At 49.7% G+C, this 71,277-nt stretch overlaps 1 protein-coding gene across 3 annotated transcripts; it reads left to right on the plus strand.

Annotated features, from left to right (window-relative positions):
• Window positions 1-614: 614 nt before the first annotated feature.
• LRRC38 (leucine rich repeat containing 38) lies at window positions 615-56,985 on the plus strand. 3 transcript variants are annotated; one of them, XM_054513131.2, is made up of 2 exons: window positions 615-1,847; window positions 54,069-56,985. In XM_054513131.2, exons 1-2 carry the CDS (start codon window positions 1,199-1,201, stop codon window positions 54,257-54,259), a joined length of 840 nt encoding a protein of 279 aa, XP_054369106.1. In that variant the 5' UTR covers window positions 615-1,198; the 3' UTR covers window positions 54,260-56,985. The 3 variants fall into 3 exon arrangements, with proteins under 3 accessions (XP_054369106.1, XP_054369107.1, XP_045754618.1); XM_054513132.2 differs by lacking the exon at window positions 54,069-56,985 and adding an exon at window positions 45,330-49,839; XM_045898662.3 differs by lacking the exon at window positions 54,069-56,985 and adding an exon at window positions 31,845-33,314.
• The last annotated feature ends 14,292 nt before the right edge of the window (window positions 56,986-71,277 follow it).

A 71,277-nucleotide genomic window follows, 5' to 3' on the forward strand; every position in this document is an offset into this window, starting at 1 on the left:
CTCCACCAATCTGTGTAGGGGCCAGGGACCAGGGCAGGGTCTCTGGCGGCCTGCTGCCCAACAGCTGTTCCCTGGGTTATTTTGGTTCAGTGGGAGCTTATCAATTCCAGGGTATTTGGACCAAAATAGCCAGCAGCAGGGCAATCTCTTGGTGGCTCTGTGGGGACCTCTCAACCATTTCTGAAAAGAGCTGGGGGCTGGGGGAGGAGTTTGGCTGGAGTGTAGTTTCTCCCAGGAGGGAAATCTCCTGCCCGTATCATACTTACTACCCTTTCCCATTCTACAGTTGGGACACAGGGGGTCCAGAGAGGTGGAGGCACTGGAACTGAGGCCACATCACTGGGAGCCAGGCCTCTGCCCCCAGGCCACAGTGCCTCTCCTTTGGGCCTCTGGTAGACCAGCAGCCAGGTCTAATCGTGCCAGGGGGGATTCCGGTTCCTGACAAGTTCGGGCCAGCATGGAAAGTGCTGACTGGCCCTGGCTTCCTTCAGGCCACAGCGGGGGGCCCAGGCAGCTGCTCGCCTCACTTGACCCCACGTGCCTCCCTGAGATGGGTCAAGTGCAGGTGGGCGGAGTGAGGAGGCAAAACGAGCCACTCGGGAGCTCCGCCCAACCCTAGGTCGGCAGCTCCTGGAGTGGCCCCCTAGAGCCCGCCGGGATTGCCCCCCGGCGCAGAGCCAGAGGGACGCAGGTCGCATTCCCTTTGGCAATGGGGCTGGCGAACGGGGAGCGCGCTTTGGCACCAGGCGGGCGCCGGGCTGCGGGGCACATGCCCCCAGCACGCCCTCTGGCAATCGCTGGGGTGGGGGGCGCTCGATAGCCGAACTTAGTTGTGGAGCGCTCCCGGCCAAGTCCGCGCGACAGGTCTTACTACCCGGTCTCAGAAAAAAGCTGCCCGGGCCCCTCGGCCACCTCTATCGCTCCCCGCCCCTCCCTGGGATTCTCCGGAGGGTTAATTTCCTGTCCCGGTAAGTCCTTCGCGAGTCCTCGCCCCTCCCTCCCGGACTCTCTCCCCTCGGTCCCTGCAGCCCCGGACTCCCCGAGTCCCTTCGCGTCGCGCCCGGGCGCACGCCCTCCCCGCCCCGGCCGCCGGGACCCCGCGCGCCGCCCCCCGCGCCAGGGCTCGCCCCGAGAGCCACGTCCGCGTCGCCGCGGCTCGCGCGGGTCCCCCCGCCCCCCCCCGCCCCCCGGCCCGGCCATGCGCCCCCGCGCCGCCCCCCGCGGCCCCGCCGGCGGCGCCGCGGCGCTCGGGCTCTGCAGCCTCCTCCTGGTGCCGCTGCTCCGGCCCGGACACGCGTGCCCCGCGGGCTGCGCCTGCACCGACCCGCACACCGTGGACTGCCGCGACCGCGGGCTGCCCAGCGTGCCCGACCCTTTCCCCCTGGACGTGCGCAAGCTGCTGGTGGCCGGCAACCGCATCCAGCACATCCCCGAGGACTTCTTCATTTTCTACGGCGACCTGGTGTACCTGGACTTCAGGAATAACTCGCTGCGCTCACTGGAGGAGGGCACGTTCAGCGGCTCGGCCAAGCTGGCCTTCCTCGACCTCAGCTACAACAACCTGACCCAGCTGGGCGCCGGCGCCTTCCGCTCGGCCGGGAGGCTGGTCAAGCTGAGCCTGGCCAACAACCACCTGGCGGGCGTGCACGAGGACGCCTTCGAGACCCTGGAGTCGCTGCAGGTGCTGGAGCTCAACGACAACAACCTGCGCAGCCTCAACGTGGCCACCCTGGCCGCCCTGCCCGCGCTGCGCACCCTGCGCCTGGACGGGAACCCCTGGCTCTGCGACTGCGACTTTGCGCACCTCTTCTCCTGGATCCAGGAGAACACGTCCAAGCTGCCGAAAGGTGAGCCTGCCGGCAGGCTGGGCCGCGCACCAGGCTGGGGGTGAGAGGAGGGGAGCAGGGAGCGTCCCCGGGCAGGCGGGCTTGGGTCCAGCCTGCAAGCCGGGGCTCGGGTGCACCAGGCACCCGAGCAGCTGCCCCAGGAGAGTCGCTCAGGTATAAGCCCGGCAGGTTCCCAGCCTGAACTTGGCCTGGGAGTCGGCTGGGAAAAGTGGGTGGGGAGGGTTACATCTGGATTCTCTGGAGTTTCTGGGCCCTGATGCCGTGCTTCTCCACCTGTTTCTCCAACAGCTCACTTTCTGGAGTTAGGGACCTCCCATTTCTGTCACCCATGTCGGAGTTCAACTCATCAGGTTTTGGGTCATAGGACTGGTGGGTGCAGGTTATTTATGGGCCCTCCTGTGTGGGAAAGAGCTGAGTGCCATTCTTGCTACACTGCACATCGAAAGATCCAGCCAATTCTAGGGGCTCTCCAGCAGCTTCCAGAGCCTAAGCAGGCCTGTTTCTCAGCTCCCAGGTTTGTTCTGTCCAAAAGGGTTGAGAAATATTTCTGGTGAGGAATACTGGCAGCCCACTAAAAGCCAGTGATGCAGTAGAGATTTGCAGTTCTGTGAACGCAAAAACCTTAGCAGGCTGGTGCACCCTTTGTTTTCCTGGTGTACTTTTCCCGTGGTGACACGGATGGATGTACAGAGCCCTTTGGCAGATGGAAACACAGAGGGCACAGACGTTAAGGGGCCGGGCAAAGGCCAGCGGAGGGAAGCAGAGACAGAGCTGAGAGGAGGGGGACCCCAGCATCCATAGAGATGAGCCCCAGGATGGGGAGCAGGCAGAATGTCCGTATGCTCCGTGGATTCCAGCCTTCCACTGGTAGGCATGTGAGCCTCAGTCCCAGCAGTGACCTTGCACAGCCAGACTCTGCCTCCCACCTGGCTCCCGAGGGTTTGGCAGAATAGGATCCAGAGCTGTAAGACACATGTTATAAAAAGTGACACAGATGTGTGACATAGATGTGGATTTAGCTTTGGTATATCTTTTTTCCACTTCCTGGATTTCAAGGATGTTGCTCATCTATGCCCTGAATTCCTGTGATCACTTCTTCACTCCATACTTTACTAAACATGAACCCTAGGCGTCGGGGCCATCACTCCCCAGCAGACGCAGGCCCCTGAACTGGCATTTTCAGCCTGGGCTGGCTCTACCAGGGGAGCAAGTCCTAAAAAGATCTGACCTGCCCTCATTCACCTGCCTGCCCCACCAGAAGACTGTCCCGGAGACAGGAATGTCCCGATAGAAGCCTCATTGTGGAATGGGGGTATGCCTTGGTTCTGATCGCTCTTGCCTTTGGTTTTTGATGGAGTTGGCATCTTTAACCTCTTTGGTTAGCTGAGTTGGTATAATTGGTTCCATGTGTTATCGCAGGAGGGCAAGGTGTTATAGGGTTGGAAGCTGTAGATTTCAGTCTCAGTTCTGCCACAGACGGATGGCTGTGACCTTGAACAGGCCACATGTCCTGTCTGGGTTTCAGACTCCTCATCTCTAAAGTGCTTTGGTTGACCTCTGAGGTCCCTACACAGTCCTGGTTGTAGAGTCAGAAGACAGAGGTCTGAGTCCTGGTGGAAAGCCTGGGTGAGTCTGGCCAGGACCCTTAACTTTTCTGAGCCCCATCTTCCTCCTGTGTGAAATTAGGACACGGGTGATGCCGGGTGGTCCATCTAACCCGGTGCTTGTCAGGATCAAAACCAGCTGATGCGGGTGAATGTAAAGAACAGTGAGACCTTAGGATGTTATTCCTCCTACGGCCGGTGATGTGGGGAAGGAAAGGGACACCAGGTGGGGATATGTGGCCGGGGGGAAAGGATGGACAGGCTCAGAGTAAGGAACATTGTCCAGGCCCTGATTGAGGGTTGGTCTGGGTCAGTGAGGAGAGATGGAGGCAGCGAGAAGAGAGCATGAGGGCTTCGGTCACCTCACGGCGGGTGGGAGGGGGTGTGTCAAGAGTAGTGGTGGGCTGCCATGCGTGTGGCCAGAGCAGTGTCCGGAGAACCGTGAACCAGAGCAGGGTAGGTGGTGAGGGGACGAACACGGGGCCTTGATGCGAGACAGCTGAGGTCTGATTTCCACTCACATTTCTCTCTGAGCCTCAGTTTCCCTGCCTCTGACTTCAGCACACGGTAACAGTATCCCACACCTTGTTTGCGGTGAAGTTTGAATGAGATCAGCTCCGTCGGGGGTGCAGGGGTGCTTAGCACAGCCTAGGTGCTTGCTAGATGCCCGTCGTCCCTTCCCTCCTCCTCTTGCCCTTGTGCTCCTCGTATCTGCACAGAGGCGCCGGGCAAAGCGGCTGAAGGCCCAGGCTCCGTTCAAAGCCTGCCTCGACCTCTTGCTAGCTAGCTATGTGACCCTTTTGCAGCCCCGTTACCTCGCCCATGAAATGGGGATGATGCTAGTGCCCACGCCCTAGGGTTATTGGAAGGATTAAAAAGGTATTATTTATGAAGTTCTTAGAAGAGTGTCTGATACACAGCAGCACGATCTGAGTGTTAGTGCTGTCATGTTTTAACTGGAAGGCCCAGAGGGGTGATGGCACAGAGGGTTAACAACGGCTGGGGGACGTAGGGGACCTCAAGACTTCCAGCCGTGGCCACCCACTTCCTGCCAAGGAAAATCGGGCTCCGTGGGGCCCAAGCTCCAGGGGTTTGTAGGCAAGTGGCCTGCCTCTCCCAGGAGAGGGGATTCAAAGTCAGGAGCAAAGGGATCCTGTCCTCGTTGCCTTGTCCTCGCCTCCCCATCCCCTCCTCCCCCAGAGAAGCAGAACAGAGCAGAGCAAGTGACCTTGACTGGCTCCTTCAGTTACAAAAATGCCTTCGTCTGCCAGGCGAGCCTCCTGTGCGGTCACCGTGCTGATGGGAGCACTCCGCCACCGAGCACACCCCCGTGGGGAGGAAGGACCGCCTTGGAGGCGCCGGATCCCCTCCATCCAGGCTCCTTTGGGGGTTGGGCAGGGCTGGGTCTGGGGACGCAGGAGGATCTGTCCCACTGGTGCTGGGGCTGAAGGAAGAGGGTGAGGGGTTGCCTGCTGGAATGCCCATCAGCCAACTTAGCAACAAAACAAAGCGGACACACCTAAAATAAGAAAACAAACAAGGAAACCCCCCCCGGATGCCTAGTTAACTCTGAATTTCAGATAAACAATGAATCATATTTTAGTATAAGTATGTCCCATGCAGTATTTGGGATATACTTGCACGCAAAATTATTTGCTGTTTTCTGAAATTCAACATATAAATGTGCCATCCTGTATTTTACTGGTGGCCTGACCTTGTGGTGTTTGTCACTTTGTAGTGCACAGATGCCATCCCCTTTAATACAACTGTGCCTGGCAGGTACCTTAACCCACCGTTGATCCAACAAGGTGCAAAGAAGTGAAGTGGTTTGCACAAGGTCATGTCATCAGTGGCTGAGATGAGTGTGCACTCAGGAGTGGCTGACCCTACACCTAATTCTTTTTGATGGGCATAGATCAGGAGGGGGGTGAGGCTATCCCCTGCCCCCTCCCAATCTCCGATTGCTCTGGGTCACAGCTGGTGGACCTCCTTCCAGCCCCAGATCCTGAACCTGGGCTGGTGGTTCTCCCGTGAGATAGTGGATCCCAGGCAATTTGGGACAGTGACCATCCCACTTTAAGTAGAAAGGACTCCAGACTTGGAAGCAAGCGTCCTTGGAAATCACTCAGGTGAGCCGTGGGGTAGAGAGGGAGAGGGTGGGAGTGTCTGGGGAGATGGGGAGCAGCAGGGTGACTGACACCCTTGAGCTTTAAAGCTTTTCCCTGCTGGCCTAGCACACGGTCTCCTTATAGCAGCCCAGGGAGGTGGATCTGAACGAAGACATACAGGGAGCTTGGTTGAAATGCAGATTCTTGAACCCCCAGGCCTACTGAATGGGTCTGCATTTTTAACACCTTACCCCCACACCCCCAGCCCAGGGACTTGCAATATACACAGAAGCTTGAGAACTGCCTGGAGGTAGGAGGGCCTTTTGGTACATCTCTAGAAACCCAAGGTGTTGTCTTGGTTCAGTAGCTGAACCAAGAGAAACATCTCTGAGATTTTTCTTTTGCGAGCAAAGGAGTGTGAGTAGGAGCATTTTAAGGCTCCTTCTAACTCTAAAAATTCTATGGTTTCAAGGGTAGGGAATATTGTCCTCATACTAAGGATTGGAAAGTTGAGGCCCGGGGAGGCCAGGCCCCTCTAGAGACTCCTCTGCTGGAATCTAGGGGGGCCATGTCTCTGTGCAGCAGGGTGGGGCAGAGCACCCAGACCACTCGGGACTCTGGGCTCATGGGACACCTCACCTGCATCCAGCGGCACTCCGGGAGCTACAAGAAGGAAAGGCTACTGGGTTTGAGAAACCATAGCGGCAGGCAGGGGGCTGCCTCCGTCCTCGGCTTCGGAGGTGCACGGAGCGAGCAGATGACCCAGGTGACACAGCCCACACCGTGTCTGAGAGTGCGTCACAGGAGAGGCATATGTAGGTCCCAGAGTGGGAGGCCCAATTGCCCAGGCATCTTCTATCCCCTCCCTCTCTAACCACAACACACGTGGCCTGCAGGTCACAGCCCACAGAACCAGCAGAGAGATCTGGGCTCATCTTGCACCCCAAGACCTTGACACATGTAGCTATGGGGCTGGAAGGGCTGGGGGCAGGGAGGGGGGGACCGGGAGCCACAGGTCATGTTTTGGGTCTGTAACTCTGGCCCCTTGGGGGACAGCCTCTTAAGAGAAGGTCCACTATAATGCCTGGAGCCTCCAAGCATTTGGGGGCTCAGCCCCTGTGGGTTCCCGAGCCCCTCTCTAAGAAGGGGTGTCCTGGCAGCAAGGTCCTGGACGAGTTCCATGACTAACCCCTCCTTCCAGGCCCAACTGAGCACTCGCTGGGGGAGCTCCCCCCGCTTGCCAGTAACCCCACTTCCTTTTCTCATGTCAGACACGATGAGGGCCTGGCTCGGTCAGATGAGTAGGGATGTCTCGTCATAACGACAATGTAAACCATATTTCAGCCAAAGGGACAAAAGCTGATGCTTGCTGGAGGTAACACGGGTCCTTTCTCCCAGGTGACTCCAAGGTGACTCTCTTTTCCTTTAGAAATCAAAGCAGTTTTATTTCTCCAATTATAAAGTAACAGGCTCCTTGTATATGTGGGAAATGTAGAGAAGTATCGTGAAGGAAACAGAAACCACCCAGAATCCCACCACTATTAAGGTTTTGCTGTATTTTATTCCGGTTTTATTCTTATACGCATATACATTTTTAAACAAATTGCTATGGTACAATGTAGATCTTATTACTGATTTTTTTTTCTCTCTTATTGAGCTGTGAGAATTTCCTGCCATTTCAGTTCTTTGAAAACGTAACCTTTCATGGCCACGTAATACGTCATTTTGTGGATCTATTCGTTGAACCTGTCTCCTGTTGTTAGATGGATGTTTTGGGTGTGTTTATACACCTAAGAAAATCATGCTCCCGGCAGAGGTGGACTGAGGTCTCACCCCCTCTTGCAAGTGGCCTCCCTCGTGCCTTTGACAAGTCTGTACCCATCCTGTGTGCACAGGCTAATGCGTTTTTAACTCGTCTCTTAATCAGAGTGGAGTCATGGGGTGTCACCTTTCCCATCATTACGGTGTCCGGGCCGAGCGTCAGCTTTGACGGGCCGCAGGGTCTGGAGTTCTGCTGGGGAGTGAGCCGCAAACGGGACCTAAGGAAACCTCGCCCTGTATTGTTGGCTCCCAGGGGAGCCCGGCCAAGCCCTGTGACTCCGTCCCGAACACTGGATCTCTCTGGAAGTGTCACATTGGTTGTGCCATTCGGTCAGTTAACCCAAATTGCAGCCTCCTTGCTGGGCGACGTGGGCCAGTGGACCTACCTTCCTGCCTGTGCAGGGCAGCCCGGGGGCATGCAGCCGGGGATCTGTTTTGGAGAGGCCCGTGTCCCTGTTAGCTGAAGCTGACGGGTTGCCAGGTGACTCACAGCCCTGGAGCGTGAGGCCTTGCAGCCAGCGGCCGTCCAGTTTCCGCTCTTGCGGCATTCGGTGTGCGACATTCGGTATGGTTTGGAAGGAAGGGCTGGGCAGGCCTTGTCACCTCCAGGCTGGCAGTGTTGATGATGGAGCCTGTGGGGAAGTCCTGGGAAGCTGTCCCGGGCTCCTGCCCTCAGGCCTCTGCCCCGGCTGTTACAGGTGCCCGGATTCTTCCCTCCCGCCCTCCCTCCCCATCTCCGCCTTTACTTCTTTACCTTCCTGGTTCCTATTTAGCCTTCCAGCCTCCAACGGTCTGAGCCCCCGAGGCCGGGTGGGGAGCCTTTCCTGCGTGACCTCATTGGATCCTGTATTATCTCTATGACCACAGCTTGACATGGCTGTGGTTCCCGGGTCTGTCTGGCCTGTTTGGAGGACGCAGAATGTGTCTTTTTCGTCCTTCAATCCCCAGAGGCTGGTACAGTATATGGCATGTTTGGAAACCTTCTGATGGCTTCCACTGCACTTAGAAGAAGCCAACTCCCTCTCATGTCCCACAAGGCATCCCCCACCTCCTCGTCCCTCCCTGCCCAGTCCCCCTCCCCAGCCACATGGACCCCCATCTGTCCCTGGAACACGACAACTGCCAGTGATCAACCAGGACCTCTGAACTTATGGCTCCCTCTCCTCCTAGGACATTTCCTCCTCGAGTGGCTGCGTCTTCCTCAGGCCCCCAGTCAGATGTCCCCACCTCCGAGAGGCCTTCCCTGACCACCCTGCCTGGGCAGTCCTGCACCACCCCCAACTCATCTTGGTGGAGTTTATGTCATAGCACTCGCTGGGGGCCACATCGCTTTGTCCACAAGATATCTGTGTCCCTGCAGAAACACAGGCTCCCAGAGATCAGCCTGTTCGCTGCTGTGTCCCCAGCACCTGCGGTCACGCCCAGTGTGGAAGGGGCTCAGTGGGGCTGTGGGCACATGTGAGCAGATGAAGGCACACCCCCAAGGCCTCTGTCACACCACTGAGGCACAGGCCAAGATCACTGGCCTTGGCTTTTGTCCTCAGCAAATACCCCACTCCAGCTGTAGTCAGCAAAGGATACCCAGAGCATCTTTCAGCAGAGGCGGAGGCCTGGCAGGAAGGTTCTCTGGGTTCCTTTTCCAGATCTGTGTGATCCTGGTCAAACCCCATAGGCCCCTGAGCCTCAGGCTCTCCACTGTGAAGGAGGGAGGGAGCCACCTGTGCCTGGCCCTCTGCTGGCAAGATGAAGGGGCAGCCATCGGGGAGTCTTGGTGTGGCTGGTATGCCCGAATTCTCTGCCCTGCAAGGTGCACCGTGAGTGGCTGGTGCGGGTCACCAAGGACACACATCTCAGTTCACCCCGCTGAACCAGAAACCAGCTCCATCTGGCATAAGCAAACAGAAGGGTTTCTGCTAAGGATGTGGGGTGTCACCAGGAAGCCTAGATCCTGAACCGTCGGGTCCCAGGGAGTACTGCGGGTGAGACTTCCTGGGAGGCCACAGGGGGCACAGAGCCTCCCTCGTGCTCTCATCTCTGCCTCTCATACTTTTTTATTCTCCTCTTCACACGCTGATGGACTCTCTTACGTTCTCACCCGCATGGCAAAAGCACACTCCTCCATTCAGGAGACCAGCTGAGGCCCGGAGACACTGGGCTGTGGTGGTCCCAGTTTCCAGGTCCCAGGAGGAGGCTGTGTCTGGCTCGGTTTGGGAGATGTCCCTCTCGGTCCAGGCAGGGGAGGGGATAGCTGCGGTGACATGGTACACGGGGACTGCGGGGGCGTGGGGCGGAGTTTAGGGAGGGGGCTGGGTAGGCCATCGCCAGGCGTCCTCGACCATAGCTGTGCTTCTAGTGAACTGTCTGATGGCAGATACGTCCCCTAATGTTCCTGGGCCCCAGTGTCCCCTCAGTCCAATATAGGTGATAGCATCGGCCCTTTGACCTCAAGGGATGTCATATGAAGAAGCTCAAAGTGCGGTTTCCTCCACCGCTGCACACAGAAGCTTTTTTTTTTTTTAAGATTTTATTTATTTTTTGACAGAGAGAGACAGCGAGAGAGGGAACACAAGCAGGGGGAGTGGGAGAGGGAGAAGCAGGCTTCCCGCGGAGCAGGGAGCCCGATGCAGGGCTGGATCCCAGGACCCTGGGATCATGACCTGAGCCGAAGGCAGATGCTTAACGACTGAGCCACCCAGGAGCCCCCACACAGAAGCTATTTTTTTCTCTTTATGAAAATCCTAGAAATGCAGATGCACAGATCATCCATGCACACAGCTCTCAGATCCCACTGTATTTCAGCATTGCCGGTCAAAGCCCAAGTGTCTGATGATCCACGGAGACGTGCACTGTGTCTTCACAGCCTCCCACTGGCTCGCAGCCTGGCCCCTCTGCTTCAGAGGCTGCTGATCAAGGAGCCCCTGGTGCCCCATCTCCCCCATCCTCTGGGCTGGTTATGGGATGATGCCAAGAGCATGGGTCAGGACCTCAAGGGAACTGCAGGCCCCTCGGGATTAAAGGGAAGATTCTCAGAGGCGAACCCAAATCAAAGAGGCAGGAATCAGGGTGCCGGTCCCGGCTCCGTCCATAGCTAGCAGTGGGACCTGTGAGTCTCGTCCCTCCTTCAGTTGCCCTAGATCACCTCAGATGCCCCTTGGGGCAACAGGTGTGAGTCACTGGAGAAGGGGGGCCGGAGCAGAACCGAGAGCACACGCGCATGAAAAACAGTTTAGAGCACCGCACTGGCCGAGCTCCCTAAAACATGTTGATGGCTATGTTCCTCCTACTGGCTTCCAATTTTTGGCCCCTGGGCCAGATGGCGGTGAAGACTCCTTCTAGCTCTGATTTTGGCTGATTCTGCACCCTCCTGAGCCAGCCTTCTCATGGAGTCACAGGATGAGCGGGTCCGAAGCCCCCAGCTCCTAGCAAGAGTCTCTGGGGTGGGTTCCCTTGGCACAGGTCCTACCCCCCAGCAGCTGTCTTTTAAACAAGTAGATGCAAGAGTATGTTCCCTTCTTCCTCTTCATATCAAGAAAAGATCCCCCCGCCCAGTTATTAGAATAGCTTTTCTTTTTATAAGACACCAGTGAGGTGATAACTGTTTTAAACGTAACCATCATAAGTGGTTATCTGCATCAGAAATGAAAGCTGCCCATGGTCACGTTGAGGGGCCGGGAGCTTAGAACCAAGGGTCAGGACATCCTACCTCTGCTGCCACCTCCTTGACTTGGGCAGGTCACTAACTTTTCTGGGCTTTGGTTTCCTCGCCTGTCACCCCCTGGTGATCAGGGCAATACTGACATAAAGGAGCTTTAGAAGCAAATGGGGAGCACTTGCAAGAGAAGGGCCATTGTCAACCCATAAGTTTACAAGACAGTGGTTTATAGGTCTTCAGCGCCCTGGACAGTCACGTGGCAAGAACCACAGAACAGTGATGGGCAGCCAACATTCTCTGTACCCCCTTGATGGGATGCGGGAGAGAGGGTGGACATCCCAGTTCGGAGGAACTGCTAGATGATGGGAAAACCTCGGCTTTAATGTTCATTGGTGCGGATGGGAGCGGCGAGCACAGAGAGGAGGTGGTGAGGAAAGGGAGGAAGCTCCCAGCCAGTGCAGGGGGGCTGGGGAAGCTTGCGGGGAGCCCCCCAGGAGGCCAGGAGAAAGAACCGAGTCCCATAGAAAAATGACTGGAAAGGGTAGGCAGCCAAGTGCCACTGGTTGATTTTCTCTGGCTGAAAGAGTGGTTTTATTTTATTTAAAAAAAAAATAATAGACGATTTTTTAGAGAAGTTTTAGGTTTCTGGAAAATTAAGCAGATAATACAGAGTGCCCATATGCCCCCTCCCCCTCTGTTCCCCTATTACGGACACCTTGCATTAGTGCGGTCCATTTGTTACAACTGAGGAACCAACGCTGATACTATTACATTATTATTAATTAAAGTCCACAGCCTACGGTAGGGTTCACCCTTTGTGATGTACATCCTGTGAGTTTGGACAGATGGATAATGTTGTGGATCCACCATCCTGATATCATACAGGTAATTTCACTGTCCTAAAAATGTCCTGTGTTCCACCTGCTTATTCCTCTCCCCTCCTCCTGAACCCCTCCCTGGGAAACACTAACCTTTTTGCTGTCTCTATGGTTGGCCTCTTCCAGAATGGCATAGAGTTTTTCACTTTTTTCTTTTCTTCCGTGGGCTCTTCCATGTTGGTACAATGGATAAGTATGATGTTACTCCTCCCTGACCTTACCTTTATTTTAATATGACCTGAGCCAGACAAACAGGTGCACACATCTACCTGTTAGTCATAGCTCTGTCTTCCTGCTTCTCCAGGTTTGGATAACTGCCCACTCCCCTTATTCCTACAGGGAAGGCCACCCCTCCCCACTGGTAGAGCTTTGGGGACTGCACGGACCCTTGTCGCCTTCTAAAGGCCGGTCCACACGGTTGTAAATGGCCCCTTTGTTAGACTCCCTTCAAATAACCGGGTTTGGGTGGGCTTGGGTGGGCCATGCTCGCCTGCTGGGACCCTGACTTGAGGAACTCTTGCAGACTCTTGAGCAAGGAATGATGGGAGGGGGTTGCTATGGGTTAAATTATGTCTCCCCAAAATCATATGTGGAAGCCCCAACCCTCCCGTACTTCAGATTCTGACCTTATTTGGAGATAAAGCTGTTTTGTTTTGTTTTTTAAAGATTTTTATTTATTTATTTGACAGAGAGAGACCGTGAGAGAGGGAATACAAGCAGGGGGAGTGAGAGAGGGAGAAGCAGGCTTCCCGCGGAGCAGGGAGCCCGATGTGGGGCTCGATCCCAGGACCCTGAGATCATGACCTGAGCTGAAGGCAGACGCTTAACGACTGAGCCACCCAGGCGCCCCGAGACAGGGCTGTTTTAAATGTAGCCGGGATTTGTTTTAATCAGGCATGGTAAGACATGCTGACACAGAAATGACCTATGAAGGAAGAAGTTTAACACTCACAGATCTCTAGGAGCTCTAGAAGTGTGGACGCCATGCAGGGCCATGCAGGGAGGCTCCAGGGATGGTCAGGGGGCAGAGGGACTGACAGGAAAGTGTGGTCAAGAATCTTTATTGTGTTTTTGCAGGAGGAAGGGGCACGGTAAACAGGCTGGGCAGGTTTGGGGTTGGCTAGTTTGAATAATTTGGGCAGGCTGTGGGCTGGGAGGGGGTTCCCTAGTGTCCAGTCCCTGGCCTTGGTGTCATTCAGGGCAGGAGAGAGTGTTCCAGACTGCAAGAGTCTGACAAAAGTGGACTGGGACTGGTCGGATTGCCTAGCAAAGATGCACTTTCAAGCTGGTTGATTACTGTCTCTAGGAAGTGGAGAACCCTGGGAGAGGCCCCAAGATGTCAAAGCTAAATAAAACACAGAAAGTCAAAAACATGATTAATACAAGTGTCACTGTAGATATAATTAGTTAGGATATGGACGCTAGGGCGGGCCTTAAACCAGAATGATTGATGTCCTTATAAAAAGGGGCAATTGGGACACACGCCGACAGGGAGAAGGCAGAGGTCAAGGTGATGCGTCCACAGGCCAAGGAACGCCAAGGATGGCCCCCAAATCCCCAGGAGCTGGGGTTCAGTAGCCTCCAAAATGGTGTCCAGCCGTCAGATTTTATGATGTCAAAGCAAATTGCTCTGCTGCATTTGATTAAGGGGAAGTAAACACTAAAGGTACAAATCAGGCTCTTGCTTATTTGATCGGGGGTTGTCCCTACTCCGCCTCGAGCAGGCTGCTCCCATGGCTCATTAACTGAGTGTCTGACTGTGTTCCAGGCCCTGAGCTAAGCACCCCAGGGCAGCCCCACCCAGTGGAAAGACAAAGTGAGCCACAAATGAACAGGTGAAATTAATTTTAGTATTTTATTGAATCCAGCAGATCCAGAAGGTTATTTTTTTCAACTTGTCATCAAGAGAAAAGTCATTCATGAGATCCTTTTCCATGGTGTTTTCATACCAAGTCTTCAAAGTCTGGGGTGTATTTGACATACCCACAGCACATCTCAGTCCAGACTGGACATATATGACCTTGTCAGCACGTGGCCAGGGGCTGCCGCAGTGGACGGCAGAGTTCCAGGTCTGTTAGTGTCGTCCAAGGAGGATGTTTCCAGCCAACATCACCCCATTTGACAGGTGAGAAAGCCAAGGAACAGACAGGTTACTATAACTCGGCCCGGGTCACCAGCCAGAGTGGAGGTGTGACGCAGAGAGACTGGCTGCAGAATCTTTGTCACGAGCCATTGTGCAGCTTCCCAAATCTCATATCAGAAACTGGGGTCCCTTAGCGGCAAGCCTATCCTCTCGGGTCCAGAGCCTCTGCTTTGGGCTCAGAACCTAACTTAGTCAATGGGCTTTCCAGATTCGGAACCTGGCCTGAATCCAAAGATGCCCTGAATGTCTTCGCAGAAACCAGAGCAGACTAAACATGTGTGAAAACAAGTTCAGGTCCAAGTGTGAAGGACCTGGCAGCGATCTGGACAAAAACTCTGCTCTCTTGGAGGGAACATTCCAGAAAACTCAAGCTTAGCTTATGGGGTGATCTAATTTATCCTTCTTCATTTACAGATAGGAAGCCATGGTTCAGAGAGATTGAGTGACTTGTCCAAAGTCACACAGCAAACTAGTGAAAAGCCCAGGAAGGTCTAGCCCAGCCCTCCCCGTTCCAGGCTGCGGCTGTGCCCTCATATTGCTCATCAGTCACCAGACAGGGATGTGGCACAGTGGCTGAGAACTCAGGCTTTGCATTTAGAGGCCCCACCAATTTGAACCCCGTTCTTCTATTTACTAGCTGTGTGAGTCTGGGCAGATCACCTAACCTCTCTGTGCTTCAGTGGTCCCATGTGTAAAATATGGACAATAATATTTGTAGCTCGGCACGGTGCCTGGGACACAGAAAGCCCGTAATAAACACCAGCTGTTATTATTATCAACTGTAAATCAATACCGGTGTCGCCTCCCCAAGGACGCAGTTCCAGAGGCTCACGCTGAGCCTCCGCTCTGTCTCAGTGTGGTACTCCTGCAGGTGCTTGGGACGGAGGGTCCGCTCCCAGGCAGGGCTCTGCCTCTGACTTGCTGTGTGATCTTGGGGGCTGTGTTAGTTCCTGTAACACATTACCGCAAAATTAGGGCCTTAAGCTCACACAGATCTATAATCTTACAGTTCTGTGGGTCAGAAGTCCAAAACAGGTCTTGCTGGCTGAAATCGAGGCGTCTGGGTTCCTTTGGCCTTTCCCGGCTTCCCCTGTTTCCCCACCTGTGAAAGTAGAGGCTCAGATAAAGGTGAGGGCCTCTCTGCCCGCCCAGGTTGTTTCTAGGGACGCCCCCTGCCCCCCTCCAGCCGCTGCCCCTGCGGTCCCTTCCAAACAGCCCGTAGCTCTAGCCCCAAAGATAGCAACTGCCCCCAGTGCTGGGATCTTCTGGAAACTGCACGGGCAGGCGTCTGCTTCTGGGACCCCAGGTCTACCTGTGGCCCCCCCAGCTGCCGAAAGAACCATAAACATAACAAAAACCCAACCTGATCCCTGACCTCCCTGGAAAATCAGAATTGCTGTGTTGGTTTCAGAGACATCTGAGGTGGGAGAGAACTTAGGGGCTGAGAGGGACGGCGGCGCTCATGGACGGCTATCCTGGGGTGACTGTCAAAAGCAGCACAGATCCGGGTAGTCACCAGGGTCTCCAGAGAGAGGCAGGCCTCATATGCTGAGGGGGCAGGATGGACGGGGTCCAGAGGAGAGAGGGAAGGTGGCACCACTGAGCAGACCCAGGGGGACACGAAGGCCGCTTTCACAGCTGGGATGAAGTTGTCCCTTGGAGAGTGGCCCAGTGAAGTCCCACAAATGACCACGGGGTGAGCCCACACGTACTGCCTCAATGTCATGGAGGGGGATGGGCTTTGGTGACAGCCAGGCCTGCCTTTACATCCGCACCCGGGCAGATGAGCTGGTTGACTTTGGGCAAGTCACACGGCTTCTCTGAGCCCCGGTCTCTGCATCTAAAAAATACCTCACACTCATGTTCGTAGCAGTATTATTCACGATAGCCCAAAGCAACCCAAGGGTCCACTGAGGACTGGAGAAGCAAGATGGGGTCTATCCATACAATGGAATGTGAGTCAGCTTTATTTTATTTTATTTTTTTAAAGATTTTATTCATTTTTTTTGACAGAGAGAGACACAGCGAGAGAGGGAACACAAGCAGGGGGAGTGGGAGAGGGAGAAGCAGGCTTCCTGCGGAGCAGGGAGCCCCATGCAGGGCTGGATCCCAGGACCCTGGGATCATGACCTGAGCCGAAGGCAGACGCTTAACGACTGAGCCACCCAGGTGCCCCAGCTTTATTTTATTTTATTTTATTTTATTTTATTTTATTTATTATTTTGTAAAATTTTATTTATTTATTTGTCAGAGAGAAAGCACAACCAGGGGGAGCAGGAAGCAGAGGGAGAAGCAGGCTCCCCGCTGAGCAGGGAGCCTGATGTAGGACTTGATCCCAGGACCCTGGGATCATGACCTGAGCCAAAGGCAGATGCTTCACTGACTGAGCCACCTAGGTGTCCCATGACGTCCCATGAGTCAGCTTTAAAAGGAAGGACATTCTAGGGCGCCTGGGTGGCTCAGTTGGTTAAGCATCCAACTCTGGATTTCGGCTCAGGTCATGATCTCGGGGTCATGAGTTCAAGCCCCACATTGGGTTCCTTGCTCAGCAGGGAGTCTGCTTGAGATTCTTTCCCCCTCTCCTTCTGTCCCTCCCCACACAAATAAATAAATAAATAAAATCTTCAAAGGGCTGTTAAGAAAGAGGATCAAGTGAGTTGATAATGGTGAAGTCCTCATCACAGTTCCTGGTAAATAGTAGGAGCTTCAATAAATATTACTTCCTTATCAAATGTCATCTCAACAGTGTAATTGGATGGGGCCCGCTTCCCATGCATGCCCTTCCTCACCCCCAACACACTCGACACATCACGTTTTGCACCTGGCCAGTGGGCCCACTGTTAGAGATTTATTTGGGGCAATGAGAACTCCTAAGGACAGGTCCAGGGAGAGAGCCACATAGTAGGTGTCTCTGAGTACTCCACGGCAGCATGGAACATTGATCACCATGAGTATGGGAGGTAACCAGACTCATGGGGCCAGTCTTAGACTTTCTCACACAGAGGAACCTGCCAGAATGTTCTCTTTAACCAGATCGTCAATAATAACTAGACACAGATAAGTATCCCTAGCACTAGCAAATAACTGGTGTTGATAACTGAGGTGGTAGTGATGGTGGTGGTAGAAATGGTGGAGGTGACATCATGGTGGAGATGGTGCACATGGGACAGGTGGTGGACATCATGGTGGAGATGGTGGAACCAGGACAGGTGGGGGACATCATGGTGCGGATGGTGTACATGGGACAGGTGGTGGACATCATGGTGGAGATGATATACATGGGACAGGTGGGGGACATCATGGTGGAGATGATATATATGGGACAGGTAGGGGACATCATGGTGGAGATGGTGGAGCCAGGACAGGTGGGGGACATCATGGTGGAGATGATGGAAGCAGGACAGGTGGGAAACATCATGGTGGCAATGGTGCACATGGGACAGGTGAGGGACATCATGGTGGAGATGATGGAACCAGGACAGGTGGGGGACATCATGGTGAAGATGGTGTACATGGGACAGGTGGTAGAAGTAATAATGGTGGTGATGGTCAAGATGATGGCCGTGATGATAATGCTGGTGGTGGTAGCAGAAACGTGTGCACGCCTTCCCAGAGAATAAGATCTTCAGCCCTCAGTGATCATCTCCGCTCATGTCTTACCAGGAGGAGGACAGGCTGGGAAAACTGCACTGTGAGTCTGTCGATGTTTTATCCTCCTGCAGTGACTGATGTGGGTGTCCTGAGGTCCAGGGCTGCAAGTCAGGCTGGAGTGTAGGATATCAGATGCAAGTCCCAACCCTGGCGTAGGACCGACTGCACTCTGCTGCCCATCCTACAGAACATGCTCCGTGGAGCCAGCACCAAGCAGGAGCCCTTGACCCGATGCTGCCAGTGCCTCTTCCTCTGGTGGAAATCAGCTGATTACTTAATCAGACAAAGTGTCTGCAGCTGAGACAGGGAGGACAATTGGGAATTTCCCCTGATGCCACAGCCCATATTTAATGAAAGTCATAGTGGAGAACAAAGGCCAGCACTATAGGAAATTAGAGCTGACGTTCCCAGCACCCCGCCCTCCTGCAGTCCATGCAGGGATGCCTCCCTGAGAAGTCTTCCTCTGTGACACCAAGAGGCTGCAGCAAGGGGCCATGGGACCCGCACCTTCAGGTCCAATGAAGGGGAGACGTGGGGCGGGGCAGCACGCACAGATGCCTTTGGATCTAACCTTCTACACTGCTGCGAAAGCAGGAAGCCATGGCTGGAAGTCTGGCCGTGCATCTGAAAGAACACCATGCTGCTTCTGTCTCACGCTCCTTTGGGTTTGGAGTTCTGGGGGGCTGCTGGGGAGCCCCAGGCAGGGTTTCAGCAGCCCACACCGAGCCTCCGACTCCAGAGAGCGGGAGGGGAGACTGATAGGAGGGTGGGCTTTGGTCAAGAGCAGTGAGATGAATGCCCAGGGGTCCCTGGAGGACCTTCATGCTGGTCTTTCCTCCCCGGGGTGGGAGCTGTAGTTCCAGCAGTGGTTTGGGTGGAGAGGATCGGCCACATTCTCTCCCCAACCCTCCTTCTCACACCTTGATAAGACATGTGAAGCATTTAGTACAGGTCTTGAGCAGGCAGTTCACAGAAGTGCCACTCCAAATGGTCCACGACATTTAGCTCTACTCGTAATCAGAGAAATGCAAATTAAAGCAGCAGTTACGCTCTTTTATGGCTTATGAGATCGGCAAAGATGAAAGAGTGACAAAACCCATTGTTAACACAAGTGCAGGGACAGTCTTCAGCTTGTGGGAATGCATCGTGGGGAGATGATTAAGAATGTGTATATAGATGCCCATAGTGGCCTTGCTTCTAGTAAGGAAGAAACTGGAAGCACCGTGGGATTGTAGAAGTAAATCATGGCTCATCCACACAATACAGGGCCTGCAGCCATTACAAATGATGTTTGGAGGGAGTGCCTGCATGGCTCAGTCAGTTAAGTGTCCGACTCTTGATCTCAGCTCAGGTCTGGATCTCAGGGTCATGAGTTCGAGCTCCACCTTGGGCTCTGTGCTGGGTGTGGAGCTTGCTTAAAAATAAATAAGTAAATAAACAAGTGACGTTTGGCAATGACATTGGTTGGATGGAAAGATGTTCCCAGTATGGTTATCCAGCAGAGTGGCAGAGTATATTTCTACTTGGGCGGTTTCTGTACAGAGACGCACAGAAGAAATCTAGAAAAGTATAAGCCAGCGTGTTAAATATGTATTTATGGGGGTGCCTGGGTGGCTTAGTCGTTAAGCATCTGCCTTCGGCTCAGGTCATGATCCCAGGGTCCTGGGATCGGGGCCCACATGGGGCTCCCTGCTCGGCGGGAAGCCTGCTTCTCCCTCTCTCACTCCCTCTGCTTGTGTTCCTGCTCTCGCTATCTCTCTCTCTGTCAAATAAATAAACAAAATCTTTAAAAAAATATATGTATTTATGGGTCCTTTTATCCTCTTTTTTGTTTATTTCTTTTCTTTCAGTGTATACATGGGCTTTGCCTAGGCGGAGTTGGGAAAACAAAAATATATTTTTAATGACAAAAGTGCTTAGAAGAGCCTGTCGTTGATGTGGATGGGGGGGGGGCTAGTTCAGGGGGGAGGGCCCCAGAGATCCTCTGGCTGCAGGCCCGTTTGTTGGCAAGGGGCAAGAGATTAATCTCAATCTACCATCCGCTGTGTCACCATCTATTTCGGGAGAATGGCAGCTCTTCACCCTCTCCAGCTCAGGTGTCAGCTGCTGGGGAGAAGTCATCAGTCAAGGGGACAGAGCAGCAACATGCGGGGGACCGAGCCATCCTGCACGAGGAAGGAGGCCTGTCTCCAGGGGATGGTTCCCGCAGGGCGGGGCTGCTGGACTGAGTGGGCTCTGGCCACCTTCATGGTCAAGCCACTCAAGGCTCAGTTTACCAGGACAGAGAGACTGTGGCCCAGTGTCAGTCACGTGCTGACCCCTTGGCCAGGGGAGGGCCATGCATTTTCTAGAGTTACCCAAGGGGTGGAAGGCGATGGCCCAAAATGCAATCTGGGAGCAGCCTCCAAATAAGGAGACAGGGAGGACGAGAGGCCAAAGGGCAGCAGATGACTGTCACACGTAAGACACCCGGAGTGGGTTGAATTGTGTCCCTTCCAAGAGATATGGCCAAGTCCTAAAGCCTGGAACCTGTGAATGGGGCCTTATTTGGAAAAAGAGTCTTTGCCGATGTAACTAAGGATCTCAAGATGAGCTGAGCCTGGATTTTGGATGGGCCCTAAATCCAAAGGCAGGTGTGTTTTTTGGAAGAGGGAGATTTGACAGAGGCAGAGGGTGGAGTGATGTTGCCATAAACCAAGGAAGCTCTGGAGCCACGAGAGCTGGACGAGGCCGGGATGCATTCCTTCCTTGAGCCTTTGGAGGGAGCCCTACCCTCCTGGTACTTCATTCCAGGCTCTGGCCTCCAGAACTGGGAGGGAATAAACTTGTTTCAAGCCACCCAGTGTATGGCAATTAGTTAGGGCAGCCCTAGGAAAGGAAGACAACACCCAGACCCTTGAGCATGACCTTGGGTGTTCTTTCCTCCGAGTATCCTGGTCGGGTCTGCACGCTTAATGTGCAGCCTCGGCATAATGATATGGCCCACTGGGGCTTAGTATCCCCTGCGGTAATTTGTGCAAGCATTTTTAAGGCAATAAGGGAGGATAACGGCTAACCACACAGGCTCTGGAGTCAGACCGCCTGACCCCGAATCCTGGCTCTACCCTTTCTTAGCTGGATAACCTTAAGCAAGTAACACAGCGGTTCAGTTTCCTTACCTGCGAACCAGAGTCACCATAGTACTTGCCCCAGAGTTCGTTTTGTGGATTAAAGCAGTGTAGACAGTGCAGGGTGCTTAGACGGACACCTAGCATGTGGTAAGACTCCAGGGGGGTTAACTGATGTGGGGGGCTCTCTGTTCCCGAAGAGTGCTGAGAATTTCCACCCCTCGGGAGGGAAAAGCACAGGACAAACACATAGAGCTTCTCTTTTCTCGCAGGGAGTGGAGAGTTATCTATTGATGGATTTGGGGAAAAAGACTTTTGTCCAGCACCAGCGGCTGTTAGGGGGGATGGTCTATCTGTCAGGGGTGATGGTTTAGGAAGCTCCTTGTGGCTGCACCACTAAACCATTCTCCCATCCCATCTTTATTGACACACTCATTCAAAAATATATTTTGAAAGTTCTAGGTACTGGGAATACAGCAGGGAACAAAACCAGAAGCCTGACCTCACAGAGCCGGCACTGGAGTGGGGAGGGAAGGAAGCAGGAAATAAACAAATACGTACATAGGTAATATGTCAGGTGGTGCTGAATGCTCTAGAGAAAAATAAAGCCAGGTGGGGGGATGGGGAATGATCGTGGGGTGGGGAGAGCATCGCCAACAAAGTGACATCTGAGCAGGGGCCCTAAGAACATGAAGGAGTGAGCCAGGTAGAGGGAGCACGTGCAAAGGCCCTGAGGCAGGCCTGTGCTTAGGGGAGCTCTGAGTCTCCTGCGGTAATGGAGCTGATTTTCTGTTCTCCTTCCTCAGGATTCCATGTCTCTCGTTCATTCAGTTCTAGCTTCAGGGTGGAAATTGTTTTGTTTTGTTTTTTAATATTTTATTTATTTATTTGATAGAGACACAGCGAGAGAGGGAACATAAGCAGGGGGAGTGCGAGAGGGAGAAGCAGGCTTCCCACTGAGCCCGGAGCCCGATGCAGGGATTGATCCCAGGACCCCGGGATCATGACCTGAGCCGAGGGCAGACGCTTAACGACTGAGCCACCCAGGCGCCCCTGGGGTGGGAATTGTTTTATCTGAAAAACCCCACATCTGTAATAAGTAGGAAGAGTTCACATCTTGGAGGCACTTCATTGAAGAAGGGCGAGAAGTCATCAAAATTGGTAGCTACCAATATTTTTGCCACTAAGAACCTTTTAGGTTAATGTTTCCAGACCCCAGCTTTGAAAGATGTTGTCCACCAAACTGCATATTTGACTACCAGCCCCTATGGCCTCGTCACAAACAAGTGAGTTGTTTCTGATCAGCTTTCTGACAGACCCGCAGCCCACCTTCAGGACCCTGGCTGGGTGTCTCACACTAGGACCCTTCCCACCTAGACATTTCTGACTTGTTCTGGATTTTCTTGGGTTTTGTGATATTCATGTACCGTGTGCCAGGCTCTAAACTGGGAGCTGTGGGTGCAGACATGGTAGGCGCAGCCTCCCATCCTGTAGAGTATGGGGGTTATGGATTATGATGTATGGGGGTTCAGGAAGGAGTGGAGTATGATGTATGGGGGTTCAAGAAGGAGAAGCCTGACTCAGGGGAAGGGGGAACATAGGTAGCATTCAGGGCAGGCTTCCCGTAGGAGGTGTTTCCTGAGCTTTGAATTGGAGTTGGTAAACCACCTTGAAAGGGTCAGATGGCAAATCTTTTAGGCCTTGTAACTACTCAAATCTGCCACCATAGGGCAAAAGCAGCCCGAGAGAACGTGGAAACCAATGGGCCCCAACCATGTTCCAGGGTGACTTGACTCCCAAAAGCATATGGGAGGGATGGAGGAAGGGGTGTGTGGCCCTGGAGCTGTCTGCTCTTGAAGAATAAGGATGCGACCCCCGGGGACTCGTTCCAGGTGGAATGTGAAGTACAGAATACAGACAGCAACCCCCAAGGCGGCCCGGGATCAGGGGTTGTCTGTCCAGACACCCACAGGCCCTTGGCAAAGGGAGGAAAATGAGGGCAGCGTGCTGAGTGGTCCTTAAGGCTCAACATATTTATCCCTTTTCATCTTATCCCGCCCTTCTTAACTTTAATGGCATACAAAAGTTTCTCTTATAAAATGTTGATGATGATGGGGCACCTGGGTGGCTCAGCCGTTAAACGTCTGCCTTCAGCTCAGGTCATGATCCCAGGGTCCTGGGATCGAGCCCCACGTCGGGCTCCGGGCTCTGCGGGAAGCCTGCTTCTCCCTCTCCCACTCCCCCTGCTTGTGTTCCCTGTCTCGCTGTGTCTCTCTCTGTCAAATAAATAAATAAATCTTTAAAAAAAAAAATAAAATGTTGATGATGATAGTGATGGTGATGATGATGGGGTATGTTTTGAATGTTCTTACGGGGCAAAGTTAGTAGTCCTATGTCAGTCTCTTTCCTTTCCTTTCCTTTCCTTTCCTTTCCTTTCCTTTCCTTTCCTCTCCTCTCCTCTCCTCTCCTCTCCTCTCCTCTCCTCTCCTCTCCTCTCCTCTCTTCCCTCCCTCCCTCCCTCCTTCCTTCTTTCTTTCTTTCTCTTTCTTTCTTCTTTCTTTCTTTCTTTCTTTCTTTCTTTCTTTCTTTCTTTCTTTCTTTCTTTCTTTCTTTCTTTTCCTTCTTTCTTTTCCTTCTTTCCTTCTTTCTCTCTCTCTCTCTCTTTTTTACCAGCATATAACATCCAAAACCTGAGGACCACAAGCTCTAGACTGTAGACTCTCGAGAGATCTTCGTCATGGGCAGAGGGCCTTAGCCTCAACTCTGGCCATGGCCTCTGGGACACAGAACAGGCAGAAGCCATTGCCCAGGGGCTGCACACTCAGATGCTTGCAAAGGATCCAGGTGGGGGACGATGAGTGAAGAGGCTCGTGGCATGTGTCCCGTCTCATTACAGCAGCCTGACAATTGCGTCCATGTGACAATGCTGCTTCATCTCCTGATTTAAATGGGATTTTTTAAGATTCTTTAAAGACTACCACCATCGCATTGACCAAAAAAATATATATTTTTTGATGTCTTAATCCAAATTCTCAGTTCCTGGCCATGGCTCTCTGGTGACTCCACACACAGCCCACCGGAAATCTGCCAGGGACCGTCCCTCGGGAAGATACTGTAGCTAGGGGGCACTGTCCTAGTCCTGGAGGCGCATCTAACACCCACCTACGTTTTCGGATTCCACCTGTGCCTCTTTCCTCGAGGCCTTTCTCATTCCACCCGAATAATCCTTCAAACCCAAAGCTATTCATCCATTCCACAAATGCTGATGAGAACGTACTAGACCTTCTAGACACCTTGTCTCTTCATTCTCCAAATTTGTGACGCCCTATAGATCCCCACCTGTTTATTATCTTCCTTTCCAGTAGCTTCATATATTTTAGTTTTGGTTCCTCGGCTGAATTATAAATGTCCTGGGGCCAGGGATGCCACTTTCTTTGGCGCTTCAGACAACATGGACAGACGAACGAAACACAGGCTTCAGAGTAAAACAGACTGAGTTGAGTGTAGCTTGAATTCCGGCTTTACCATTTAATAGTACGCAAATTGCCAAAGATTTCTGAGGCCGTTTCCTCAGCTATGAGTTGAGCATAGTGCTGCTCACCTCCCAGATGAAGTAAGTGATAAAGGACGTGTGCTAAGGGGCGTGCACTGTATCCATACACAGCAGGTGCTCGGTACATGGTTCCCACATGGGCATGCCCATCCTTCCCAGTTTAGGGCATGGGTGAGGGCTCAGGACATTGTAGGTGAATTATACTGAATTGAGAGATATGCATATTCTTCCTTTTCAGAAATATGCCCAGTGTGTCTCCCCTGGGCTCTCCCAGTCCTGCTCTCCACACAGTGTTGATTCACTAGGGACTAGCCCTTTGCAATGTGGCTGCTAATCCCTGATGAAATATCACATGCCTAGCCTTTACTTAAAAAGAAGGAGCAGGCCAATAAGCACATGAAAAGATGCTCAAGTCATTAGAGAAATGCAAATCAAAACCACACCCACAAAAAATGAGATACTACTTCACACCCCTTAGGATGGGCCTTATTATCTTTTTAATGTGACATAACAAGCGTGGGCAAAAATGTGGAGAGACTGGAACCCTTGTGTACTGCTGATGGGAACGTAAAATGGGGTGCATCCACTGTGGAACACAGTATGGGGGTCCCTCAAAAAGTTAAACATAGAATCACCATATGACCAAGCACTTCCGATTCTGGGCATATATCCCAAAGAACTGAAAGCGGAGATTTCAACAGGTATTTACATGCCAATGTTTATAGCAGAAGTAGTTACAATAACCACAAGGTGGAAACCACCCAAGTGTTCCATCAACAGACGAATGGATAAATAAAATGTGGTGTATCCAAGCAACGGAATATCATTCAGCTTAAAAAAAGAGGGAAATTTTGATAGATGCTACAGCCATGGAGGGACCTTAAAAACATTATGTTTGGGGGCGCCTGGGTGGCTCAGTTGGTTGGGCGACTGCCTTCGGCTCAGGTCTTGATCCTGGAGTCCCGGGATCGAGTCCCGCATCGGGCTCCCTGCTCGGCGGGGGGTCTGCTTCTCCCTCTGCCCTCTTCCCTCTCGTGCTGTCTCTCATTAAAACAAAAAAACAAAAAAACAAAACATTATGTTTGGTGAAATAAGCCAGTCACAGAAGGACACATATTGTATGGTTTCACCTCTACGGGTAGGCAAGTTCATAGAGGCAGAAAGTAGGACAGTGATTAGCAGGGGCTGGGGGTGGGGGAAGGGGAGTTATTCTTTAACGGGTACAGAGTTTAGGGGATGAAAACATTCTGGAAATGATAGTGGTGATGATTGTACAACACTGTAACTATACCTCATTCCACCAAATTGCACACTTAAAACAGTACGTTTTTATGTCCTGTATGTTTTGCTGCAATAGAAAGTACACGGAGGAGGGGCACCTGGGTGGCTCAGTCGGTTGAGTGGCCAACTCTTGATTTCAGCTCAGGTCATGGTCTCAGGGTCAAAAGATGGAGCCCCTGCATCGGGCTCCTTGCTCACTGGGGAGTCTGCATGAGGATTCTCTCTTTCCCTCTCCCTCAGCCCCTTCCCCTATGTGCTTTCTCTCTCCAAAATAAATAAATAAATCTTAAAAAAAAAAAAAAAGGACACAGAGGAAGAAAGAGAAGGAGAGAGGGAGAGGAGGAAGAGGAGATTGAAGGGAAGATGGAGGAGAAGCCTCCACTCCCTCTGTAGTCAGAGAATGACTCTCGATGTGCAGATCATCCATTTTCCACACCGCTAAATCCCGCTTTTGCTCTGAGCTCTTTCTGCCTCCCTTCAGGTATTCTGAGCAAGTAGAGGAAAGTAGACAATTTCTTCTGAATTTTCACCTCAGACCCATATAATTAAAAACGTCTCTCTTGTTGCTGCGGAAAAGCATGGAGAGCACTGTGATGGTGGAGTTTTGACGGCCTGGATATTTAGGCAGACATTATTCTGGGTGCACCTATGAGAGTGCCTTTGGATGAGATGAACATTTGAATCTGTGGACTGGGTGAAGCAGAGTGCTCTTCCCAGTGTGGGTGGGCCTCATCTAATCAGTTGATTAGAACAAAACAAAACTGATCCTCCTGTGAGTAAGGGGGAGCTCCTTCTGCCTGATGACCTGGAGCTGGATCATCGGTTCTTGCCTTCTGACTTGAACTGAAACATTGGCTCTTCCTGGGGGTTGCGCCTGCCGATATTCAGCCTGAAACTACACCATCAGCTCTTGGGGTCGCCAGCTTACTTGTTGTGGACCTTGGGACTTGTCACCCTCCATAATTGTGTGAGCCAATTCCTAATGATATTTCTCTTTACACACACATGCACACACACACACCTTATTGGTTGTGTCTTTGGAGAACCCTGACTAATGCAGGAAGCCTCCTCAGGTATCCGGAGTCAGGTGTGGGCACAATTTGAAACTTTGAAAATCTGAATAAAATGAACGCTGTTTTTTAAGCATGAATGGTGGCCAGGCGCCACAGTTAAGAGTTTCCAGACGTCCCCTATGTCATGCTCACAACATCATCACCAGGCCAGGGGAGGGGAGGAGTGGGGAGGTGTTGTTCCAGGGCTCACGGGAGGGTGTCCCTCCACATCTGCATTCAGAGCTCTGCTCCTGACAAGGAAGGGAGACCTCTTCGGTCCGTCTAGGTCAGGGCTGGAGACAGGAGGGTCGCTGGAGAGTTCTAGAGCATCTCTTTAAAAGACAGTCTGCCTGAAAGGAACGTGTTGTGAGATGCTGGGTGGGACTGGGCCACTCTGGGAGAGCAGGTGAGCCAGGGTGGTGGTCCGAGTGTGGACTGGCTGGGGTTAGTCTCAGCTCTGTCGTTCCCCGGCTGCGTGGCCTTGGGCAAGTCACTTGATGTCTCTGTGCCTCGGCTTGATCATCTGTTAAACGGGGATAGTTATAGTAGACTCCTCATTGGGTTTGCGTGAGGATCGAATAACCTAACATGTGTAAAGACCTAAGAGCAGCGCCCAGCGTGCTCAAAATGCTGTGTCAGTATTGACTTTTGTTTGCTGATCTTAGCTCAGACAGCCGAACAGATGGGGGTCAGGAAGGGAGGGAGAACATTCCAAATCAGGTAGGGACATCCCAGGGACTCCCTCCCTCCCCTCATGTGCCCGTGTCCCCCCACCTTTCCACTGGCCCGGTGCTGATGCCCCTCCTGTTAGACCGAAGGTCCTAACGCCAGAACTGTGTCTTTCTCTTCTTCCTTCCTTCCTTCCTTCCTCTCCTTCCTTTTTTGCGTCCTTTGCAGCCTCTAGCACAAAACCTCACCTGTTGTGTTTAATGCATGAATCAAAGGAAGCCATTTGATAGCTAAGCTCAGTCACGAAGAGTAGCCCTGCCATAGAGGGTAACTTTCCCCTAAAGTTCTCAACCAGAAGGACTTTATTGCCCTCTCCCAGGGGCCACGTGGCACTGTTAGGAGACATTTGTGATTGTCCTCCTGGGTGCGGGAATGCTGGCAAACACCCTGCCCCACATAGGGGTCGTGCCCTGATGATGCAAAACATCAGTAGTGCCAAGGGTGAGAAACTCTGGTCTAGAGTAAGATCGCGCAGGAGAGAAGAGATACCCAAAGTCAGATTACCCTGACTCCTGAGTTCCACAGCCAGCCTGGGACGTGTCTCCAGAGCGCTCAGGCAGCGATGCCCTGCCTGCTCTGCTGAGCCTTGTCTGCCCGGCTGGTGCTCTTTGACTCTTCTTACTTCTCTGCCTTTTGTGAGCTACGAAAACCCATTAAGACAGTGTATCTTATCGTGCTAGCTCCACCAAGCGTGGTCCCAGAGTCTCCCACTCCTGGTGGGCTTGTGTGTGCTGGTTTGCAAACAAGCCTGTTTCTTCTAGCCACAGAGAAATGTGAGATGACATTCTCTAAAAGTGTCACTTTGTAAAAATGCCAAGCCTAATCTCCAGGCACAGAGACCATCGTGGAAATCGGAATTGACTCAAGGAGTCTTGGCGAGCAAAGGTGGGATTTAAGTGGCAGGCTCTGTAGGCTTGTGTTGCTGCATTGCGGTTGTTTTCCAGTGAATACAGCTTATTGAAGGCAAGAACTGCTAGAAAGTTTCTCTAGGCAATAGTACCTCGTATAGGCTTGGGGATTGCAAATATTATCTTGGAATTAGAAACTTCCTGTGCTTCATCGGAGTCCATCTTGTTTATGTTCATAACACCTGTGGCTGTGGGGGAAGTGTTTGGAGGAGGCAGGCAGGTGAATTGATTTGTCCACTTTCCATTGAAGAAAACAAGGGAAGCCCAAGGGAACCCCAATATAACTCTGTCTTCCAGTTCTAATTCTGTTCAAGGGCATTGAAAATGCTCATAAGTGGTCAACGAAAGTTGGGCTTCTTTAAGAAAAAGAAAGTCAAAAACGAGTCCAGCATAACCTGGAGAAACATGCAGAGCCCTCTCCCAGCTCGTTCCCGGGGTATGTGAGGTGGGCGTGGGATCAGGGAGAGGAGGAACTGGGAGTGTGGTTGCCACGGCAACAGCTCCCTCAGGGAGGAGAGCCTCAGTGGGTTGGCTGTACACTATGTAAAAGATGGGCCAGGACAGAAGGAAGGAGGAAGCCTCTGTGTCTGAGCTGGAGAAGGAAAGATACCCAAATAAAGACCCAAAGGGTGGTTGCAGGGTTGCTGTGCACTTAGCAGCCTGCTCTTCACAGGACAGAAGCCAGCTCCTTAGTGAGGTGTGAAGACATCATTCTGACTTTCAGATAATTCTGGAGATGGATTAAGGGCCAGCTCTTTGAAACCCAGAAGGCCTGAAAAAGAGAGAAATTGCAGGTTTTCCTTGAAGTTGAAAGGAAGCCAAAGGGAAGAAGAGATTGTAGGCAGCTGAGCCTCACGTCAAAATGGTGTCCTCACATTTCCGGGAAGCCGTGTCGCTGAAGGCGAGCTATGTAAACTCTCTATGCTTCAGTTTTCTCATCCATAAAATGGGCATGCTAATACTACCTACCTCATAAAGTTGTGGCGAGAATTAAGAGTTGGTATGTTTGTAGCACTTGGAAGAGAGTTTGCACACAAAGTGCAATATGCGTGCTAGTTTCTACTGCTTTATTTTTCTCTCCTCTTCCAGATCAGAAACAGAAGATCTGGGTCTCTTTGTGCATTTTAATATTACACATTCTCTTATATCTGAAGTTTGTGAAATCATGGTAGTAACTTGACTTTGTATACAGTTTGTATTGTGTATCAGTCAGGGTGTGTAGATTATGCTTGGTAACAAACAACCTTGGGTTGCTGACTTCTCACACAAGTCTACCTTTTGTTCATGTCCAGTGAGGGTTTGTGTTTGTTTTCTAGGGCTGCCATAACAGAATACCACAGGCTGGGGGGCTTCGATAATAGACATCGATTTTCTCACAGTTCTGGAGGCTGGAAGTCCCAGATCAAGGTGCCAGCAGGACTGGTTTCTGGTGGGGTCTCTCTTCATGGCTTATCGATGCCACCTTCTGGAGTCCTCATGTGGCCTCACCCTCTGTGCACATGCAGAGAGAGAGAGAGAGAGAGAGTTTCTTCCTCTTCTTAGGAGGACACCAGTCCTGTGAGATTAGGGCCCCACCCTTCTGACCTCATTTAACCTAATTATCCCCCTATTATTATTTCTAATTACAGTCACACTGGGGGTTAGGTCTTCAACATATAGAAGTGGTGAGGGGCACAATTCAGCCCATAACAGGGTTGGTGGCCTGTGTTCATGATTTTCATTTGGAGACCCTGGCAAGTCAGGGGCTTCATCTCAACCCATGTCCACGTGTCCCATTTCAGCTCATACTAAACACCCCTTTGCCCACTCTGCTGCCCCTGGTTACATGGTGTTCCCAGAACACTGAGATCTTTGCCAATTTCCTGTCTCCTCTGACTCGATTGTTCTTCCGTGACTGGTTCCATCTCGTTCTTTAGATCTTTGCTGAAACAGTACCTCCTGAACACCACATCTAAAGACACTCCTCATTTCACCCTAGTGTGTCATCTTCACATTTATGTCTTTCTTTTTTTTTTTTTAAGATTTATTTATTTATTTATTTATTTGAGAGCAAGATCGAGCATGCCTGTGATGGGGGGAGGGGGAGAGAGAGGGAGAGAAGCAGACTCCCCACTGAGCATGGAGCCCGACGAGGGGCTTGATCTCATGACCCTGAGACCACGACCTGAGCTGAAATCAAGAGTCAGACACTTAACCAACTGAGCCACTCAGGCTCCCCAACATTTATGTATTTCTTGATCTACTCATTAGTTGTCTACACCTAAGCTGCATTAGGGCAAGAACTTTGTTGTGCTCACTGCTTTATCCCCAGGGCCTGGTATGGAGTAGATACTCAGTAAACATGTGCTGATGGCATGAATGCGTGTCTGTCTTCTAGAATTTATACTCTCTGAGATTAGGGGCCTTTTTTGCCTTGTTTATCATCAATCCCTTGGCACAGGATAAAGTGCTCAGTAAAGGTGTGTTGAGTGAATAAACGAGTGTCTGGAAAACCATCCTCATGGTGCTCGGATCTTCATGCCTTGGGCAAGTTTTCCTTTAGGCTCACTAGGTAACTGGAGGGTATGGAATCCACCCAGCTACAGTTGTCCTAGCTGTCCCCCTACTTCACTTGATGGCACCACGAGGATGAAATGCATTATTGTATGTGAAGCGCTTAGAACAGCATCTGGTCCCTGGTAAGTTCAAGTTAGCATTTATTGTTACTATTGTTTTAAAGCACTTTCTCACACAGACTCAGATGTCAGATTTTCCTGGACTGGAGTCTTTTTAAATCAGCCAAACACTCTTCAAGTGAAATCTTAAGGGGAACCTCAATATATAAAACAGAGGGTACCAGGACTCCTCTGGGCATCATCGGAGTGAGCGTCCCAGAAGCTCGCCAACTCCCCGGGGAACCTGCATTTTAAAGCTCTCTTCAGGTGATTCTGAATCACACAGAAGCTTCACAGAAGCTTCGGTAACTGCTGTTGGAAGGCCACCTTCAGATATAGCCTATTTTCCCCACTCCCGTCAAGGGAAAACCCTTCTAGAGTAGTGGACTTACTCCAGTGCTGTGCTAATCCTCTGTTCATTTTGCGCCCTGAGGACAAGGAAAAGGAGGATGGCATCCAGCTCGGGAGGTGGCACTGCACGCTGGAGTGTATGGCAGCCGTGGGCACTACCCCCGGCCCCTTGCATCTGCCGCCCGCCCCCAATCCTGGGTGGTACCCAGGTCTGGATCAAGGTCTACAGAGGCCCTGACACTGAATCTCCTCCTGCGTCACCACCGAAGTGGTTCAAAACCCAGAGTTCCACAGCTTAGGGCAGGGCAAGGGAGACCAAGGCATTCTGATTTTCCCATGGGGATTACTCTGGAGCTTTTAAAAAAGCTTAAATTCCATTATCATCAACTTTCTCCCCCTTTCGCTCTGGGGGGATGCCCCCGCTCCACACTTTGCAGGCTCTCACCCTGCCAACTTTTAGGCCATCCTGCAGACCTCTGTCTCACCCTGCCTGCCTTTTCCACAGGCGGTGAGGAAATCCAGTGCTCCCTGCCCCCGGGAAACAGGCGGATATTCCTGCATGAGCTGTCCGAGGCCAGCTTCAGCGAGTGCAGGTTCAGCCTGTCACTCACAGACCTGTTCATCATCATCTTCTCCGGCGTGGCCGTGTCCATTGCTGCCATTATCTCTGGCTTCTTCCTGGCCACCGTGGTGCAGTGCTTCCAGAGGTGCGCGCCCAACAAGGACCCGGAAGACGAGGACGAGGATGAGGACGACTGAGCCGCCCGCTCCCTTCCTGGCTTGCCGGAGCCCAGGCCCGGCTCCCCTCCACGCGGAGAGGGAAGAGGGGAGGCGGGAAGAGGGAAGGAGTCAACCTGCAGCAGCCCAGAGCAGCCCCTGCCCCTGGCCGTGCACCTGGCTTGCCCCTGGCCACGCCCCCTGGGACCTCCCATCTCAGAGTTTAGAACCTGCGGGGCTCGGAGGAGCCCAGGAGGGATTCTGGGCGGGGAGGGGGGACCTGCCTCCCGCCTGAGGTGCGAGAATGGGGAAGGAGACAGCCCATCATGCTTCCCAGCTGATGGCTGACCACCAAGCCAGGGGGTGCGGACACTTGCAGTTCCCACCGCTAAGCTGGTTTGTGCACCTGTTCTCTGGCCTGGACTGGGAGACGAGCAGAGGCCTCCTCCTCCCCGGATGCAGCAGCTTGATGGGGACCGTGTCCAGGGCCCTGTCCCTGGAGCAGGGCTTCTCCTGCTGTAATGGGCTTCAGCAACCTCGGGAGCTTGGCTACAGGGGCACCGAGAGGAAAGCTCAGGCCCGGCCAAGGGGTGTTTGTTGCTGTATTTTGGTGAGCAGGTGAGGAAGACTTTTGCAGGCAGGACTCACACCCTCATCCTCAGCCTCAGAGGAAGCAACTCGTAGAGGAAGGACAGTGGGTCGATGTGCACAGTCTCGAGGGCCTCTGCGCCGCGTCTCTCCACCCCCTGAAATACAAGCAGTTGTCCCCCTTCCCCGACCGGGCCCTGGCCCCCCAGTTCGAGTCCCACCTCAGGCAACTAATGCCTGGCCGGTCTCTGTGCTGACCCCGCTCCGAACTTGTCATCTCTAGAACTTGCAGCGAACTGTCCCAGAGGCCAGGATTCCAAAAAAGCAGGTTGCATTGGACCAACAAAATGTAAAAAAAAAAAACACCAAAAACCTGGGACTTGGCCTCTGAGAAACCTCCCTCCCTCAGTGGCCTTAGGGTGTGTGTGACATTTCTTGGGAGCACAGGTTGTGACAGGCACTGCTTTCCTGGATGTGCAAGAAGGCACTTTGGGCAGAGATAATACGAAACCATGTCACACGCCCGGCAGGTTGTTACCAGGTGACAGTGTCCGCAGCATCAGACCTCACTGGGGACTGAGACGTAGATGGGGCCCGAGAGAAGCCCCTGGGGTGTTTCTGAGAAACACCTCTCCATTGTTTCTCACAATATATTCCTTATGTGTCCTTCTTCCTTTGCTCCTGCTATCTCTGCCTCCACCAATATGGACTGAGCGCTTGTGAAGGGCCAGGCACTGGGGGTCCGGGCAGTGTGGGGGTGCACTAAGAAGACAGGGCCCCCGGCTCACTTGGCCTCAATTCTTATGGGGCGAGGGGAACACAAAACAAACAAGGAGACAGAACTGAAATTGCAGGTAGAGATAAGCACCGTGAAAGATGTAAATGAGATCCTGCGAATGAGTAACGGGTAAACTCAAGAATGGATAGTGGGGTGTATTAGCCAGGGCTCTCCAGAGAAACAGAACCCCAAGAGATATGTATTCTATATATCTATTACTGTCTGTCCGTCCGTCCATCCATCCATCCAGATTATAAGGGATTGGCTCACGTGAGTATGGAAGCTGAGAAGTCCCACTATCTGCAGTTGGGCAACTGGAGGGAGACCCAAGGAAAACCAGTGGGGTAGCTCTAGTCTGAGTCCAAAGGCCTGAGAACCAAGAGAGCCACGAGTCTAGGTTCTAGACCGAGGGCAGGAGAAGACTCAGCTCAAGCAGTCATGCAGACAGAGAAAGGTGCGGGGGGAGTAATTCTCCCTTCCTCCACCTTTTTATTCTATTCAGACCCTCAACAGATTGGATGCTGCCCACCCACACCGGGGATGACACTCTGCTTTACTCAGTCTACAGATTGTAATCTATTCCCATCCAGAGACACCCTTACGGTCACGCCCGTAAGTAATGTTTAACCACATATCCAGGCACCCTGGACCCAGGCAAGTTGATGCATAAAATTAACCGTCATATCAGGGAAGGCCTCAGCGGGTGGTCTCAAGCTGAATCCTGCATCCTTCTCGCCCTCGCTTTTTTCCTCTCCATTTATTCTCTTTCTCTACCCTTCTTCCCCCTTCACCCCTGAGGAGACTCAGTCACCCCTGCTGGCCCCCAGCATTGTCGGCTCCAGGGGAGGAGACCCCTAGCTCAGGGAGCTGTCTTGTCACAGAGTCCCTGGGCGGGTGGGGAGGTGGGCAGCATCTTTGCCACACTCCATGGCCCCTCCGCACCGGAGGGAGCCACCTCTGGGAGCTCCCCCTCAGTGTAGGTACCACTTCCCTTGAGAGAATAGTACGAGCTGCCTGGAAGTGGTCGTCATGAGCGTGGGGTGCTGTGTGCATGCCAGGCCTGAGGTTCCAGCCACTGTGTGCGCCTTACTGTGAATGAAGGCTCATGGAGAAGATTTTCAGTCAGGAGAGGGGAGCTCTGCTGCCGGTGAGCTACCAGGGGGACTGAGGAAAAGACCATGGCGGGGGCTGTGCATCAAGGGCTCAGAGGCTGAGAGTTTGAGCCACAAAACAATCTCACATCAGCACCTCCCCAGCCTGGCCACAGACTCACTGAGACTTGTGTGGGGTCAGAATCGCTGCCCATTGTCATAGCGTCTGATCCCCACCCCCCAGGAGCACCCTACAAGGGACATTGCTAAAGGCCCTGCGTCCAACTGGGCCCCCGCCAAAGTCACAATTTGTTTCTCCCAGAATCCTAGGGAAATGGTGCCCCAAGCTGTGATCGTCCTACCACAGCCTTGTTCTAATGGGCCTCAGGAGGTGAATTCCCACCTCATGAGTCTATTTTATTCCTTATAGTGAGTGGACTCCCGCCGTTTCCTTAGAAACACAAGCCCTGCACAGCATGGGGGTCATTCCCTGAATGAACGAGTGAGTGGAGGAGGGGCAACCTGGAGCCAGAGATGAGTGCTCGATGGGTACCAACCAACCCCCATGTCTGCCGGCTGCACCCCAGAGATTTGGAAGGAACGTGACTCTGGGGAAGAAGAGCTTTAAATTATTGCCAGTTGAAACCATCACTGCCTGGATATAAAGCCTGTGAAACACTCAGGAGACTGGGGACAGGAGGGACATCCAAGCCCAAGAAAATACACTGGCCGGGAGCCCTGCCTGGCTCAACTGGGGAAATGCCTTTCGGGAAGTGGGGTGTCGGCATGATCTGTTGTCACTAACAACAAGGATGATGCAACACCCCCTCTGAGATCTCTACAAGTGTCACTGAGTCTCCAGTGTCACCTCCCCAGAGTCTCCTCATCACAGCACCCCATACTGTTCTCTGTGCGACACGTACCCAAACCCTTTGTTTACATGTTTACGGTCTACCTCTCTGGCCTGGAACTTGAGCTCCCCAAGCGCCGGGACGTGGGCCATCGGTGTCCCCAGGTTTAGAGCCGTGCCTGGCACACTGTGGTGGTACCACCAATATGCATACTGGGTAGAAAAAGCAAACAAATGAATTCCACGCACCATACCAGAAACTCTACCAACACGAGCTCTTTTTAAGCATCCTCGTTAAGTCCAGGTGAGAGCCACTATTATCCCCGTTTTATAGATAAGGAAACTGAGGTGGGTGGCAGGACATGGCAGGGCTAGAGCCCCATTCACATTTGGACTTAGAAACCCGTGCTCCTGCTTATGATAATGGTTCATGCGCCTGGAGGACACTGTCTGTGCTTGATGCTGGGCCACGCCCATTACGCGGCTCACAAACCCTACTAGGCGGTGTATTTATCTGGGTTGCCCCAAGAAAGAGAACCAACAGGATGTCGTAGAGAAAGAGATTCGTTCTAAGGAACTGATTCATGTGACTGTGGAGGCTCGCCAGCCCAACATCTTCAGGGCAGTTTGGCAGGCTGGAGACCCAGGGAAGAGCCAGTCTTGCAGTTCAAGTCTGGAGGCTGTCCCCCGCACAATTCCCTCTTGCTTGGGAGAGGTTGGTCTTTTGTTCCACGAGAGCCTTCAGCTGATTCCATGAGGCCGCATTATGACTGGGCAATCAGCTTTACCCAGAGTCCACCGATTTAAATAATCTCATCTAAAAACCCCCTTGTAGAAACATCCAGCATAGTGTTTGACCGCACGTCTGGGCACTGTGGCCCAGCCAACTTGACCCATGAAGCAAACCATCCCAGATGAGGTACCATGATCACCTCCCTTTATAGATCCATCGCCTCCATGTGGCCATAGAGAAAACTGGTTCAGTCCTGGGAGTAACTTGCTTGCCCAGACAGGGCCAGTAAGAGAGCGGGACTTGGCCACGGGTGCTCTGACCACTGCATACTCTCTACTCAACTGCATTCCCCGCTCAGGCCAGCAGGGGCGGGCTTGGCAGGGACAGCGTGGGGTGGCACTTTTCTTGGAGCTGTGTCCTGGGCTCCAGGAAAAGCGGCTGGGTGCACCCAGGATGAATTTATTCTGAGTCTCCAATCCCAGGTCTCAGGAGAGTCAAAACCACCAAAATATTTTGCCTCCTTGTCTTGCTCTCCTTAACGTCTGATGACCAGAGGATTCTGGCAGCATCACAAAGGAATTCATCTTATTAGGTGGACGGTGGGTACCACCAGTACAGACCAAGAACCTCGGCAAGGGGCCTCTGGTTTGGGTCCAGTACTTTAGAGGGCCCTATCCCAGCCTTCCTCTAGCCGTGCTCTTCCCCCCAGGATGAAGAATCTATGGGGCCCAGGGTACATACACACTCAGGGTATTTATGACTCCAGAATTCGCTGCACAAATGACGTCCAATGATGGACACCCACCGTCCCTCTTCCAGGACAGACTGAGTGGTCAGGCAGTAGAGGTTGGGGGGATATGAATGGAGGTTGCATGTGCATAAGTGTGCCTAAGACCCCTGGAGGCACAGGATGGAGCCAGAGCTGAGAAGGGGGAGGTCTTAGATGCTCAGCTTCCCCCACACGCGCCACATTCTCGTGCAGATTTCTAGGAATGTAAGAGTCCTTTGAAACCAGACTTCCATTCATCAAGAAGGGATTTCTGTGAAGGTTGCTGGGTGGAATATTTTCTTTAGCACTTTATCTTCATTGATGACTTACGATGGTTTCAATGTGGGTATGCGAAGTGTATTTTTTTTTTAAGATTTTATTTATTTATTTGAGACCGAGAGAATGAGAGACAGAGAGCATGAAAGGGAGGAGGGTCAGAGGGAGAAGCAGACTCCCTGCCGAGCAGGGAGCCCGATGCGGGACTCGATCCCGGGACTCCAGGATCATGACCTGAGCCGAAGGCAGTCGCTTAACCGACTGAGCCACCCAGGCGCCCATGTGAAGTGTATTTTTAACCCTTGTCCTGGCTTCATGGATTGTTACAGGTGGGCCTGGGTACCACAGCAGGGGCCAAGAGGCAGCCACGGGCCCTGGCTCTGGCCCTAGGGCCCAACACTGCTTCTGCTCCACGGGGCTGATCCACACGGGCCTTTGTACAAAAGCATGAAAAATGCACGCATACCGATTGCTTTCACCAGCCACAGAGAAGCCTTTGCATGGAACATCCATGCTTCAGCCTCCCCCTTCTCCCCTTCCTCCTCCCCCCACCCCTGCAATGTCCCCCTGCAGGCTCAGATGGCCAAAGCTACAGGCACGAATTCTAGATTCTGACAGTGGCTGGACGCGTGTGTTTTTTCTAAGCTATTAAATTTAACTGGACCCTTGAGCACGTCACGTCTCTAAGTCTCCTTTACATCCCACCCCCACCAGCTGAGTCAGCCACCAGCCCTGGGCCTTGGCCGTTAACCCCTTTTAGTGGCCCCCAGTAGCCTTGAGGGTTAAGTAATTTATTATTTGCAGAAGTGGTCTGTTGATTCCTGTATGGTAAAACCACCCCAAAGCAGACCCCTGTGGGTTTCATTTGCCTGCAACCAACAAGGTAGCTTTGTTCTTTCAGACTCCAGGCTAATAAACACACATCCAAACTTTAAATTGTTTTTTCTGGGAAAAGATTTTTTAAAAATGAACAAGAACACTCTTCTGCTATTTGCAAATGGGATCCTTTTTTGGAAAACGCACCTTTCCAGGGTGCAAGTTATTATATTTTGGCCTTGGGAAAAATACAATGTGCTTTTTGTTAAAACCTCATACTCATGCTCAGGACCATTCATCAAGAACTCATTTGCTGCCTGGGGCTTCGTTGGTGTCCGAGCTGGGAGTTGGTTGACCAAGAATCATTCTTTCAAGGTGTGTCACTCAGTACAATACCACCATCCCCATCCAAGCCTCTAACTGAATAATCAGAGCAAAGCAACCATGTGTCCACCAGCCTCCAAGAGAGTCCTGGGTGGTGGAGGGTTAGCCCTCCAATGGGCTGTCTGTCCGCTCTGCCCTTATAGCCAAGTGCCCTTGGCCACACTGTGGACCTTCTAGAGCCACAAGCCCCCCCCCTCCACTGTGAACAGTGTAATACTTCTTGGCAGAGTTGATGAGAAACGATGAAATAATGGCCCCACAAACATGGTCCCTTCCCTCCCCCCTCAGAATCCCAGTGGTATCTCCTTGAGCACTCACAGGTGCCCAGAAGAGGAGGCCGTCTCAAGAGAAAGATGGAATCAGAGGCCGAATCCCAGTATTGGATAACAGGAGCCAAGGGCCAGCAGTCTGAAGACCTCTGGCGCATTACAGGAGCTCAGTTGTCCTTTTCACCCTTTTGTAACCAACCCCCAGCCCCACTGCTCACCAGTCTGCATAGATATCAGAGGCCACGTTTACATGTGTAACCTGCACATCCCCCGAGGTCCACTCACCAGCAATACAGATGAGGCCCCATGAAGATTCATTCAGATTGTGTTGTCCTGGTGGATCCCACCGGCCTGAATGCAAGTCAGTGAAAGGGTCCCCCTGCCCACTCCCCAGCCCACAGACACTATTTCTGAGGATGGAGAGTCTCTCTCAGGCTTAAAACCCACCCTGAACTGACGTCTATGGAGCGTCCTTCATGTCTGCTGCGGGTTCACCCTTGTCCCGGGCAGTGTGGCCTTCATCTGCTCTGCTGGGGCTCCTTGGGGGACCCCTCCCCAATGATGGCTGCTCTGCCTGGGGGTTATTCCTACACCACCATCCCTGAGCACACTCACTCAGCCCACAGAACCATAGTGTGTTTCTCATGGAAATGGGGACAATGCCCCCTTGTCCCTAGGCAGGGCTTAGAAGCAGATCCCCTAAGATCCTCCCATTTTCCTCATCTATTGGGCTTCTTCCTTGGACACCAAAACCTGCCTTTCGTCAGGCCTCCCTCCACTCAGGTTTATCAACGTGAGCAAACAGATTCTTCAGGCAGGGACACCACCACCCATAGCCGTGGCAACCAGCCAGCCTCTGACCCAGATGAGGCTCCGGTGGCACAGGAAGGGATACGAACATCAGTGACATTTAGCACCTGATTGATGGGGGAGGCTGCAGGAATCTGCTGAGGCGGGGAAAGCCATGGGGTCTCCACACCCTTGCAATCTGCCTGGGAAGGCAGGAAATGCAGGGCAAGGCGTGCCCACCACAGTGCTCCATGTTGACACCATGGACGTCTTCCCCTGCCCCATGGAGTCCCCTGCCCCCAGAGGTGCCCATGAGACTGTAAGCTCCATGAGGTCAGACCCAGCTGGTCTCCATCACTAAACACTGACCCTTCAACAGGCCTAGCAGATAGGAGTCCCCAAATGTCGCACAAACAAGGAGCACACACTCTTTCCCCTCTGAAGAGGTCATACCAGGTGGCCTCCCTCAAGGAAGGAAGTTCAAGGGAGTGAGGAGGCAGAGCAGATCCCAGGCTGGGGTCCAAGCCAGCCTATTGCACTTGACCCACGGCCACTGAGATGGTTCTAACGGAATATTTGGGGGTAGTATTACTGGAGCACTGAAATAGAGTAATAAAATATTTTGGTATGTGAATTGTATTCACATTCCGCCTGAGTATTTGGAAGGCCTTGGTCTGTGTGATGCTGCCGTGGGTGATCCTGGCCTTTGCCAGCCTGCTCCTGCCCTTCTCCCCACTGCTCATGCCGGCGGCCCCTTGGCATCCAGCTGTCCTCTCCGCTTGGGATGCTCTTCCTCCCGATCTTTGCTCCTTCTTGTCATTCTGGTCTCAGCCCAAAGGTCACCTTCTCAGTGAGGCCTGCCCTGCCCATCCCAGCTGAAGAACCATCCCCTGTCCACCTCTAACACACGTCACTCTGTTTCATTCTCTTCAGAGCACTCATCGCTGTGTGGGCTTCTTGAGTTGTGTTTGCCTGTCAGTTTGCTCCGTCTGTTTCTTCCTCTCTTGATTGTAAACTGCGAGAGCAAGGTCCATGCTTATCTTGTTTATGCCCAGAGTCTAGACCTGTCATGGGCTTGGCAGGAGCCTGATAAATATTTGTGAAGTGGATGGATAGGTGGGTGGATGGGGAGATGGATGATGGTTAGATGGATGGGTTGGTGGATGGATGGGTAGGCAGGTGGATGGGTGAGTGAGGAGGTGAGTGGGTGGATGGGTGGATGGGTAGGTGAGTGGATAGATGGGTGGATGGATTGATAGGCAGGTGGATGGATGGGTGAGTAGGTGAGTGTGTGAATGGATGGATGGCTGGGTGAATGGATAGATGGGTGGATGGATGGTTGGATGGGTGGGTGAATGGATAGATGGGTGGATGGATGGATGGATGGATGGATGGATGGATGGATGGATGGATGGATGGATGGATGGATGGATGAATGGATAGATGGGTGGATAGATGGATGGATGGATGGATGGGTAGATAGCAAATTTTCTACCCTTTCCAAGGACTTGAAAACCACACATAATGTGTGAGGGACCTAACCAAGAAAGGATTTACAAGCCATACAGAGTGTGTTAAAGGAACATGCCTCTTCACCTTGCAGGGGACAGAGTTCCAAGCCCAGGGCTGCAGCCATGTCAGGGACCACTTGTCATGTTTCCTTCCTTAGCAGTTGCCCATCCTGTAGCTCAGGAGCCTTCCTTCCTGCCCCAGGGCGGGCTGCTGATTATGGATGCAACCCCCAGACTTTGCACCTTGCCTTTTGTCTGAGAGCCCCAGGAAAACAAACCCAATCAGTTGATCAGATCGTCAGACTGCCATGTCCTGTTAGGCAGTGGCGGCCACCTCCTCTTCCCTCCCCTCCTCTCGGAGTCCCGCTCCCCCTTGCTCTCCTCTCCTTGGCTCTACCAGCCTTGGCATCAGTGGCTGGATACTGAGTGATCTCCATCCGTGACCATCTGACCCCTAATTACTTCCGTTAATTACTTGGACAGGCTCTCCCTGCAAGAAGGGCTTAAAACCCAGCGATGACAAGAGGGCGATGTTCTTCACCTGTCCTTGTCCACCACCTGCCTCTAGAGGGAGGAGACTGTGCACCAGTCAGGTTATTCGATTTTCCAAAGATTTGCTCTCAGTGGAGGTCAGTCTGTCCCTCTGATGAGCTCCCTCTAAGAGCTTATTCTCATACTAATCCTGAATCTTCTAAAAGTGCCTGATTGCTTGTTGGGAGGAACAAGTGTGAGCACAGGAGAGAGGGGGAGAACTCTCCTCATGGGTGCAGTGTGGGATTAAGTCCCGGGATGATTTCTGGTCCCCACTGTGACTCCCTCCCCTGGAGCTCTCCCCCCAGCCCACAGCACAGAAGCCCAAGTGGGGTATAGACACCCCTCAAACCAGTTCTAGGGAGGTTGTGTGGGTCTGCACTTTCTTCTCATTTTTTCCCCATCCTTCATAAATCCTCCTTGTCCTAGATGCTTCTCACTTTGGACTTGCTCATTCATTCATTCATTCATGCGTGCCTGCATTCAGTATTTGAGTATTTACCCCGGGCCAGGCACCGTCTTATACTAGCAAACAGGACAGACACAGCCTCTGACATCAAGCACTTCACTATCAGAGAAAACAAGAAAAACAATGATCACAACAAAGGTAAGGAGTTACCCTGCCGGGAAGTGCCGCTCCCTGGGGAGCCCAGAGCAGGGGCCAGCTCAGGGAGAGGGGCCAGGAGAAGGGTCCCCAGTTAGAACCAAGAACTGTGCCCAAACCCCTGCTTTAGGAGATGAGCAATCTCCAGCACGGCTTCTAGCAGCGGGAGACTGTGTCCCTAGGACCTCCCCAGCCCCCTATGAAGTGCCTGCCTGAGAAAGCTTATCACTACCAGAATTTACTGTTTGTTCTAGCCAACACCTGACAATGGGCCCTGACTTCCCTTTCTTAGAGCATTTACTAAACAGGGCTTTCAATTAAGAAAGCTTCCTCTGTCCCTTTGAGATATACCCCTATGTCCTATAACTCAGGAGTTTTTCTCCAGGGTCTGAGAACCATTCCTCTGAAATGCAATCATTAGGAAGGTGGGACCCCAGTCTCCCAGTCCCTGTGGGAGGACAGACTCCTAACTTCTGCAACTACCGAGCTAGCAAACCCAGTTGGCCTAATCGCATGTACATTGACCACCCTCTGTGGTTTTTCTGTCCCCCCAGGCCCCGCCCATTCTCCCCCTCCCTCATTCTCCCTTTCAAATGCCCAGTCAACTCTAGCAAGTCTGCCCTTCCCCTACTGTCGGCCCTCCCAGAATAAAATCTGTTTTCACCGCTTTAACTAGCATCCTGCTGTATTTACTTTTGCCACTGCAGAAGGCATATTTCATCTGAAATGAGAAAATTAGCCAGGCTAAGGGGGTGGGTGTAGGACAAGGAGGTGGAGGAGAATGCTCTAGACAGAGAATAAGGGAGAAACCAGAAGAGGTTTAGGGGCTGGAGATGGGAGGGGTGAGGTCTTTGGTGCCTGTCCTGCCGCAGGGAGAGCCTGGGGCGATGCGGGAGGCTGCTCCTTCCCACCTGGCCTCCTTCCCTCTCCCACTCAGCTCTGCCCAGTCCTCCCTGCTGCCCCCCCATGGCTTCCTTCTTTCTCATTAAAAACGAAACTCGAGATAGGACGCACCGTCCGGTCCCCCTTTGAAGGGGACAGCCAGGGGTGTGAGTGCACTCACAAGATTGTACAATCATCACGACTATCTGACTCTGGAACATTTCATCGCACAGAGAGAAGCCCCATACCTATCAGCAGGCACTCCCCATGCCCCTTCCCTCACTCCTGCAACCATTCATCTACTTCCTGTGTACACGGATTCGCCCATTCTGGACATTTCATGTAATGGAATCATACAAATGTGGCCTTTGGTGTCCGGCTTCTGTCGCTCAGCATCATGTTCTCAAGGTTCATCCCCGTGGTATCGTGGGTCAGCGGCAGCGCTCCCTTTTCATGGCCAGATAATATTCCACCGCTTGGCTAGTCTGCACTTCGTTCATCTGCTCATCAGTCCGTAGACATTTGCACGGCTCTGCTCTTTGGCTATGGTGAATAATGCTGCCGTGAACACTCACGTGCGCACGTGGGTTTTTTTTAATGAACAAATGTTTTCGATTCTTTCGGGCATATACGTGGGGGTGCAATGGCGGGGTCATATGGTGACTCTGTTTAACTTTTTGAGGAACTGCATGTTTTCCAAAGCAATCGCACCATTTTCCATCCCACCAGCAACTTACACCTGTTCCAATTTCTCCACAACCTCGACAACACTTGTTATTGCCCGTCTATCTGAGGGTAGCCGTCCCCATGGGTGTGAAGTGGCACATGACTTCTCTTCCTGTCACCCCCTGCACCCCCTTTTCACTTCTGGCTTTGCGTGCAGAGTGGCGCCAGGGGGCTGGTGAGAACACCTCAAACCTGGGGGCTCTGAAAAATTTAATTTTAGTTTTTTTAAGGTTGGTTTTGTTTTTTTTTTTTTTTTTTTACTTATTTGAGAGAGAGAGAATCCTTGAGCAGACTCCCCGCTGAGCCAGGAGCCCGACGCAGGGCTTGATCCCAGGACCCCAAGATCATATCCTGAGCTGAAGGCAGGCGCTTACCCAACTGAGCCACCCAGGCATCCCCTTTCCTGCTCTTTACCGTGCTCTTTTCTGAATCACCCACGGAGAATCCCCTTCACTGGTGCAGGTAGCTGAGAGCAGTCCTGGGTTCTTTCCCATAAAACCTGCTCGATGAGGCTCAGCTAAAGAAGCCTCCAGCTACAGCATTTCCTGTCCTCGTCTTCACAACCTGTCTCTGAACCGGACCACACTCCGGGAGGGAGGTCCACGCCCTGGGGAAAGGAAGAAAGTCTCTGAGAATACCTGCCCCGACCCAACTGGGGTGAAGGTGGATTGTTTCCAGGAGGACAGGGCTTGGGGCAAGGAGCAGGCTGGTGCCAGCAGGAGTCCTGTGAGTGGGAGGCTGTCCAGACCCTGCAGGGCTCTCTGCCCTCAGCAGATGGCATAGCCTCTTGCTAGAATGTAGCTCCAACTGCAGGAGTTGGAGCCAACGTTCGATCTAATTCACCATCCCTGCTTTAGAAAGGTGTGTGCTTGCCTTCCCCAAGGGTAGCTGAGTCATTTGGCAAAAGGAGATCAGCCTTCACTGAAACGGCCGGGACAGGGATGCGTGCTATGCTGTGCTTTCACTGGAGGCTCGAGCGGCTGGGATGCTCTGCCCATCCCACCACTCCCCCAGCGGCTTTGCCTAATAGCACCTTCCGGAGCCTTCTCTGGTGCTTGCCTTGGGTAGTTTGAAACCATTCCCTTGGAGTTACACCGCGCTGGAGTGCTGGGACGATGGCTCACAGAGAAAAGTCCCTGAGTGTAGCACTTGCCGATTTCCAGGGTGCAAATATCACCCCCTTGGCCGATTCCAAGCCACCAAAGCGACGTCACTGAACTTGGAGCTGGGAAGAGATGCATACAGTTGGTCTCACCAGCTGATAGAAGCAGTCAACAACACTTCCCATAGCCCCCCAGGCCAACGGCCAGCAATTGATGGGGAGTGGGGTATCAGGGGTACAAAAGCCCCTCTCCTTTGTCTCAAGATGGAACAAGCCCTGGGGGGCCAGTCACGCTCTGGGGCTCCCTGCAGGACTGGCTAAAGCCGGACTTCCGAAACCAGTCTTATGCTGTTCCTTCCCGTGGGTTCTTCTGCTTCCCTCATCCCTTATTGGAATCTTCCGAGGGCTCTCACTCGGTAAGACAGAGCTGAGTCTCAGGCTCAGCTTCTAGGGGACGCAACCTGAGACGGGTCTCTCTGCCAAGTGGTGCCCCAGCAGGGTCTGTTCTGAGGTGCACGTGGGTTTTCTGATAGTGGCGAGAGGGAGGGCATGACCATCCTCCTGACTTTTGCAGGTGGTCAGAATGGTCTGTACCAGGAAGCCAGAAATCGGCCCGACTCCACCGCTGACCAGGGACGAGGTCTGCTTGGTCTATCCCAAGTCCAGCGTGGGTATGGACTCCATCACCTCTGGAAGCTTTGAAATCCTTGGTCAGGCCCCATTTCTGGAAACTCAGATTCATCATGCCCAGGTTGGGATGCTTCTTATTTAAAGATGCACCTGTTGATTAAGTGAGGATGGAAATCATGGTTTGAGGGCAGACTTCTCAGCCTCTGCACCATTGACATTTGGGCCCAGTTATTCTTTGTTGGCGGGGGTGACCATCCTGAGCAGCATCCCTGACCTATGCCCATAGGATGCTGGTATCCCCCTCCCCAGTTGGGACAACCAAAAATATCTCCAGACTCTACTGTGTCCTGGTGGGCAAAATCACCCCCCTCCCCACTCCCTGGCTCAAGATCTGGTATCCCCCTCCCCAGTTGGGACAACCAAAAATATCTCCAGACTCTACTGTGTCCTGGTGGGCAAAATCACCCCCCTCCCCACTCCCTGGCTCAAGATCTGGTATCCCCCTCCCCAGTTGGGACAACCAAAAATATCTCCAGACTCTACTGTGTCCTGGTGGGCAAAATCACACCCCTCCCCACTCCCTGGCTCAAGATCGATGCCCATGAACCTTGAACTGTCATGGCCACACCTCAAACTGTGGTTAGGAGACCATACAGATTGGACTCCCCACAAACCCTTCTACTTTAAAAAATCTGTTGATGTTGTATTTTCCAATTATATTTGCATAGAGGTACAAATAGACTCGCTTTCATTTTTAAAATGTACTGTTATCATTACCGTTATTCTAATTTTCAGGGAGGGGTAGGAAAATTACTTCCAATTCTATCTGTGCAGACACATTCATTTTGCTTTGCCACCCTCCCCCTCAGAACTGTGTCCCCTCCCCACCACTATCTTTAACTAGAGGCAGTCCCCTCTGAGTCCCTCTGTCCTCAGCGCTGTCAGCACAAGCTCCTGCAAGATCTTAGGGAGATTCTGAGACCCAGGATGGACTGAGGGGCTTGGGAAACAAAGCAGAACGTAACAGGAAGGGGGGCCTGGATGGCTCAGTCGTTAAGCGTCTGCCTTCGGCTCAGGTCATGATCCCGGGGTCCTGGGATTGAGCCCCGCGTCGGGCTCCCTGCTCCACGGGAAGCCTGCTTCTCTCTCTCCCACTCCCCCTGCTTGTGTTCCCTCTCTCGCTGGTGTCTCTCTCTATCAAATAAATAAGTAAAATCTTAAAAAAAAAAGAAGAAGAAAGTAACAGGAATGTGGGGAGGGGAGGCAAGCCACTGCCACCGGGAGAGGGGCTCATAATCATAACCAAACCAAATCAGGGACACAGCACTTTGATAGCTGGCTCCTAGCGAGTGGTGGGGTCCAGAGCGTCCTTCTAACTGGGGAGTGGGTGGAAACCCAGAGGTGGGCGTATTCAGGAACCCTCAAAAGATGGCCCTGTTATAAGCAGTCACTTTACATTCCAATAGGGTCCTTGACAGATAAACAGAGGAGTTTTTGGCCCACCATGTGCCCTAGGGAGCCACTGAAGGATCTTGAGTAACATTCCACAAAGCAGAAAGGATCCTGACATTCACTGAACCTCCAGGCTTTCTGATGTCTCTTCAGCTTATAGCAAGTCGTTGGAGAACAATGCGGTGGGTGGGGGGTGGGGGAGGTCACTGGAAGAGGAAGAGACCCCAGGCTGCCCATCAATTAGGCAGAAATCAATTCTGGGAATTCCTTGGATGTCACATTTGTATTGTGAAGTCCTTCCCTGTCCAGGGCAGGCAGAGTTTAGGGGAGCAGTGTGCCCTTGGCAATAGGGAGGCTAAGGGAGCAGGTGGTTTGCTACAGGGGCAAGCGCTGATGGGTACTCGTGGTCAGTGCCTGTCTGGACGATGGCGGTTGGCCGCTCCCCGCTGTGAACTGCGCCAGCTTTGGAACCCAGGCTCTGACATTCCAACCAGCACCTTCCAAACGCTCTGATATATGGGGCCTGCCCAGGGATTTTCTCTCCTGTAAGGGGAGGATTTTCTCAGATTAACTGAACCGAGACAGGCATATGTAAAGCTCTGGACGAGGCTTTGGGAAGGAAATCTTGGCCTTTCCGCAGGCATATTCTCAATCTTACTGAATCCTCATGAGTGACAGGGATGTTTCTTCAAACTGTCTTAGGATGAAAGACTGAACAAGGAATGTGACTCGTAAGTCCTTCCCTTTTCTTTCCTCATAACCTTAGTCTCTAAATCCAAATAAATATAGTCATGTAAATATGGTCCTTCCAGGAGGGGTTTACACAGGTTCACAGGCCTTGGCTGGTGGATTTCTTTTTAATTTTTTTTTAAAGATTTTATTTATTTATTTGAGAGAGAATGAGAGAGAGCACATGAGAGGGAGGAGGGTCAGAGGGAGAAGCAGACTCCCCGCTGAGCAGGGAGCCCGATGTGGGACTCGATCCCGGGACTCCAGGATCATGACCTGAGCCGAAGGCAGTCGCTTAATCAACTGAGCTACCCAGGCGCCCATGGATTTCTTTTTTAAAATCAGTAAAAAGGCAGAGGAAACTGTCATTTTCAGTCCCTGATGTAGCATCTACTTTGAGGGTGTGAATGGACCCTGCCTTTCCCATTGCTGAAGAATGGGCTCACATCCTTTAAATTTGGCTGATTTCCCATCCTCTCCCAGCACAGAGCATCACCCTGAGAATGCGTACGGGGTGATGAAAATGTTTGGGGACTTGATAGAGGTGATGGTTGTGCCACACTGTGAATGTACTAAATGGCACTGGAATATAGGACTGTACTCTTTTTTTTTAGAGAGGGAGAGAAAGAATATCCAGCAGGCTCCACACCCAGCATGGAGCCCAACCAGGGGCTCCATCTCACAACCCTGAGACCACGACCTGAGTCAGAATGAAGAGTTGGATGCTTAACCGACTGAGCTACCCAGATGCCCCTAAATACCACTGGATTATACACTTTCAATGATTAATTTTACATTATGTGAATTTCAACAACATTGAAAATAGGGCAGGGCATGGGGCACCTGGGTGGCTCAGTTGTTAAGCATCTGCCTTTGGCTCCGGTCATGATCCCAGGGTCCTGGGATCGAGCCCCGGGTCGGGCTCTCTGCTCAGTGGGAAGCCTGCTTCTCCCTCTCCCACTCCCCCTGCTTGTGTTCCCTCTCTAGCTGTGTCTCTCTCTGTCAAATAAATAGATAAAATCTTTAAAAAAAAAAAGAAAAGAAGGCAGGGCATAGAACCCCCTGCCCACTTGTACTCTCTACCTCTTTGACCCCAAACAAGCTCCTCGATCTTATTTCCCTGGCTCCAAACTCAAGGCTTCTTATTTTAAAACCCCAGCCACACCCCTGGCTTCCTTTGACATTTATAGTCATTGTTCCCCAGAAATATGATCTTATTGTCCAGTGCTATTCCAACTTTGACCTGCTTCCCAGGTCTCCTTATCTCTTGTCCAAGTGGGAGTTCCAAGAGCTACCCCAAGCCAACTGAGGGGACTGGGGCCCCCAAATCATGGGGTGTTCTTTAATACAATAGCTCATTAGAATGCTGAACCAGGAGGGAAGTAAAAAGCAAGTGGGGTGTGGGGATGGGGTTGAGGATGTCATCAGACTGTGACTCCAAGCTGCTTTGCCCTTTGCTCCGAAGCATGTCTGTACGTCTTCCTTACTGGTTTACTTGTGCATTGCTGGACAGAGATATAGCAGGCAGCCAGGGTCCTCAGACGGCCGCCAAGATTCCCGCCCCCCTGGTGTGCAGACCCCGTTCAGCCCCTCCCTTTGAGTCCGGCCAAGACTGAAAAAATGATGGGATTTTGCTGGTGTGATTAGGTTACATTTGAAGACTAAAGGTGACAGGATTTTGCAGCTGTTGACTTCAGGTTCATCACAAGGGAGACTGTCCCTGGTGGGCTTTTAAAGGAGGATCTTGAAGAGAGAGACTCTCCTGCCGACTGGAGGAAGGAGGGACATAAATTCTGCCCCAGGAGCTCGGAGTAGGACCCTAAACCTCAAAGGAGACCCCAGTCCTGGCTGACATCTCAACTGCAGCCTCATGAGACCCTGAGGAGAGGACCTGGCTAAAGCACACGAGGACTCCCGACCCACAGAAACCTGAAGACAATACGTGGGTGTTGTTTTACGTTGTTTTAAACCACTAAGTTTCGTGGTGACTTGCTTTTCCTCATAGCACATGAATATATAGTGACTGAGAAAGAAAAAGACATCTTGGCCAGAAAGCCCTCAGGATCAAGAGATTGGAGTCAACTCTTAGATCTGCTATCTGAATGTGATTGGGGGGGCGGTGTGTGAGTGTAGGTCATGGAAGAATTTTTTGTAAGCAACTTTGTTGAAGTATGATTGACATGTAATAAATGGGATGCTTAAAGAATATAACTTGGTAAGTTTTTATCTCTCTGTCCATCTCCATGCAATCACCACCACCATCAAGATCATGAACATGGCCTTCATCCTTCACACCTCCCCTCTCCATCCCCAGGCAACCATGATCAGCTTTGTCACTATAGATTAATTTGCATTTTCTAAAGTTTTAATAAATGGTACTCTTACCAATCCATCTAGCATAGCCACTGACTCAGGAAACAAAGAGGTAAGTCCTGGCTCAATGCTACAGCCAGCTGCTCTATCCTGGGGATTCCCGAAGGGGCTGGACAAATCAAGAGCAAAGCTCCCGGCTGGCTTTGCCAACACTGTTGCTGAAGAAACTCAGATAAACTCATCTCAAGAGAAGCTAGTAACTCAAGAGATGAGGGTTTGGAAAAGAGGAAGGGAGAAATTTATTTCTGGTGCCGGCTGCTGGGGACAGTGGCAGGCTTGAGCCTTATCAACCGACCTCTCTGCCCACAAGATGGACATTTAGAATTTTCTAGGGAGAGGTTCAGCCGGCTAGGAGCGAGAGAGTGGGTGGAGAGCGCGTGATCACAGGTGGGGGTTGATATGTGTTCAGCACATGATCACGGGCAGGGAAGGTGGCGTGTAGGTGCGGTCTTCTAGGCATTCCCTTGCTATCAGGGCTTTTCTGGGCTGGCGATTGGGATATTTCGGTCATTGCAAAACATCGTCAGTGTCTCAACAAGGTGTGATAAGAAATAAGAACGACGGGTTTTACTTGCAGCATGAGTAAAGTGGTCTTGTCTATTTCTGGTTTTTACTCTTGGGGTCTATAGTTGAACAAGAGAGCTTGCCCGCAGAACCAGAGACTAGGAATTCTTTTTGGTTGGGCTTCCCCTTCACTCTGCACGACCATTTGGAGACTGAGCCATGTTGTTGCATGTATCAGAGGTCATGCCTTTTGGTTGCTGGGTTGTCCTGAATGCCCTTTGATCTTAAGCAGGACACTCAGTGTCTCTGGGCCTCAGTTCCTTCCGTGGGTAAACAGACACCAGATCCCCTGGGAGCTACTACCTGGTGAACTCCACGTCTTCTCTCCTGGGATTGAGGACACAGCGGATCTCTTCTAGTACCTTCCTGCCTGTGTCCTAGATGCCTGGGGTTTTTCCAAGGGTGGCAGCTGTCTCTAAGTCTGAAAAATCTAAATCTGTCTCTCTTAGTTCTTAACTTATAGAAAGAGAGAACTTTGAGACTCCAGTCTCAGAGACTGGACCCTCTAGGGACCCTCTGTGACACTGAGTGAGTGACCTCACAGAGAGCAGACCCTGCTTGTGGACCGGCCCGCATGCTCATGACTCTGAGCGCCCAAGAGCTCCGGAAAGAGAATTCCACTCCAGTCTTGCAGACACAGAAAGGATCAATTGAAATCTCAGGGTCGATTTGTTGCCAGCCTGCCTTCCTTTCTGCTGGGATTCTGGGTGAGGAATATAAATAGTGCAGTGGGTTATCAGAGAGGCAGCAGGGTACAGCCCCTGCCCTAGAAAAGAAGTGAAATATATTTGAAAAAAAGAAAATAAAGGAGAGAGAGAAACAAACAAAAACAGGAAAGCTTTTGTATCTCCTTGGCAGAGCTAACCTCAGATCCTGTTTCTGATGGTTCCACGGTCCTCTGTAGAAATAGCAGGCAGCTTACCTCTCCGAAAGTGTTTGTCAAGTCTTGGATAAACATTGTCTTTAAAAAGTTAGAGCTGACAGGTCATGATCCCAGGGTCCTGGGATCAAGCCCCGCATCGGGCTCCCTGCTCAGCGGGAAGCCTGCATCTCCCTCTCCCACTCCCCCTGCTTGTGTTCCTGCTCTCGCTGTGTGTCTCTGTCAAATAAATAAAATCTTAAAAAAAAAAAAAAAGTTAGAGCTGAGGGAGACCTGGGTGGCTCAGTTGGTTAGGCGTCTGCTTTCAGCTCAGGTCATGATCTTGGGGTCCTGGGATCCAGCCCTGCATTGGGCTCCCTGCTCAGTGGGGTGTCTGCTTCTCCCTCTGTTCTCCCCCCACTTGTGCTCACTCTCTCTCTCTCAAATAAATAAAAATTTTAAAAAAATTAAAATTAGAAGTTAGAGCTGAAATTTTTTTTTTCAGAGAGAGCAGAGTGTGTGTGTGTGTGTGTGTGTGTGTGTGTGTGTGTGTGTGAGCAAGCAGGCGGGGGATGGAGGGGGTGGAGGGGAGTTGAGCGCAGAGCCCGATCCCATGACCCTGAGATCATGACCTGAGCCAAAATCAAGAGTCGGACGTTCAACTGACTGAACCACCCAGGTGCCCCAGAGCTGAAACTTTTAAAACAGAGAGGACATGTCTCTATGGGTAAGGCAGCTCCTGGGTCTAGGCCCACCTAAACAAAGACGCCCTTACCTTGGTCTGAAATTCCATCTTTAGGGGGAGTCACATAGCTCCCCCTGCTGGGGAAGACCCCCTTGCTTCTAGAAGCAAGGGCATTGGCTGGGCTATACTTAGGGTCTATTTCTCCAGGTGCCCCAGACTGCAGTCTCCTGGACATCTTTGCCTGGTCCAGTTGGGGCCACCTCTGGTTTATTCACTTAAACCCCTGCTTCCACCATCTACTGTGTTTGGTCCCGTGGTTCCTGAGGCTGGGCAAGAACAGTGGATTCCTTGGGCCATGACAAGGCTGCCACCCTTCTTTTTTTTTTTTTTTAGATTTTTTTAAATTAACATATAATATATTATTTGTTTCAGGGGTACAGGTCTGTGATTCATCAGTCTTACACAACTCACAGCGCTCACCCTAGCACATACCCTCCCCAATGTCCATCACCCAGCCACCCCATCCCTCCCACCCCCACCACTCCAGCAACCCTGTTTGTTTCCTGAGATTAAGAGTCTCTTATGGTTTATCTCCCTCTCTGGTTTCGCCTTGTTTCATTTTTCCCTCCCTTCCCCTATGATCCTCTGCCTTCTTTCTCAAATTCCACATATCCGTGAGATCATATGATACTTTTCTTTCTCTGATTGACTTATTTCGCTCAGCATAATACCCTCTAGTTCCATCCACGTCATTGCAAATGGCAAGATTTCATTTTTTGATGGCTGCATAATATTCCATTGAATATATATACAACATCTTCTTTATCCATTCATCTGTTGATGGACATCTAGGCTCTTTCCATAGTTTGGCTATTGTGGACATTGCTGCTATAAACATTGGGGTGCATGTGCCCCTTCAGATCACTACATTTGTATCTTTGGGGTAAATACCCAGGAGTACAATTGCTGGGTCATACGGTAGCTCCATTTTCAACTTTTTGAGGAACCTCCATACTGTTTTCCAGAGTGGCTGCACCAGCTTGCATTCCCACCAACAGTGTAGGAGGGTTCCCTTTTCTCCGCATCCTCGCCAACATCTGTCGTTTCCTGACTTGTTAATTTTAGCCATTCTGACTGGTGTGAAGTGGTATCTCACTGAGGTTTTGATCTGTATTTCCCTGATGCTGAGCAATATTGAGCACTTTTTCATGTGTCTGTTGGCCATTTGGATGTCTTCTTTGCAGAAATGACTGTTCATGTCTTCTGCCCATTTTTTATTAGATTATTTGTTCTGTGGGTGTTGAGTTGGATAAGTTCTTTATAGATTTTGGATACTAGCCCTTTATCTGATATGTCATTTGCAAATATCTTCTCCCATTCTGTCGGTTGTCTTTGGGTTTTGTTGACTGTTTCCTTTGCTGTGGCTGCCACCCTTCGGATTGAGTGGAAAGCCCACCAGGGACTTTCCAACCCCAAGCTGGTCCTCGCTCCTGGCACAGGTCCCTCTGGTCATTTGTTCATCACACATGCGTCAAGCATCTTCTCCACTGCTGATTCACACTGGGCAGCATCGCTGGGGTGTCTCCATGACAACCACATCTCCGCTTCCACCTCCCTTAGGAAAATTACCCTGTGAATGCATGTATTTCAGACTAATTAGAATCAGAGAATTTTAGAACAAGAAAGTTACTTAATTTCTCCTAATTTCTCCCTCTGCTGCTTTGTGGATATGCAGAGGCATAAAGAGGTGAAGTGATCACAGTGAAGTTACAGAGCTGGTCAATGATGAGGCAGGATGGGAACCTTCCTGTGTCACTTAGGATTAGGTTTGGGATGAAATTTGGCTATACATGACAACAAACAAGCAAATGACAACAACAACAAAAACAGATAACATAGCTTGAACAAGAGAGTGGCTCATGTCTCTCTCTAATCAGGTAGCCAGTCAGTTGAAGATTGTTTGACCATTCCACAGTTCCAGGAATCCAAGTTTTTTCTCAATGTGGCTCTGTCATCCGCAGCACCTGGCTTCCACCTCATGGTCCAATATGTCTGCCTGAGCTCCTGCCATCACTTCAGCATCCCAGCCAACAAGAAGGAGGAACAGAGGGGAAGGACGTGCCCCTGCCTCCTAAGGGGATCTACCAGAAGTTCCACCAACATTTCTGCCTATCTCTTATTGCTTGGAACTTGGTCACCAGGCAGGCCATGACTTTGAAGGGAGGCTGGGAAATGAAAGGGGAGGGGGTCACGTGACCAGCTAAAATGTTTTATTCACTAGGGAAGAAAGGGAGAATAGTATGGGAGTCAAGTGGGAAGCTCCCTGCCCCCCAACCCCCCGACTTCTGCCTCAGGTGTCACCTGGGACTGGGGCTCTGAGCAGGGAATACATAGGCTCAGTGGATCCATATTTTCAAGTTTTTTGCTTGCTAAAATTTATTTGTAAGCCCCAAATCAGTACTTACAGCACTTTTGTAGTCATTCCGAGGCATGCCTGCGCTCAGAGTGACCGAATATTCGAGTCACCTGATGTGGGGGCTCCCAGCTGGCATGAGCCAGAGTGACACTCTGCCCTCCTGTCTCATGCTCTCACATCTCAACCTTCGCACGGTCTATTTAGTGCCACTTTTTTTTTTTTTTTGCATTTTTGCATTTGTGGGGTTTTTTTGTGTGTGATTTTGCTGTTTAAAATGGCCCCCAAGCGTGGTGTTGAAGTGTGGTGTGGTGTTCCTAGATGCAAAGGTTTGGGATGAACCTCAGAGAAGATATGTGTGTTGGATAAACTTCATTTTGGTCTGAGTTATAGCGTAGTAGGCCATGAGGCCAACATTATCAATCTACAGTATTTATCAAATAAGGTGTCTGGAGACAGAAACACGCATAAAACAAGGTTATGTATTGGTAAGTTAACAAAAATGTTGTGACCGGAAGTCCCAAGGAACCTAACCATACATTTCCGCTAGAGAAGATGATTCAGTATTGACCTGTTCAGCATTTCATGGACTTCATGGAATGTAAGTACCAGAAATAACAAGAATTGACTACACACACAATCTTATTTAATCCTCAAGGACAATTATGCTCATTTGACAGACAAGAAAACCAGCTCAGAGAAGTTAAGTGGCTCCCCCTAAGTTGCACAGCCAGAAGGTAGACTTGAACTCACTTCTGTCCAACCTGAGTTTTCCCTTTTGCTCCCATCAGGCTGAATAAGAGAGAGTTGCAGTAAACTCGAGAACCAGGATGAAGGTTGCAAGGTAGAGAGTGATGCTCAGAGAGGTCAAGTGTCAAACTCTGCTGAGCAGAGGAGCCCAGAGCTCCTCTCTCCCCTTTGGGTCCAGCCCCTGCTGACAGGCCTGGAGCAGGGAGAAGTGAGCAGGGAGGCCTGGGCCCCCAGGCGTGAGCCACAGAGTGGACAGTTGGGGTGGGGCGGGCTCCTTGGCAGGCGGACAGTTATATATATCCGAGGATTGATTGCTGCCATCTGCCCTCCCTCCATCTGCCCCGTGGAAGACCACACTCCTTCATCTTTACACAAAGCAGGCAGCTGGCCCTTCCCCACTCCCTGCCCCAGGAGCCAGCCCACAGGTCCCTTCACAAGCAGGCCCCAGTGAAAAGAACAGAAAGACATTTGCCTTTGGAAAAACGGAAAAGAGCAGACAGCAAATGCAGAAGGAGCTTCTGCTGTTTTGTGTGGCAAAGAAGACTCAGAGGAAATATTGAAATAGAAGCAAAATTAGAATCGCCATGACAGCGCAGAGCCAGCAAGCAGAAAATGGTGTCTCTAAATGATCCTCAGTATCTCTAATCATTAGGATTTTGCCTCCCGTGGAATGGGCTGCATTGCCCACTGGATTTCTTGTGGGGCTTGGCCGTGGGTGATGCAGAGGGTGTCACAGATGGAATTCACATCGCTCAGGTCCCTTCCAACCCTGGGATTCTGCAAGTCAAATGCCTACAGAGATATGTCCTGGGGTGATATGGCGAGGATAAATAATTAGCTTTTGAGCGAGGTACTTTCTATAAAGTTTCCAAACTGCCATGGCACACAGGTTCCATTATCCCTGTTTTTCCCTTGGAGACGTTGACTGGGAAGCCACGTGCCCAGTGAGACACCAGTCAGTGGCCGTATCTTTCCCATTATACCACCCTACCCCACCATCCACACCCAGAACCATCCAGAAGCCAATAGCTCTGGAGGGGATGGGCAGGAAGACATAATTCCTCTATACCAGTGAGCCCATTGTCAGAAACAGTTCCTCGGGTTTCCTGGGATGAAAAGAAGACCCTGTCCTCTCTACCAATGATTTGCAACTGTATCTATTTTTAGAAAAAAAAAATCGTTGAAAAAATCTTCAAATAGAACCTGATGCAGAACTCCTCTTGCAGGTGGAGCATGGGATGTCCCCCATCTCCAGGGAGGTTGCGTCATCCTCCAACGCCTGATACTGAAGAAGTCAACAGTATCAGCCGGGGAGGAGGCGACATCACCAGGTGCTAGGGGAGGGAGGCCTTGGAACCCAGCCAGCTCCCCCACATGAGCTGGCTGACCAGAGCTCTGGGCACCTGGCTGACCAGAGTAGCCTCTCACCTGGCCTCCTGGCCTCTCTCTCCTCCCACGTCCAAGCTACACGTCTCCTGTCCCAGGTCACTATTGGTCAAGGGCACGCAAGAATTTCCCAAGACCCTTTCTGTACAGGGTCGGGCAATGAATATTTTCGGCTTAGCTGGCCACTCACTGTTTCTGCTGTATTGTTTTCTTTTTCATTTTTTCATTTTGTTTTTACAGCTCTTTAGAAATGTGAAAACCACCCTTAGTCCACAGGCCATATCCAAACAGGCCACGGACTAGATCTGGCCCATGGGGTAGAGAATAAAACACAGTTGCAGCCTGGCGTTCAAGGCCTCCTGTGATCTTCCCACAAGCCCTTTCGTGAGCCGTGTCCTGTCTTATTGCCATTCCCCTTACTACGCTCCTGCCAAATCAGAGCCTTCCCACACCCGTAAGCACCCGGTACTCTTCCCTCGTAGATGCCCTCACACAATTCCTTCTGCCTGGAATGCCATCTACCAGCCTCTTCCACCTGCCGAGATCCCGCATCTCAAATGCCACTTCCTCACTGGAACTTTCTGGATTATCCTCCACAGGGTATGTTGCATACCATAGTGCATGTCGTCCCCCAGAGTTATGCAGTGCACAACCTGCACAACCAAACGTGGTAGCCTGTCCTGCCTCTAGACACAAGGAATCTCTCCCTCCTCTGAACTTTAAAAAAAAATTATTTTGTGAAGCATTACTACCTAGATTCAGTTGTCCACACATACATGTTCAAATCTCCAATTCTTCTACCTCCTAAAAAAAACATAAAAGCACCTTGGATTTGTCCACTTCTCTCTTCTCCATTATGTGTGGCGGATTAGAGTTTCCAAAAAGGCTTCAGTGGTATCTTCCACTGCATATACCCTTCAGCAATGTGACTTTGCATATCCCCATCAAAAGATGAGGTCAGTGGTGAGTGCTGGGGACCCTGAGACCTCTCTGAGGAATAGAATATGCAGGAGTGACGCTGGGCCAATTCCGGGGGCCTGGCAGGCTCTGCTTCATGCCCCTTCAGACAAGTGTTATATTGGAAAGTCAACTCCCCTGAGACCACCATGTTGTGGGAAGCTCAGCCATGACGGGTGGCCCTGGTGGGTGACAGGCCACGTGAGAGAGGGTGAGGAAGAGTCCAGGAGCACCACGGAGCCAGACTGGGGAAACCAGAAGCCACCTGGACATTCCTGCACCGTGGACACCTCATGGGGAGAACAAGCCAGACACATGGTGTGAGTCGAGGTGGTCAAGGCTCCCCATGTGAGACACTGGGGAGCAAACAGTGGATGCTGCTGTACCCACCCAAATCCTGAACCATGAACACCCCAAAATGGCTGTTGATTTACACCACTGAGTTTTAGTTTATTCCAGAACCACACACAGCCAGAGCATCCTACATCCCAACCCATACCAGCATCATCCCTTGGCCTTCTAATGAACCGATTACCTGGATGCCCCTCCAGTCCAATTCCACCCAGGTGTCAGAGCCGTCTAAATAATCGATCTCATGGCTTCCTGCATAGAGACCTGAAAACCTATCAAGGCTCTTCCATTACTCTTAAAACAAACCTGATCCCTTGCCCATGGGCTAGTGGGCCCGCTGCCTCTCCCACCTACCTCCCTCATGCCAGGAACACCTTCCATCAGGTTCTGGAATGTGCCAGGTCTTTCCTGCCCCAGGAACTTGATCTGTACATGATCTTCCCCAGCCTCGACTGCTCTTTCCCGGGGTGTTGAGAGGGCTGGCTTCTCATCAATCAGCTTGAACAGCACCTCCTCAGAGAGGTCTTCCCTGGCCTCCAGATCCCCCGCCCTGAATGTCCTCTGCCTTCTTTCCCCATCTCCCCTCCCCTGAGCTCTTTCTGATGGCTTGAACTGCTTCGAATGTTATCTACCTGTCAGGCTGTCTCCCTCATTAGACTATAAACTGAGTACAGGCACGTTTGTCTTGACCACCTCGTACCCCAGCTCCAGCCCAGTGCTGGGCAAATGGTAGATGCTTAGTTTGTGGAATGAATGAATGAATGAATGAATGAATGAATGAATAGAGCGCCTAAGGCTGGGCTTAGACCTCATACCTCTCTGAACTTCCACAGCACTTAACCAGGGACCCAACAGCCAGCAGATATTCGCTGGACAAATGTGGCAATACCTTATGTGTGTCCCTCTGGTGGGAGCAGGTGGGGTTTGGGGGCCGAGTTCAAGAGCGGCCTCATTTTTCCGCCCCTGAGGGTAACCTGAGAGGGCCCCTGACCCTCTCCAGTAGGGTCCCCCTCAGGGAGCTAAAAACTGAAAGTCATACTGCCTGCACCCCATGAAACCAGAGGAAATGAATGGATGAATGAATGAATGAATGAATGAATGAATGATGTGATCAGCCTAGGCCACTCCTGGCACCCATGGTGTGACGAGAGTAAGGCTGACCAAAAACTCCAGCCCCAAGGAGATCTCAGAGAATTGCTGACCTGAACCATGAACCATCGTGTGTCCAGCCCCCACCTCCCTGGAGAGCCCACTCCTCAGGTTTCCTGGAGGACACTGGCCCTCCCCTTTCTCCCGCCCCTCCACCCTTCTTGCCTCCTTCCCTTCTTCCTCCTTCACCTCCACCCCATCCTCAAAGCCTGCAGCCCAGCCCCATGGCCATTTCAAGCAGGGCTGAGCACCAAGATGGTGCAAGCCACTGTCTCTGGTCCTGGTGGTATTGGCACCACACTGACATGTGGACCTGCACACACCAACCTCCTGCGTCTTCCCACTTGGGCATGAGCATGGACACAGGGGGAAGTGGGGTGACTGGCTGTTACCCCTTTAGACTCAGTATCAACAATATGTATTGAGCACCTACATGGAGTGGACATGGGGTCGCTGTGGGGTCAACATTGATAAATGAGACAGTGAGGTCTTATGCCCTCCTGGAGCTGGTCATCTAGAAAGAACAAGAATGCAGAACATCATTACAGATCATGCTATGCTTCTTCTGTCAGGGAGGGAAACCAGCATCAAGAGTGATGGGGGGGCACCTGGGTGGCTCAGTCGTTAAGCGTCTGCCTTCGGCTCAGGTCGTGATCCCAGGGTCCTGGGATTGAGCCCCGCATCAGGCTCTCTGTTCAGCAGGGAGCCTGCTTCTCCCTCTCCCTCTGCCTGCTGCTCTCCCTGCTTGTGCTCTCTCTATCTCTCTGTCAAATAAATAAAATCTTTAAAAAAAAAAAAAAGAGTGATGGGGAAGAGCAGAGGTGGTCAGGGAAGGCTTCTCTGAGGAGGTGGCAGTGCAGCTGAGACCTGGAGGATGAGAAGGAGCTATTCTAGTAAAGGGGGTGGTGGGGTAGGAGAAGAGAGACCTCTGCCTGTCTCCTTCCACCCCCCAGAGCCAAGATCATGCAGCCAGTTAAGGCTCCTTGTACCAACTCCCATCCCAGCCTCTGGCCGTGGGAGGCTTTACCCTGAGAGGGAAGGGTCACCTCTGTCTTGTTTGGAGGCGAGTTAACATCCCCTGCAATGTGCTGCTATGGAAGGTGATAGCTCTATGATTTATCTCTTGCTGACATGCCTCCCAGTCGGTGAGAAGGCAGCACCTAAGTGCACTGGAGCTGCGTTCAGACAAGCCAGCCTGCTGTATATGTAGTTATTCAGGAGGCAGAAACTGCTCTGGACAAGGAAGAAACGACTTGATAGCAAAAAGAATTGTTGAGAAACTGGAAGGATTTGGCCAAATCCATGTACAGAGGATTTGGGGGTAGGAGACAAGCTGCTGACTTAATTACCTTGTTTATCACACTGACCAGATCCTGTTTAAGACAGCCGCAGCAAATAACAACGTGGAAAATCAATTTTGAGCTCCTCTGGGAAAAAAAGCACTACTATTAACGACTCTTCTGTAACATTTCTTGATTATGTGAGAATATAGTCATGAACCTCCAGCAGTATCTGAATTAAGCTAAAGGAAGTTAAAAAAAAGAAGAAGAAGAAGAAGGACTGGTTATAAGAGCATCAAACCAAAATGTGTTTACAATTTTGATTTTTCTCTCTGACCTTGGATGTGGCATTTGATTCCTCAAAGCTAAATTTTCCCCTTTACTTCCCTACACGTACCTGACAGATAAAACCCCCTAACACCTTCTCCATTCCTTCTTTGTCTCATGCAGCATCTTAGACTTGATTCTTAGTGCTAAAAAGAGACAATCACACACACACACACACACACACACACACACCAAGGATTCAAACCAGACAAGGTGAATATGTAGGCTATGCTCTGTGCTAACCAAATAATTAAAAATAATGCACGTCTGCCTCACTTAAGGAAAGAACAAAGGGAGAAAGGTAGTAAATCTTCAAAACATCCTATCCTCTTGTTGTCATTTCTTTTTTCCCGAGGAATAAGGGGTCTTATGAGGCTGAAGACTTTTCAGAGAAATACGGCGGGTAGGAGCCATCATTAAAGTGAGCTGGAGTCATTGAGCTAACTTTCTCCCTCCAGGGACCAAAGAAGGATTTGAATTTTCAAGGAGGTTGAGCCCTCCGTCTGTAACCACATCAAAGTGGGTCACGGATCTGCTCTAACAGATTTCACTGTCAAATAAGAAGCTGGCGCCAAGCCCAGCCCATGATGGAAAGTTAATAGAATATTTCTCATCCTGGAGCCTTTGGGTTGTGTAGAGATGTGGAGTCACGAAGGCAGGCCACAGTGTTAAGTGGAAGAAAAATGCTACATTTTGACAGCAAGTTAACTTTCAGACAACCTCTTCCAATGCCCACTCATGAATATGTATATGTTTAAAGAGTGATTTGAGGGGGCAGCGATTAACTCCAGCACACTGTTCATTTTTCTTAAAGAGTCTTCTCGAAATTCTGTCTCCCTTTTGCACTTTGCTCCTCTCTCCAATGGGCTGAGTGCCCAGGTTCTAAATTCCAGGAGCAATGTTGACTTTTGCACCACTGCCATCATCTTTTTGTCCAGCAAACCTGGTGTCTACCTCCTGGTCACTCAACAGTGCCCATACAACTGTCTCCTTAGCTAGGTTTGACTAGGTGTAGTGAACTGTCAGTGTCCCAGCCAGACCCTTGTACTGGGCACACTCATCTGCCACTGCTGTGAGTGTTGACTGCTAAGAGCTCCCAGCTCCTGCTTCTTCTAGAGAACCACCTCCACCAGAAGTGGAGTTCCCTTGTCAGTCCTGACCCGGGCACCACACAGCCATAACTCAATGACAAAGGAGAACAAAAGGCAGCCCCCCTGGCCTCCAGGTGCGACTCATGCTGTGTCACAGTCTACATTCCAGAGCCCTCGTGTGGTCAGGTGGAAGCTGGTTCCAGCTGGGACCATGTCCTTACTTGGCTCCTTCCTCTGTCCCATCCCATGTCCTTCACACTCTTCTCCCGAGAGCCCCCCTCAGTCAGCTCCTCTGTGCACTTGCACCTCTGTAGCAGGCTCTACTTCTAGGGAACCCAACCTAAAACATTTGGCTGTGCTGGGGTGGAAAAATTTTCCTCTAGCCTTCAAGATTCTTCTGGCTGACTTAAGAATTAAGTTGACATGAGAGAGGTTAACTGGAGAAAATCAAATTTAATTTTGTATATATGGAATGAACATACACAAGAGGTTCAAAGAAAGAAAGGTAAAATGGAGAATATATGCCATCTTAAATTAAGGAGAAGGGAGTAAGAGTCTGGTACTTTGAAGGGAAGGAAATGATTCACAGGAAGGTAAAAAATATGCTTGGTAAGCAAATATTTGCTAGTCTGCACAGAAACAATGGGACACAGAGGAATTTTAGCAATCAGACTTTGATTGCTAAATGCCTCTGTGTTTACTATCCTTAATTCATATTATGGTGCAGCTCTCTTCCTGGAGCAGGTCCTCTATCTAAATTCTTTTAAGCTGTTAGGGGGAAGATCAAAGTTTCTTCCTAAATCTTTTGAGCTTCCCTAGAAGTTTGATTGATTTCAGCTCAAAATAATCTATTTGCCCAAGTGGCACATCTGTTCTGAACCCCTACAGATTTACAAGTACCCAAGAAAAAGTCACCCTGACCAACACAGATAAAATTCATCTCCATTATCTTTGCAGAAGTCCTTTTTCGTTTGAAAGCACAGGACCTGACAATGAAGATTTAGGGCATTTTCTCATCACATGGGGTGGGAGGGTTGCAAAAACTGAGTTCCAATGCTGTTCACGTGGGGAATGAACGAACTTTCTCACAAGGAAGCTCTTCTACCAGCAATGGCCATATGTTAATATGAAACTGAGTGGGTCAGGATTGGACATCTCTGGAGGACAGTGGTAAGGGCAACCAAGAGCCCAGAGAGGTGAAAAAGACCAGCCCTGACAGTGCTTGCACCCTTTAGGGAAGTAGATTCAACAGTGGTCTAACTCAGAATATACCCAGTCCCTGATATCTCTGTGGGAATCTCCATAGTGGCATTACTTACATTTCTATGTTACATACGTTAGACCTAAAGTAAAAATTCTGGTTTACAATAGCTTTAGGGAGACCATTTAACATCACTAGAGGTATTTAGTAAATGTTAAATATAACAACTTCAGAGAAGTTTTGTTAATAAAGGGCATGTTCCAGAAACCTACAGCAAATATCATAATTACTAGAGAATCAACAGCAGCATTATAGGGTGTGTGCTATAATATGTCTGCTAACTTTGCTATGATTCAATATTGCCCTAGGGGTTCTAAGCCAATTTTATAAGAAAAGGAAAAAGAATCATAGACATAAATGTTTGAAATTAATAATGTAGATGGTATGATTGTCTATGCAGAAAACCCAAGAGAATCCACCAATGAACTCATTTGAACTAATATGCAGTTCTGCAAAATGAGCAGGTCCAAGATTAATGCACAAAAATCAGGACCTCTCAGACTTCCAATTCTTCCACAGATACCAAACAATAAATCTAGGAATCCTGGAAAACTATTATATACACTGCTTTTAAAGCCCAGCTGAGCCCATGGGGTGGGGCAGGAAAGGAAGCATTTATATGTCAGAACAAGACAGAGCTTGAAACTAGGGTGGTAAGAATGTGAGCCAACATAAGGGCTTCCAGAGGCAAAGGAAGATGTAGTGCAGGGGTCATTAACAGCCGGGTAACCCAGCAGCCTGGGTTTTAAGATCCACATGGGGGATGAGTAGGAAACTAGCTTGCAAAGCACAGGCAACTGGAATTAATATCACTACATAAAGCTGGGCCATCAAGATTTACCTTCAGTGAAAGGGTGGATTCTAAAAGTCCACCTGCCAGGGCAGGGATGGTTCTGGGTAGGAAAAAAAAAAAAAAAAAAGGTCCTCCCTTCATAAATTCAATCCTACAGCCAGTTCCTGGGGTAGGTGTGGGGCCTATTTTATGTTCACTGTGTGGTCTAGGAAGCTCCAAGATGAGAAATAACAAAATTACAATCTGTCCCATGCTGCTGATGTCACTGGGACACTTGGAAAAAGCAAAGCTGCAAACTGACCTTGGGGGATGATCCAATAACACAAGCTAGAAGACATTCCCACAAATGAAGCCCTGGTGAAGATGAGTCCACAAACCAAAATTATAACACTCATTCTAAAATATCTCACCAAGAGCTAGGGTCAGCAAACCATAATAATCAGAAGGATTAGAATCCTGAAAACTTCCAGTAATAGAACAGTCCAGAAATGACTCTACAATAGGATGCTAGAAATGAACAAAAACATAAAGGAATCAAACACTTAAGAAAAGATGCTAGTAAAAAAAGAAAAAGATAAATGTTAAAAAAAAATAGAAGCAAACAGAACTCTTTGAAACTTTTTTCCAAGAGATAAAGACTACAGTTTTCCCAGAATTGGTGAAAGACCAATCCTCAGATTCAGGAAGGCAAATAAATCACAAACAGAATATTTATTTTTGTTTTAGTTTTTTTTTTTTTTTGAAAGAGAGAGAGCATGAGCAGAGAGGGGCAGAGAGGGAGGGAGAGAGAGAATCCCAAGCAGGCTCCATGCTCAGTGTGGAGCCTGATGTAGGGCTTGATCTCAGACCCTGAGATCATGACCTGAGCCGAAATCAAGAGTCAGATGCTTAACCGACTGAGCTATCCAGGTGACCCCAATAAATTCCAAGCAAAATAAAGGAAAAGAAATCCATACCTAGATAAACTATATGAAATCCAGAACACCAAAGACAAAAAGCTTATCTCAAGAGTGCCCAAGAGAAAAAACAAATGACTACGTGGGAATGATAATTGCCTTTACAGCTGGCTTCTCAGCCCCACCAATGGAAACCAAAAGTCCCTCAAATAGGAATAGGATCTTAAAATCACTAAGAATATAATTGTCATCTTAGAATTCTAAATTCAGGAAAACTTTTCAAGGAGATGCAACAAAAGCCTTTTAAGATAAGGATTGAGAGAGTTTCCCAGCTCTGTTGAATGAAAAAGTCAATCACGTCTATAAAACGTCTGAGATTCAAAAAGAGATGGTAAATAAAGACATCAGAAAACACGCTGTTAATCTAAACAGCTTCATCTATGTGAAACAGAAATAATGACAAATTTGGGGTACAAAACAAGGGGTAATTAAAATCCAACTCAGTAATGTAATATAATGCAAAATGGGAGAGGGCTAGTTGGCATTAAAATTTCTCTATTGTTTGACATGATAGCGGCACTAACTTTGTATTTTACTTCTTTTCTTCTCTCTCTTCTTTCTCTTTTATTCGCATTTTCCCTCCTCCATCTTTCTTCCTAACTCAAGAACAGAACTGAACTAAATTCTAGATTCTTCGTTCATAGCTCATTGTTGTAACTGGTCCATGAGAGCCCCCTCTCTGGAAAGGGTATAATTATACATCTACATCTATTCCCTTTTATTCCCATTGCCCATTTCCACTCTCTTCCCCACCATAGATAAGCACTCTACTATTTGACCTAACCTTGAATTTGCATGTGTCCTTATAAACATGTAGTGTCATTTTGTGCGTATATTTTTTTTAACTCATGTAAATGGTATAGGGTATAGTGTTATAGAGTGATCCTACAACTAATTGCCCAATCCAGGACACTTGGAGGGTGAATGGAAGTGCCATTATTAATACTTCCAGAACTGGGATACCCTGTTGGAATTATAATCACCCTAACTACAGACCCTGTTCTCTTATTTAATTTTTTCACTTGGCAACATCTTTTTAAGATATAATAATAACAATAGCAATAATATTACTTGCTATATGTCAAACACTGTTGCAACTCTGTAAGGGGGATCTCGTTACTATTCCCATTTTGTGGGTGAGTGAACTGAGACACAGAGAAATTAAGCACGTCGTACAAGGTCACACAGCCCATGAGGACTGAGCCAGTTTTGAACCTGAATTAGTCAGTCTGGCTCTGGGGTCTCTGTTACTACCCAGAACACCATAACTGCCTCTGAATCCAAAGGTTCTGAGGGTCTTCCGTGGTGTTGGTGGTAGAGTGGTGAGCACAGCTGCCCTCCGAAGGCTTTGAGGGTTCTATCTTATTTCATATCTCAGTGGGAAGGTAGTTAAAGTTTCTGCATGGCATCGGATGTTTAATATGCCATTTTATTTTCCAAGAATTTTATTTTATTGTTTATTTTTTATTTCATTTTTTAAAAATAAGCTCTACTCCCGGGCGCCTGGGTGGCTCAGTTGGTTAAGCGACTGCCTTCGGCTCAGGTCATGATCCTGGAGTCCCAGGATCGAGTCCCACATTGGGCTCCCTGCTCGGCAGGGAGTCTGCTTCTCCCTCTGACCCTCCTCCCTCTCATACTCTCTGTCTCTCATTCTCTCTCTCTCAAATAAATAAATCTTAAAAAAAAAAAAAAAGCTCTACTCCCAACGTGGGACTTGAACTCATGACCCCGAGATCAAGAGTCACATGCTCTTCTGACTGAGCCAGCCAGACACCCTTATTTACCAATAATTTTAAAATCATAAATAAGAGTTGATTTCTATCAAATTCTTTTCTGAATTTTTGAGGGAACCGTAATTTTCCTTCCTTCGTCTCTCAATGTGGTGAATTACACTGGTAGATTTTTCAGAGGTTGTTTTACAATCCTGGAGTAAACCTCACTTGATCATGATGTATTACTTTTTAATACTCTGTTGGATCAGTTAGCTGAATTAAGAATTTTTGCCAAATGGACCTATAATTTACTTTCCTTTTAATGTCCTTATTCGGTTTTGAAATATGGGTTACAGTTTTCCTCAAAAAATGAATTTCTCAGCTTTCTCTATTAGTATATTTTCTGGAACATCTTGTTTAAGACAGAACTACCTGGAAGTGTGGGGAAAATCACGTGGAGAGTGTCTGAGCCCAGAGCTTTGGGGGAGGGCTGGAGGTCTCTCTGGTTACCATTTCAAATTCTTTGTCTATTCTAGTTTCTGTTTCTTCTTTCACCAGTTTTACCATTTCATAGTTTTCCAGAAATTTACCCTTTTGGTTTTGGTTTCCAAATTTATTAGCATATAGTTTTTGGTATTTTTATTATAATACATTTTTATTATGAAATATACATACAAACAACACTATATGTAATACATATATATACACACGTATAGTATGTATACAGTAATAATAAAAATTACTAAAAAATAATAGTAAAGTGAAGACACATGCCCACCTACCCATCCCCTGCCTCTGCCAATTCCATCCCCCTAAATCTCTTTCAATGACTTAATGACCAAGAGAGTTGTATCCCAGGAACACAAGACTGGCTTCGCATTTGAAAATCATTCAGTATAATTAACCATATCAGTGTAACAAAAGCAAAAAAAATCCCATATGATCATCTCATTAAGTGCAAGAAAATCATTTGCAAAATTCAATTATCCATTCATGATTTTTTAAAACTCTTATTAAAATAGCAATAAAAGATAATTCTTCAGTAGGATAAGGGCCATGCTCAGAAAAAATGTATAGCCAAATTCATTCTTTTTTTTTTTTTTAAGCCAAATTCATTCTTAATCATGAAGGACTGAATGCTTTCTCCTTAGATCAGGCACAAAGCAAGGATGTGTACACTCACATTTTTTATTCAACATTGTTCTGGTGGTTCTAGCCCCTGCAACAAGGCAATGAAATGAAATGAAAGAAAAGCCATACAAAGTAAAAAGAAAGAAGTAATGGTCTTTATTTGCAAACAACATGAACATTTATATAGAAAAGCATACGGAATCCACAGCAAAATTTCTGGAACTAAGCAAATTTAGCAAAGTCATAGGATACAAGGTCAACATATAAAAATTGATTGTATCTCTATGCCACCTACTAGCAACAAACAATTGGAAATTGAAATAGAAATTCCATTTGCAAAAGCATCCAAAAGCAAGAAATACTTAAAGGTAAATTTAATAAAATATATTTGAGACCTGTGCACTGAAAACTACAATACAGTGCTGAAAGAAATGAAAGAATACTTGGGGCGCCTGGGTGGCCCTGTCAGTTAAGCATCTGCCTTCGGCTCAGGTCATGATCCCAGGGTCCTGGGATCGAGCCCCGTATCGGGCTCTCTGCTCAGGGGGAGCCTGCTTCTCCCTCTCCCTCTGCCTGCCGCTCTGCCTACTTGTGCTCTCTCTCTCTCTCTGTCTCTCTGTCAAATAAATAAAATCTTTAAAAAAAAAATGAAAGAATACCTAAATAAATGGAGAGACACACAATAATCATGCATTAAAAGACTGAATACTGTTAAGATGTCAATTCTCCCCAAATCTATAAATTCAATGGGATCCTAATAAAAATTCCATTAGGCTTTTTGGTAGAAGTTGAGAGGCTTATTCTAAAATGTATATAGACATGAAAACGACGTTGTATAGCCAAAGCAATTTTATAAAAGAGCATTTTGGAAGACTCAGTCTACCTGATTTCAAGACTTACTATAAAGATACAGTAATCATGCCAGCATGCAGATTAATGGAACACCACAGAGAATCCGTAAGTAGACCACATATATATGGTCAGTTTGATAAGGTGCCAAGGTGACTCAATGGGAACAGAAAAGTCTTTTTAACAAGTGGTCTGAGGGCGCCTGGGTGGCTCAGTCAATTAAGCATCTTCCTTCGGCTCAGGTCATGATCCCAGGGTCCTGGAATCGAGTCCCGCATCGGGCTCCCTGCTCAGTGGGGAGTCTGCTTCTCCCTCTGCCTGCCCCTCCCCCTGCTTGTGCTCTCGCTCTCTCTCTCTGACAAATAAATAAAAAAATCTTAAAAAAAAAAAAACAAGTGGTCTGAGAACAACTGGATATCCACATGGGGACAAAAAAATATCAAAGTTTATCCCACACCCTACATAAAAATTAACCTGAAATAGATCATAGATCTACATGTAAAAGCTAAAATTATAAAACTTCTAGAAGAAAACTTAGCATAAAATCTTTGCAACCTTGGAGTGAACAAAGATTTTTCAAATAGGGCACAAAAGCACAAATGATAAAAGAGAAAATCAATAAATCTGACTTTATTAAAATTAAAAATTCTTGATGTTCTGAAGATACCACTGAAAAAATAAAGACAAGGTACAGACTGGAAGAAATATTCACAATACATATATCTAACAAGGACTTGTGTTGGGAATATATTAAAAAATTCTTATAACTCAATAATAATAAAACCAAAAGAATTGGGCAAAACATTTGAACAGACACTTCACAAAAGAAGACACACGAATGCCAGGTAAACACACGAAAAGGTGCTCAACATCTTTAGTTACCAGGGAAATGTAATTTCTTATAAAGATAAGCATAAGCTCATTGTTCAAACCTGCCCTCCCTTCTCCTAGGTATTTATCCAAGAGAAATGAAATATGTTCACACAAAGAATTGTATATAATTTATGCAGCAGCTTTTTCCATAACAGCCACGAACTGGAAACAACACAGATGTCCACCAAGATGTGAGTAGATAAACATGTGGTATGTCCATACAATGGACACTACACAGTAATAAAGAGGAAACAATCACTAATACACACAGGATAATGGTCCTCAAAGGATGATGCTCAAAGAAGCTAGACACCGAAGACAAGGCAGCATTATGATTCAACTTATAATACATTCTGGAAAATGCATCCCAATAGTGACCAAAAAAAAAAAAAAACCCCACAACAACTACATGAAAAATCTCATAGATCAGTTGTTAGCGGGTCGAGGGTGGGGGTCAGTGACAGCAGAGAGTGGCCGGAACTTTTGGGGGTGAGGGAAATATACTTTTATTGTGGTGCTGGTTCCACAGATGTACATACTTCTCAAAACTTAAACTGTAGACTTTAAATGTATATAGTTTCCTGTCATTAAGTCATAGCACAATATAGTTGGTTTTAAAATCTACATGAATACATATTGATAAATCTCAAAACCAAAATCTTAGCCCCCCAAAAACACGCTAAAGAAAGATAAACTATGACAATTATGTAAATTTTACCAACATCTGAAATAATATCCCTTATTCATGGATACATATGTATAAAAATGTTATTAAAACATGCATGGTAATAATATACAACAAAGTTAAGCTAGTGATTAGCTCTGGGAGGGAAGGAGAGACAAGGATTTAGGGATGATGGGGGAGAGCTCCCCAGGGAGAGTCATCTGTGACATCGAGTTGTAATAGGCTTAAAAAATCTAAAGCAAACATGGCAAAATGTGAATATTGTAAGTGTAAAGCTGGGTGTGGGTACCCATGTCTTTTGTATATTACTCATTATACTTTCCCATGTATTTGGAATGTTTCATAATAAAAATTACAGTGTGCATCTATGAAATATGAAGGCAGAGATAGGGAGTGCCAAGGACTCTTTAGAGAAGTTTTGTTACAAAGGAAAAGAAATGAAACAAAAGCTGGAGGAGGATGGGAAGGCAAGGGAGGCCCTTCTTTTCTTCTTCTTTTAAAGTGAAAAATAGTGGAGAGCCTGTTCATCAGTTGATGAGAATAATCCAGCCGAGGTGTTGAAATGAGTGATTCAGGAAAGATGGGACTAAACACAGGGAGAAAACACTGAGAAGCCAAAGAGAAGCTTTGTGCTGTGTGCAAGGATTTTTATTGCTATGTGGTTGGTAATAGCAAAAAAAGGGGGGGCAGGGGGATGGACAACCTAAATTTACATAAACAGGCAAAGGGTTAAACTATGGACCAATCATTTTATGGGATTCTATATGCCAGATAACAAGAAGAGCAAACCTTTAAGACCTATATACTTAAGTGAGAAAAAGGAAGATGATCAAAATCACACCAAGACACTATTTCTATAAGGAAAGGTGAGACCAGACATTTCTATATGCACATATAAATATATAGAAAGACAGAAAAGTCTGGAAGAAGGTATGCAAAACTGAACCCTCTGGAAAGGGACCTGGGATGAAGGGAGAGTTCAGGGAGATGTCTGTTCTATCTGCATTCGCAGAATGGTTGACATTGAGAATGTTGTCTGTATTACTTGGGCAAAACCATAAAAAGTATGGGAAACAAAGGAAGTTCGCCTTCATGTACCATTTACCTGTACAAATATAGTGACCACAGAATCCCACCCGCTATTCCTTCCGTATCCAACTTAGTTATATTATTGGTCGTCTGCTAATGTTGGCCTTCCCTAAATTTGCGTTTTAGTGGAAAATAACATTTAGCTATAAACTGATGATAAAGATTTCCAGGCACCAT

The sequence above is a fragment of the Mirounga angustirostris genome, unplaced genomic scaffold, assembly GCF_029215605.1.
Source record: "Mirounga angustirostris isolate CCGP_5_RB_7025 unplaced genomic scaffold, mMirAng1.0.hap1 SCAF_4, whole genome shotgun sequence".
NCBI lineage: Eukaryota > Metazoa > Chordata > Mammalia > Carnivora > Phocidae > Mirounga > Mirounga angustirostris.

Bases quoted from the DNA above. Each gene is read 5' to 3' on its own strand.
- LRRC38 (XM_045898662.3), top strand. From the start codon at position 1,199: ATGCGCCCCCGCGCCGCCCCCCGCGGCCCCGCCGGCGGCGCCGCGGCG. The intron at 1,848-31,844 runs GTGAGCCTGCCG...CCTTTTCCACAG, and splicing joins CACGTCCAAGCTGCCGAAAG to GCGGTGAGGAAATCCAGTGC.